This window comes from Desmodus rotundus, chromosome 4, assembly GCF_022682495.2.
Source record: "Desmodus rotundus isolate HL8 chromosome 4, HLdesRot8A.1, whole genome shotgun sequence".
Lineage (NCBI taxonomy): Eukaryota > Metazoa > Chordata > Mammalia > Chiroptera > Phyllostomidae > Desmodus > Desmodus rotundus.
The window spans coordinates 9,626,549-9,696,886 of record NC_071390.1 but is presented as its reverse complement, the minus strand read 5'-3'; the positions used below and the strand labels follow the sequence as shown (position 1 = coordinate 9,696,886).

General features: G+C 51.7%; 1 protein-coding gene and 1 long non-coding RNA gene across 3 annotated transcripts; one reads left to right on the top strand and one right to left on the bottom strand.

Moving 5' to 3' along the window:
* Window positions 1-20,170: 20,170 nt before the first annotated feature.
* LOC123479274 (uncharacterized) lies at window positions 20,171-41,234 on the bottom strand. The gene is made up of 2 exons (XR_006654844.3): window positions 40,467-41,234; window positions 20,171-20,424 (listed from the first exon to the last, which is right to left on the bottom strand). It is a non-coding gene; the product is annotated as an uncharacterized lncRNA (long non-coding RNA).
* A 63-nt stretch (window positions 41,235-41,297) lies between these two features.
* On the top strand, window positions 41,298-47,776 carry EMX2 (empty spiracles homeobox 2). 2 transcript variants are annotated; one of them, XM_024555823.3, is made up of 3 exons: window positions 41,298-42,051; window positions 43,909-44,093; window positions 46,301-47,776. In XM_024555823.3, exons 1-3 carry the CDS (start codon window positions 41,643-41,645, stop codon window positions 46,466-46,468), a joined length of 762 nt encoding a protein of 253 aa, XP_024411591.1. In that variant the 5' UTR covers window positions 41,298-41,642; the 3' UTR covers window positions 46,469-47,776. The 2 variants fall into 2 exon arrangements, with proteins under 2 accessions (XP_024411591.1, XP_053779073.1); XM_053923098.2 differs by lacking the exon at window positions 43,909-44,093 and having other exon boundaries at window positions 46,301-46,762.
* The last annotated feature ends 22,562 nt before the right edge of the window (window positions 47,777-70,338 follow it).

Sequence of the window (70,338 nt, the reverse complement as noted above, 5' to 3'; positions counted from 1 at the left end):
ATGTCTGTTGTGTAAGCCACCCCGTCTACGGTATTCTGTTCTGACAGCCCGAGCCAGTTGCGACAGCCAAGATCCTTAAACGATAGCTCACAGGACCCTGTACCTCTCCCTCTCTCTGGTCACCGCTCCGGCTTCTCTTCCCTAGCTCACTGTCTCCAGCCACCCTGGGCTCCTTGGTCTCTCCTGAGAGCACAGAGCACTTCTATCCATTCTGCCAGGTAGATATGCTCTTCCTCCATGGTAAAGGTGTTCATTTCCTTCAAGCCTTTATTCAAAAGTCACCTTCTCAGTGAGGTTGACCCTGAAAACTATTTAAAATTTAAACTCACTTCCCCCCATGCAGAGCTCTCCATTCCCCTTGCGTGGTCTACTTGTAAATTCTTGCCCATGCACTTATCACTCTAACACATGGTATTCTTTATTTATTAGGGTTATTGTTGACCGCCTGTTACCCTGCAAGAATGTAAGCTCCAGAAGAACAGAGGTATTTGCCTGTTTTGTTTGCTGGTGAATCCCAAGTGCCCAGAACTATGCCTGGCAGACAGTTCCTGCTCAGTAAATATTTTTTGATTGAGGAATGACCCTCTTCACCCCTGGTGAAATAGCCTGCCTGCCAAGGAGACCATGCCATACCAGGATTACCCAGCAGATGGCAGCCAATGAACGCCAAGAGACAGTTGGGAGCCTATCCTTTGAACTCAAGGTTCCTCCCAATTAAGTCTAAGATAACCCAGGAGAAAAAAATCAAGTTCATCTTCACTCTTACTGCAGACAGACTTGTATTCCTGAGAAGAGCTTGCATGTAGGAGGTGAGCTGCTGAGCTGATAAAGCCTTTATCTAGTACAGTAGGCTGTTTACCCACAATTCAGGGGTGAGAAAATGAAAACAGCTGTTAGGAAGAACGGAGGTCAGAGTCTTCCCACGGTGGGAAAACGGGGTGAAGCAGGCCCGTGGTGGTGGATCTGCCTCACTTCTGCAAATGATGAAGTGATATCTGACCACTATCCCTGCCGGAAAGAAGGAACACTAAGAACTAACATATCACCTGGGGGGTGGAAGTTTCCCATCTTCCTCTGAACTCGCCAGAAGATGCTCTGTTACAAGAACCTTGAGTCTCCTGCTGCAACACCGTTCTCTGGGCACCTGCCAAACCACCCTCTGCCCGGGTGCTTCTGTTACCCATGCAATCAGGATATTGAGTTGCAGCTGTAACAAACCCTTCAAAGCCAAGTCCAGGGGAACCTGCGTTAGATCAAATTTGGCATCTGAGTGTGTCAGGTTAGGGGGAGGCTCCTAGGCAGATACTGCGTGAGAATCTGAGTCTACTGACCCAGAACTATCCAAGCCAGCTGGTCAACCTGGGTACTGCTCCAGTGACAACAGGAGCTAGCCTTTATTAGGTGCTTCCTGTGTGCCAGGCATGTGCTGAGTGCATCACCTGCATTATCTCATTAATCCCCAGAGCAACTACCTGAAGTCCACGCTGTTCTTGTCCCCATCTCACAGATGACACAGGGAGGTGTCAATTGCCTAAGGAAGGACTCTGGAAGTTGCTCTCAAGCCACCTCTAACCACTGGGAGGGAGAAAATTGCTGAGTGCACCATGGATCCTGCCGAACCTCAGAGAACACTTAATCTAGTGCCTTCTGTTCGCAGATGGAGAAGCTGAGACCCGGAGATGGGAAGAGACTGGCCCTGGTTCACACAGAGAGCAAGAAAACCCACCCAAGCACTACGCATGAAGAATCATCCTGCACCTTAACGTTCCCTGTGAGTGCTGGGAAGTCATCCTACTCCTGAGTCACACAGAGGCTTTTATTTTGCTTTCCCAGATTCCAAACTGGCTTCAGTCCTTGCTGGCCCTAACTGCTTCTGCATAAGATCTTGTCAAAAACAATACATCTCTTGTTTTTGGAGTTTCATCAAATAGGAGACCCTCCAGCTGGGATCTCTTGTGATGTGCATTTGGGCTTCTGCGGCGCATTAGCTGGTGTCCTTGGTCAAGCCACTCAACCTCTGAGCTGGTTTGTTCCTTGGTAAAATGGGGATAACAGTATCTGTGGAATATTCCAGGTCTGTGCTGTCCAACACAAATATAATGGGAGCCACAAATGCAAGCCACATGGGTAATTTTAAATTTTCTAGTTGTCACATTAAAACAAGGTGAAGGAAACAGGCGAGCCAAAGCACTGACATGCACACACCATTATCAGGGCTCATAGTTTGTTTCACTTAACCAGCATATTCAAAATGTTATCATTTAAATATCGAATTAATATGCGATTACTCATGAGCTACTTCACGTTTGGTTTTCATACAAGTCTTCAAACTCTGGTGTGTGTTTTGTGCTTATAGCACATCTCAGGTTGGAGTAGCCGCATTTCAAAGGCTCAACAACCACGTGCGGTGAGTGGCTACCATCCTGGGCAGCGTGTTAAGGGCCTGTGCATTGACACCTTGTCTGGGGCACGCCATCTTCACTGTAGCCTGCAGACAATCTGTTGGGACCTGACAGGTCTGGAGGGTTTGAGTCTGGACTTGGCATCAGGAGCTGATCAATCCTGGGCCCTCCCTGCTCTGAGCCGGTCCCCGGCGCCTTTGAAAACCTTCCCTTCCCACAACCATTTTCTCCAGCATCACAAATTAGATGTTTGCGTGCTAAGCAAATATACGTGTCCATTTGTCTTTGGTGCAGCAGGAGTGTTGGTAACAACCACACAACACACTGAGATCCAGTTAGGGTGAAGACTGAGACCAGGGGGAGGCAGCAAGAGAGCTGGAGGCACTGTGTCCTCCCTGCCCTGTGGGGTCCTGGGGCCTGGGGGTCTGGTTACCATGGCACAGGGATGCTGTCCCAGCTTTCCAGTTAACTAATTTTGTGAATTAATGTAACTCTATGCTGCTAGAGAACAAACTCTGAGATACTTCGTTAAGTGAAAGAAGCAAAGAGCAGAATACTAGGAGCCAATGCGGACCATGAATGCGTGGCTTATGTTTGGAAGGGTACAAAAATGGCTGGTACGGGCTGATTCGGGAGGGGAACTGGAGACAGGTGTGCAAGAGAGGTTGAATGTTCACGATCGAGCCCCTTATAATAGTCACATGGTACCAGGAGTACCAGGAGTGTGTATTACTGCTTTCTTCTGCTTTGAGGATGAAGTACTTTTTCAATTAAAAATAAACTACTTAAAATACCCCCCATTAATTATAAAGGAATACATGGTCATTGAAGATCATTTCCAAACCCTGAAGGAAGAGCATGAAAATGCTGTCATTTCATTGCTGGATGTTGGGGACCCGAGGTCCATACCTGGGGAGATGGTTTGCTCTGAAATTAATTTTCCATGGATCACCACTTAAGCATCTGTTGGGATTTAATTGGGTGAGAGGAAAAGACCAAAGGCGTTACTAATCCACGTGAACACACATGCACGCAATAAACAAAGCACCACACACATGCACACGCACACACACGCACCCTCAGCAACCAAACCACTTCACTTTCACATACCAGCCACTGGAGGGTTTTCACCCAACACTTTGCAACCATATCTCAATGCCCCAAGTGTTTCACACCCACAAACACACGCACCCAAGAACCAAAGCTCTTTGCACACACGTGCCCAACACCAGTGTCCTTCACACACACGTGCACATACCACGAGTTTTCATTCCCTTATCAACCAAAGAGCTTTACATGCACACACACCACCCACACTGTGACCAAAGCACTCACACCTCCTTCACAAGTTTTACTCCCTCACCGAAAGTGCTTCCTATACTCTCCCACAGACCCCACCAAGCAAAGCTCCCCGCCGCCCCACAAAAGAAACCCCCAAAGCACTTGGGGTGGTTTGCCTCAGCAGCAGATACTTGAACATCAAGACATCGGACTGCGACTTTCTTTCCAGATTAATGAGCAGAGAAAGATTGGAGGGGGCGAGAATGGCGGGAGAGAGCAATTACACCCAAATCTTTTCTCTGTTGATTAGGGATTCCTTCTCCAGCCTGCTTTGGCTCCAGCTAAATCTTTTTCTAATGAGATGTGGCTTATCCAGATCAGAGCGCTGAGAAAAAAGTTGCAATTAACTTTAAGAAGAAAAGGAGTGAGAAAGAGAAGAAGGGGGTGGGGCAGGGAGACTGGGAGTGGGGGCAGGGAAAGGGGCTGGGGATGGCAGTCGGGACGGGAGGGCAAAGGGGCGTCTGACCCTCTGGACGCTGTGGTCACTACTCCTGGGGTTCCAGAGTGTAGGGAGAGTCCCTGGCAATGCCGGGGTCAGGCCTCCAGCAGCCGGGCTCGCGGGAAAAGTTGGAAGTGGTGGGTCTCCGGGGCTCTGGGGCCTTCCCCACTCTGCACACCTGACGCCTGGCAGGGGTGGGGGGGAGCAGTTCCCTCCCAGCTGTGTCTTTTATACCTGAGCTGTTCCTTCTGTTGCCTTACTCCTTCTAAGACTTGGAGCCCTTGGGCACCTGCCAGGGACTTCCCTGACCTCCAGGTGTCGAGTCAGCACTCAGTGTTTTCTCAAGACTGCGGGGCTCAGCTCTCCTCGGGCGGCCGAAGAGATGGGCCTGGAGAAGGCCTGGTAGCTGCAGCTGGGGTCTCCCTACCTCGCCTCATGGTTCCCATGTGCACGTGGGGTCCTGAGTTATTTTCACGTGAGCCACTTAGAAGGGTGAAGAGGGTCTGCGATTGAAAGAAACGTTTGATATTGAAATGGTCAAAATGCCTCAAGTTTCTAGAAGCAACCTAGGAGTACCTTCATTTGCTTCTCTGTCAATGTCCTCAGGCTTGAATGAGTGTGAGAAATGTAAGAAAAAGAAGGTGGGGGCATTGGATCTCCAGGGTCTCTGCCAACCCTGAGGCTCTGAGATCCGGCAAAAGGCACAGTCTCCGGACATCCCGATTGGAGGAATGACACCTGTCTCCTGGCTCCCACGCTCTGCTTTGTGCCCCCACAGGACACTTATACATCCCTGCCAGTTCTTACCCATGTGGAGACCAGTTTTACCCTGGATGGCAATAACTACCCGGCAATGCCTGAGGGCAGCCTTCACACGTCTCGAGGCTTCTAACCCAGCGCTTGTGGTGGGGTCTCAGATAATAACTTGACATCTGCCTGCCAGCCGAGCTGGGGAGCCCGGACTTGGGTCAGATGGAACTGGGGGAGAGGTGGGGTGGGTGGAAGGGTATGGGCAGGGAACAGATTCCCTGTGGTCACACGCAGCTGTGCATGCTCAGGGGGTCCAGGCAGACCCTCCAACAAGTTCTTCCTCTTTTTCTCTTATCCACAGCACTTCCCTTTCCCCTGCTGTGGACCTCCCTGTGCAAATTGGGAAGGATTTTGATTGCACTGCTGGAGACTCAGTGGGGAAAAGTGAGGCTGGGGCCTCTGGATCTTGCCCCACCTGACGAGCCTGTTTGGTTCCCAAAGAAGGGCCCCTGTGTGTTGGTGGCCACCCAGGAACACGGTCCCTGCAGTGGGATGTTTGGGGACCCCTTTCCACATAAGCCCTAGAGATGACACCAGGCAGGGGACAGATGAGCTAAGCCCATTTTTTTTCTGTGTCTAAATTTCAGGGAGGTCAGCCTAGTCCCCAACCTCAAGGCCCAGGAATTTCCTTAGCACCTGGTTCCCCGGTCCCCGGTCAGCCCTCCTCCCTGCCTCTGCCCTGCACCGTGTTAGCTGCCACGGCAGCCCTGGCTTTCTCTCTCTCTCTCTCTCTCCCCCTCTGGCTGTCACCAATCTAGCAAGCATATGTGCTACAAATACTAGCTGGGGTGCTAAGTTAGAAATTCTTCTTAAATGTATAGTAAGGTCAGATAAAGGGGGAAAAAACCAGAAAGCAAAACACCAAACCCCCGAAACAGCAATTGGACGCAGGAGGGCAGATGTAGACTGAACAGGAAGTGCTGGCCTCAGGCTAAATGAAACAGCTGTCACCATTGTTCTGCACTGAAAACTGCCTTTGCAAACTCCACGCGGTCCGGGCTCAGAAAGCAGATGTTAATAATTACAGCACATGAAACGAAGGGCACAGGATTAGGCAAGTGACGAAAAAGAAATGGTACCAGTAGATTTATAACTCGCTCAGGCAAATCTGTTTGGGCTGGAGGGGGTGGGCAGGGCGGCCTCACTGCAGACGATCCCCCCTTCCCCAAATGCCCTTCCTAGTTTGGCATTTTGGCTTCCAGGGTTGTCTCAGAATTGGGGGATTGTGTAGATTGCTTTAGGGTGGCGGACTGGCGGACGGTGGAGGCCTTTCCTCGCAGCATTTCTGGGGACCCCGGGCCTACAGAGCCACAGCCCATTGCTGTTGACCTAAAGCAAAAAGATAAATCCTCAGTCCCAGCACATGCACTAAAAGGGGATCTCTGGACAGACAAATCCTGGGGTTGGATGACTTGCTGGTAAACAGAGGCTCATAGACGCCAGGCTGGGTGGCCTTCTCTCTAAGAGCTCTGGCTTGACCAAAGGGCTCACATTTAAAATCCAGGAACTCAATTCTTGGCGGCTGAAATTGATTCACACTTTAAGGTCTGCCAGCCCCCAGCACCTTGGAGGAGGCAAGGGAGAGCTAGGGAAGTGTTGGGGCAGTCGAAGAGAGTAAGCAAAGCCAAGTTCCTTGGGCTAAGAACAGACGTGGAAGAGGCAGAGAGTCTTCACAGGTTTTCTGGACTTTCCTTGGTGCTATTCCATGGGAGCCAGAGTTGTGAAAAGCAAAAGCAAACAACACATACTTACTCGCATCCAGGCCAAATGCTCCCATCCCACCGCCCCCTAGAAAGGACGTCTCCAGGAAAGGTTAGAAAGAAGGTAAGCCATGTGTTTGCCATCTTTACGCCTGATATGGAAACCATATGCTTAAATACACTCGCAAACATACTTAATATAACACTCTTTTATTAAATGTGGTTTTATAAACGCTCTCCCCAGCCGGGGCACCTTTGCTGTGCTGGAGGCTGGAACTTGGCAAAATAATCTTCCCGCTGTTACATCTATTGATACACATTTTTTGAAAATGAGTCTCGGACCCTTGGAAAATAGACTGGTTCTGATTATTATTGCAAGCAGGAAGGGGCACACGAGGGCATCTTTTTTCCTCTGATAAATTAAAAGAACTGTAACGGGTGCTTTCTGCAACCTGTAAAAGGGCAGAGACATCTGTGATTCATTTAGCAGCTCCTTCCAGAAGATTTATTTGATTAATTCGGTCAGAAGAGAGAGAATATGGATTTTCCCCTGCTCTGAAAGGCACATACACCCTCACACATGCACACACGCACCCACCCATGGGCAGACATCTCAGGAATGAAAAATGACTAATCATGTCATTGGAACTGGCCAACTCGGGGCCTGGCGGTGAGAGAGCTGGCCCCTGCCCTGCTGATGGGAGGGCTGGTTCCAGGAGGGATCTCATCTCCATGGGCCTGATGTCACCCAGGAGTGATCCCGGAGAGTAAGACGATGGACACAGGATCGCTTTTATTACACATGGAGCTCTGGGGCCAGGCCCTGTGCCAAGCACTCTGCCTACATCATCCCACGGCACGGGCACGGTGACCCCTCTTGGAGGGGACACAATTGTCGTCGCTGCTCTACAGATGGGGAGACCTCCCCATTCCCAGCAGAACTCTGCTCAAAACTCTTTTCACCTTTTTCAGATGGTGTTTGGCTTTCTCCGTCCTCCACGCCTAAACCGAGCGGACAGAGGCCACATCTTGCGTTTGTCTCATCGTGGGTGACCTTGGAAGGGGGTCCTCCGTGTTGGCCGTGCTCCATGCCCTGAGGGTTTCGGTGCAGTGTTGACAGCAGGAGACTCTCTTTGGGGCTTATTTCTACTCTCAAGGAGAGCTGCCTCCCCTGGCCTTGGCCATCTCTGATTCAAATGGCTTAATGCTACAAGCAGTTGTTTGTAGGCCGGTGTCTGTTCCTGGTGGGTGGGGAAGAGCCCTAGAAATAGGTCCTTGGACAAGGCAAAGAAAACAGTGGTCAAAAAGAATTATAAAATCATACAAGATCTGGACCAAAATCATACAAGATCTGAACCATGTGGATATCCATGTCAAGAGTGGCAAATATATGTCAAGGACATGAGCCACCGCTGTCTTGCTCATAGCAGACATTGCTGATGGGTCCTGGCTTGCCCTCTCCCACTAACCCTCCAAATATGTCTCAACTCAGCTCCCCAGGCAGCCTCTATCAACAGATGAGAATTAGGGCAGGAGTTGAAAGCTATCTGCAGTCCCCTCCAGCTGAATGACCCAGTTCGTGGCAGGAGAAACAGGCCGAGAGAGAAGTCAGCTGCAAAGCCAGGAGGAAGCCAGTTTGGAGCAGCCATTCCGTCTCCCTCCCTGGTACCTTCGCATCCACACAAGGTGGACTGGTGGAAGCCAAGGTTCAGCGGGTCATAAACCTCTGCATTGTGCTGAGTCTCTGCTGTCATCCCCGCCCTCCATCGCCCTGGAATGTCACTGAATCTGCTCTGTGGACAAGATAAAAGGCGTCCCCTGGAAAGCTGCAGAAGATTGCAATCTCTTTGTCACTTTAAAATAATTCACCCCTAAACTGGGACAGAATGGGGCAGCCTGAACGCACAACATTTGACAATCTGAGCCTTTTCCGCCGCTGGAAAAGACATTTCCTCTGGTCTCCCTTGCTGGACCAGAGGAAATGTCTAGAACCAGGACTCGATAGTCTAGAGATACTGAGTGCTCGTCTGGGTGGCTGTGGGCTGTCCCCCTGTCCCCAGGCATTTCCGCTAGGTGATTTCTCTGTGGGACAAATAATAGGGTTTTATGGAAGGAAGGAGGGGTCTCCAAGCTCAGAAGCCCCTCCAGGGCCTCTTTCCTGGTGGTCCTTCCTAGGACCTGACCTTTAATGTTTCTCAGCCTGGTGTGGCCCAAGGGGGATTTGGGGGCTCACTACCTAGTTCTGCTGAATGTCTGATTGGCAGCAACAAGCTTTGCTGTAGAGGAAGCTAAATGGATGACCAGGGCTGGTTCCGAGAACCAGAGAGTGAGTCTGAGGCACCACATGTTTGCAGGAAGGCAGTCACAGCACGCTGAGTCCTGAGTCTTGTCATTACGCCATTTAGCAAGGCTGCCTGTTGGCCTTAAAGGGACCTGCTTGAGGAATCGATAAGGTCTGGGTATAACTTGCATCTCAGCTATTGGGTTGCTCCTGGGTGTTTTGGTGATTTTTGAGGTGGCTTGAAAATACTTTGTTTGAACATGCCTTCTAAAATCTTGTTTACACCATGAATTACAAATTCATAGTGAAGAAAAGTTTGCTAACCGAATCATACTCTAGCTCAGCACAGCCTCTTGAAAAAATCGCAAATATTGAATTAGTGAGGTCCCAAATGATGAGGATTTTACAGACCCAAATGACACCTTTTGAAGGGGTCTGTTGACCAAACATCATTTGTGGAACAAGGTGTTTGTATTGTGGAAGCGGTTTTCCGGAATGGAAGGGGTCAGTCCTTCAGGACTGAGAGGATGGTTGAAGGGTCTGGAGAAGGAGCCCAGTTTGGGTGGGGGTGGGGTGGGTCGTGAAGATGGGGGGCTCTCGTGCACCATCTTGGATTCCACTGAGGGATAAATGAGCGGGCTGAGGTATGCTTGACTTGCCCCTCTTCAGGACCTTATAAAAGGAGGAATCCTGAGCCCCTGGGAATTACGGGCGAACTCAGCGGCCACGCAGGTGTTTGCTAGCTGAGTGACCTTGGGCAAGCTTCCTTCGCTGTTACGAAATAGAGGTCACACTAACACGTACCTCACAAGGTTGGTGTGAGGATTCAATGAGATAAGGCCTTTCAGGAAAACGTTATCTCCCAAACTGATGAATGGATACATGAAAGGGAGTAGGTCCCTGCAAGGGAATAATGAATCACTCCTTCCAAGATATGCAGTACTGGGGGGAGGTGGGTAGAGGGAGGTGGAGGATGGGGGGATGAATGGTGATGGAGGGGGATGTGACTTGGGGTGGGGAACACACAGTACCATGTACAGGTGATGTGTTGTAGAATTGTGCACCTGAAACCTGTACAATTTTATTAACCAGCATCACCCCAATTAATTCAATAAAAAGAAAAGAAATGCAACTACCAGGGGGGTGGACCGGGAACGCTGTGCTAAGTGCAAGAAGCCAGACACAGCAGGCCACGAATTGTCTTGTTCCATTTATACGAAAAGTCTAGCAGAAGCATATTCTATAGAGATAGAAAGTGGATTAATAATTGCTTGGGGCTGGAGGGGGGCCAGCGGGGTAAGGAGGTGCGAGTTAAAAGGGTACAGGCTTTCTTTATGAGGTGAGGACAACACTCTAAAATTGATGTGGCAAAGACTCTGAACGTATAGGAAGCCATCGAATTGTATGATGAATTGTATGGAATGTGAATTATATCTCAGTAAAACTGCTAAAAAAAAAAGACAATGTCTTATGTTTTCAAGTGAGCGTGGTTGTAACAGAGGGTGATGGAATCTGTGACAACTGGACAGTCCTTGTCCCACCTGGAAAAATTCAAATTGAAAAACAAACCATGCCAGGGGGCCAGACTCACCTGTTTCCCCACCTGCGAGAAGAGCTAGGAGGAGCTGCTGCCTCCAAGAGCAATAGAAACAATGGGCCTTCACACGCAGCACTGAGCCCAGAACCTGGCACATCCCAGGTGAGCGCTCAGGAGGCAGCAATGGGCATTGGGATGCTCTGCAGGCCAGACAGCAACAAATGTCCACACCCAACCCGCACACATGCCCGCCTTTTCTTCTTCCATGACAATAGATCACTCCCTTTGCCCATTTTCCCCATAGGCCGTCTTTTGTCTCATTGCTTTGTAGGCACCTTTACCCTGCAAGCTCCCTTTCCCAGCTCCTTCTGCCATCAGGACAGCTGGCTTTGCGGGGATCCAACAGACCTTCTTCCTTCCCATTTCTGACCAGAAAAGTGCAGGCCTGCCCAGGATGAGTGGCTTCTGTCAGGGTTGCTGCCAGCCACGCAGTACCTCTGTGCAGAACAAAATGAGGAGCCTCTTTGCCAAGACACGTGAGCCCTGACTGTTGGAAAAGTGTTTTAATGTACTGATTTTATTAGAATAGACACTTTATTGCAATCCAGAGAAATGAAATAAATATACAAATCTATGATGTCCAGGATGTGATTGGCACTCCTTTGGTGGGGGTGCCAAGTGTATGGGAGAGCCGGTGGGAGGAACTGGGCTCCTGGCCTCTCTGCCCCCATCTTGCTGGTTGACCTCAGACTTATCATCATATCTTTCTTGGCCTTCATACTATCTGCTCTGTCTTCCTCCTGATTTGGGCTTGAAGGAGATACTGCTCACGGGAAACCACTGAAGAGTGAAAAGGTCTCTCCAGAGGTGTGATTCCTGCCATGGAAGCACTCACTCAGGGTGCTTTGCAGGCCAGTGGTCCTGCGCTCCAGCAGCCAGCTGTCAGGAGTGCCCTGTGCCCAGGATGTGGCTGTCCGTGGAGGCGGAACCCCAAGGGGCACATCCAGTGTTTCATAGGCGATACTGCACCTCATGCCACCTGAACCTGCTTTCACAGTCACCGGGAGGCTTCTGTGCCCAACCACATCTCTGCATCACAGACACCCAGTGGCCACCCTGGAAGTTGTCCTGTTCCGGCCCCTACATGGCCTCCGTGTCGATCCTGACCTGTGGGAGTCTGCTGTGGCCAGCAGTGGTGAGAGCGGCCTGGCACCAGCACCCCTGGCAACAGTGAGGAGGCCCAGTCCAGGGACCCCAGGGCTCCAGGCTTGGCCGAGATCGCTCTGTGGATTCCTGAGCATGGTTGTAATTTCTAAAGGTCTGATGCAACAGTGCAGTGACTCCCAGCCAGGCCACATGGGCTGACGGACACCTCGCATTCCTTTGCTGCAATCTGGAATGACATCAGCTAGACATGGTGACATCAGTTCTCTGGATTCCATGGTGGTCAGAAGCTGCCTGAATGGTGGGACTCCATCTAGAACTGACTTTTTAAAATAGGAGAGCAAATTTGTACGTAATAAGTGCCCTTGCTTGGGAGACAAACAACTTTCCAAGTGTCGAACCACAGGGAGGGGCAAAATAATGCAAGTGTTCCTGGAGGGAGGAAAGCCCTTGCTTCATTTGATAAATACCTTCGTGTAGCACCTGTGCACCGGACCATGTGCTTGGGGTGGGGACAGTGACACACAAGAAGAGAAGGTCCCTCTTCCCAAGGAGCTGATGTGCTGCTTACTGTGATGGTAAATAGGGAAACAAAAGTGAATTTCTTTAGGTGCTTAATAAGTGGTGGTTATTAACTTAAATGTCAATAATAGGGTGTTGGTTTAATGTATTTTAATACACCCACACCTTGGACTATTTTGTAGCCAATATATCCATGGTTTTGGGGGAATATCTGATGGCATGGGGAAGTGCTCATGGTTCATTCATTCACGCAGCAAATAATAGTTGAGCACCTACTGTGTGCCAGGCTCTATCCTGGGCTCTGGAAACAGAGCAGGGAGCTGCAGAGGCAAGCTCAGGCCAGCTCCCTGATCTTTCGGAACTTCTATCCTATTCAGGGAGACAGTTAATAAGGAAGTGGAAAAATACCCGAACAGGACAAGGTCAGATGGAGACAACAAACAGGGGACATGTTAGAGATGTCTGGGAGAGGGGAGGGGGCTACATTAGCCTGAGCGGTCAGGGAGGGCCTCTTGGAGGAGGTGACCCAGAACTAAGAACTAACCAAGAGGGGACCAGTAGGTGAACATAAAGAAACTTTGTAGAAATGTTAGGACTAAGTAACCTTTCCTTAGTGCCCCAAGTGGGGACACTGGGGTGATATGGCTTGGTTTGGAAGTCGGTGGCAAAGCTAGGATAGAACCCCGGAACCTGGGTTCCCTGGACAGTGCTTCACTGTGCAGGTACCACTCTGGCTCTCAGTAAGTATCCCTGATGAGTGCTTTCGTTTCATATGGACCTAGGGCCACACGAAAGACGTGTCTCTCCATCAGGCAGATCTTAAGGATTTCTGGAAGCCCCACAAGGTGCATGGCGCTAAGTCCAGAGCCACGAAGAACATAATAGACCAAGCCATGAGTTATCCACACCCACGCAGGAAAAGGGACGCAGCAACACCAGAGAGCCCGGATGTGGCCACAGTGTCCCGAGACACTGCGTGTAGGAACTGGAGGGACCCCCGGGGGAGAGGTCACTGCGGAGGGGCTGGGAGCCTGAATCTCTTTTATTGACAGATGACTTCTCAGCGCCCAGCTCCTGGCAAGGGAACCCAGGAAGAGGAGGCAATCTTCTCTCTCACACCCCAGCCCAGGGGGTGGCCCAGACCTTCAAAGAAGCCCTGGTTGCCCATGGATGCAGCCACAGGAATGATACGAGAGCAGCCTCACCCCTGCTCAGTTCTGTTCCTTGTTGCTCCCCGCCTCCCCTACCCCCCCCCCCCCCCCCCCCCCGCCTTTGATCTCAGTCCCACTGAGCTTGGCCTGGTTTGAGGTCTCCTGCTGAGATGCCCCAGGCTGGGCCTCTCTCTCTTTCTCTCTCTCTCTCTGTCTCTCTCTCTTTCTTTCTCTATCACAGCCCGGATCTGGCCTCCTGCCTAGTGGGCAGGGGCAGCAGGATCCCTCAGGACCCAGCAGGAGGTAACAAAGGAACAAGGTAACTCTGGGCCAGGCCTGGGAGGGTTTTGCAGGCCTAGGGCAGCGAGGCAGGTGCACTCTGATGGGCGAGGAGAGCCATCTCATCCCTGGCCATCGTAGGGGCAGCTGAGATCTAAGAAGGGCAGTCATAGGTAGTGATCAGGTGTGCAGGCTCTGGGCAGGACCTGTCACATTGCATTCTAAGCCATCTTCTCCCGGGGTAGCCATGGCCACGTTCTGTAACCACTGCGTGCCTCGGTTTGCTCCTCTGTGAAATGGAGTTAAAAGATTAGCCACTTCCTGGGGTTGTTATGAAGATTAAATGCAGAAATATATGTGAAAGTGCCTGGCTCACTGTACTCGCACTGAACGGTCACTGCCATAGATGCGAAAGTCTCAGCTGACTTGGGGAGGGAGAGCAGCCAGCGATTTGGAAGCACAGCCACGGTGGTTCTTGGAGCCTCACTCCTGCCTTCTGCACAGAACATTGTAACTTCCGCTTGCCTGCAGTCTTGTTCTTTCTCCTCTGGCTCCTGGCCCAGGTTGGGCCTAAGGACCCCTGAGGGACTGCCCCAGAGTCTTCCCGCACCCAGCGTCTTCCTGCCCTGACTTCTCCTGCTCAGAGCTGTCCAACGGATCTCCCAGTCCTGCTTGAAGCCCTCAATGGCTCTCCATGACTGCAGAGGAAATAGCAACCTCCTCAGCTTTTCGCTTAAGACCCTTGGCAATCTGACCTTTTCTTCACTTTCAGCCTCAGGTGGGTCTGGGGAGTTTAAGCCTGAGTTTCAGTCTGAGCTCCACAGCCTCTGAGCTATGAAACCTTGGGAAATGCATATAACCTCTATGCACCTGAGGTTTCTTATCTATAAAATAGAAATAATTATACCTGCCTTATTGACCTCACAAGGGTGTGTTTGGAGATTGGATGAGCGGAGAGGTGTTTGCTGTTTGTACCTGGTGAGTGACTCACTGTTTTGGGGCCACGCAGTGGTTTCCTTTCTCTGGGCCTTTGTTCTCGTCACTCCCTCTGCCTGGAGTGCCTTGTCACCTTCATTGTTTGAATGGGTGCATCATTCAGAGCCGGGCAAACGCCTTGTCCTCTGGGAAGCTGCTCTCATTACCCCACCCGAAATGGTCTCTTCCTCTCCTGTTTCCTACATCAGGTGCTCACGCCACTCTCAAACACCTGTGATGGCCTCGCTGCTTACTTGGCTTCCTGTTGCTGCCTTATCTCCTTAGGCTGTGAGTCCCCAGCAGGACTATACTCAAATCAGCTCTGGTTTTCCCATAGCACCTCCCCTCCCCCCTCCCCCACATACACACAATAGGTGCTTGATGAGTACTTATTAAAAGGAGAGGTGACTGTCTAGATGAACGAATGAATGTAGGTAGAGTGATGCTTCACTGAAGCCAAAGAGATGGGCCTGATCCCCACCTGGGGCCTGTTACATGGCCCTAGATGACTCTACCATTTCCCACACGTGGCTCACATTTTCACAAATATAATGGACCCAGAGCTGGCCCACAGGAAGGACTTAGGGGCAGAAATCTGACTGGAGGTTGGGGAGGGGCTTGTCTGAAAGCTCTGTTCTGCAAAGCACACAGGAGCATGCGTGCGCTCGTGTGTAGCCCCCTCACTGCAAGTGTGGGTTAGGGGCGGGGCCTGTCTCCCTACTAAGCCAGGGCGTGTGGGTGAGTCAGTGCCCTACCTCGCTCCTGTGGTGGAGCGGGAGGAGGGAGTCTCCAAAGTGCTTTTCTGGGAGGGGGGTGGGAGGAGTGGGGTTGCATGGGACCTGGGGAAGTGACTCCTGGTGACTTGAATTATGTCCTCCATGCAGGAGCACCTGATTTATTATCAAAGACTGAAACACACGGAAGAACAAAAGGCCCTGGGGACATTTGCGACCCAGCTGCTCCCTCTCCGTATTGAGCCAAAGCATTGAGCTCTCCGTTCTCGGCGCCCCTCCTCACAACCCACCCCCCACTGTTATGTTCTGGAGCCACACATTCCTCCAGTACAGCTGAATCCGAAGTGTTTTAATGCCTGATGTCTATCTCCGTATGGATTTTGGTTTTATCATGAGACCCCTGGAAAGTTTTTTGGTATCTCTTTGAAACAGATGTCAGCAAAAGCTTCCAGTACAGATGAAGGGTAGTCAAGGCCTTTGAGATGGGTCTGAATGTCCCTTTAACATCGTTCAGTCTGATACCCAAATATACCTCGAGTCATTACCTTGTTTTTATAAGAAGCTCTGAACCGTGTGTTCGGGAACTAATTAAGCATCCAAACTAAGTCCTGGGATCAGGTGGGGCTCTGTTTCAATATCTTACCCTCTTATGATTATCTTAATTTAGAGAAAATTTAAAACACATTCAGAAGTCCTAGAAAATGAACTAACTAGGAATTTACTGGCCGGTTTCTTTTCTTGATGTTGGGACAAGTTCTTTTTAAGTCTAGCCCGGGTTGCTGGGGAAACCCCTCTGTGCTCACAACTTCCCGGGTAACACAGACATTCGTTGGCCTGGGGAACTCAGAAAGGGCCACACCTGACCTTCCATTCCCCCAGCAGCTTCTCCCAGCCCGAAACCCTACCGTTCCCCGCGGCACAGCCCAGATGTCTCCGGTATGCCAGAAGGAAGGGGGAGAAGAGAGTGGCCTCGGAACCTGGAAGTTTTATCTTCTTTTTTAATAATACAAATGAAGCATGAAATGAATTGGTGTGAAATATTCTTCCAGCAGCCCACGCAGTTTGGGGGGCGTGCCATGGAGGGTCATTCAGCACAAGGGTGGAGGCGTAAAGGGCACAGACCTGGCTCCTTATCGGTGGCCCAGGTGGTCGAGAGAGAAGGTGGGAGCTCGAAGGCTGCCCTCCTCTTCTGTACCAGGTTGATTCTGGCGCTGGAGAGTGGGGAGCGAGGTCAGCGGCTCTGTGTCTTCTCATCTACTTCAGGCAGAAGAGATGCTTGATCTATAAGGCATGTTTAAAGTATGTCTACTTCTCAGATCTGATTGACTCATCATGAGGTCTTGGAGTCTTTCTGCTGTTCATTCAGTCCATCTTTACTGAGCACCTAGATGCCAGGTTCTGTTCTGGGCACTGGGGGTTCAGTGAGCAAGAAAGGCACAGTTTTTACCAGGATGTTAAACCACCTCTAATGCAAGGACCCAGTGAAGGTACCAAGACTCAATGTGTCTTAAAAATGCTTTTCCTTAATGAATGATCATAGAACCATTAAACCTTTAGAATAGGATTTCCAGAAAAAATACAGGATGCCTAGTTCAATTTTAATTTCCGATAAACAACAAATACTTGTTTACCCTAACTATGTCCCAAAGATTGCAAGAAACATGCTTACATTATTTGTTGTCCATCTGAAGTTCAAATGTAACTGGGAATCCTGTATTTTTATTTGAAAAATCTTTCAACCAACCCTACTTTAGCAAAAAGATGTAAATGAATGGAGGTAGTGTCTCATTCTTGGGTGGTAAATACTGATTTTGGAGGAAGGCAACCAGATACAGCCTTGTACCAGGCCTCTTTACTTATGTTATTTTATTTAGACCTCCCCAGAAAACTCCATGAGGTAGGTTCTATTATCATCCCCGCTTTGCTCGTGAGTACGTGGAAACTCAGAGAGGGTAAGTGACTTGCCCGAGGTCGCCCAGCCTGGGCTCTTTTCATGGCACCCCAATGCCAAACTGATGATATTATCTTTGCAGAGTTCTTCTTTCCCTAGCTTGCCCTGGCTTCCCTCAATATCTTCCCCCTTTTTCCACAAATGTACAAGGGGAGATTCCCTCCCGTCAGACTCATGTCCCTGCTATAATGAAAACCACCGCCCAAGCCCATGAAGGACGAGGTCTGTCGAACCCTAATAAGAATGGTTCCGATTATGCAAAGAGCAACCTCGTGGTTATTCTAACGTTACGAGTAAATATAAAACATTTAGAAATACTTGGCTTGGGCTGTTTTTTTCAAGTACAGATGTCTGACTCCCTGCCAGTTTATTATTAAAAATGCTACGGTGGTTTGGGCACAAAGATTGCTATAAAAATAAAAGCTGATGCACCCCGAGCACTCGCTTTGACTTTGCGGAAAAAGTCGGCAACCGGGAGGCCAGAGCAGATGGTGGCTCTCGGCAGCTCTGAAGTGGGTACCCCAATATTCAAAGTTCAGTCACTGCCCTGCTCAAAAACCTGCAGGTGCTTCCCATGGCACCTCAAATCCCAAATCGGCCCCCCGTTCCTTCACTTACTGATGTCTTCAGCTGTCCACACGTCTGCACTTGCATCCTGCCCAGCCAGCCCTTCAGCTGCCTGGCTCCCTCTAGCCTCCATCCTTCAGGCCTTCCCAACCAGCTTGCCTGATGCTCCCCGCTCCCCACTCTCTGTTCCCTTTATCTCCCTTAGAACTCTCTGAAGTTATCTTGTTAACTCTTTCTTTCCCACCAGAAAGTAAACCACATGAAGACAGGAACTCCATGTGTTTCGTTTCCACACTTGGTCCACAGCACTTACAGCAAGGTTAAGCACAAACATAGTAGTTGCTCAATAAATCTTCTGTGAACAGACTAATGAATTTACCAAAGCATCTGAAGTCTTACATTGTGTAGTCCCCTCTGGGTCCATGGGCCAGAAGGAAAGTGGCAGCTTCTACACATTTTATTCAACTCATGGAAAACACCGGAAGGCGGAGGATCATCTGTGAACAATGGTTTTGAGGCTAGCAGGAACTTCCTGGATGGTGTGCCAGCCTTAGCAGCGGAAACCACTTTAATTTGCCATAGCAGTTGCCTGTGTATGAAGGGGAAGTGCAAAGGAGAAAAAAGATTGAGGGGGTTCAGATGCACCCCCATAAATATTGTCACCCTAATAATCTTCCAAATGTGTTAATGTGGCCAGAAACAATCGGGGGGAGGAGGGCAGTTGTGGGAGAGGAAGCAGTCCTCAGAAGCCTGGTCCTTAGCTCAGCCTTCAAGGCTCTTCACACACTTGGTTCAATCTCCTTCGATTTCCTCTCGTGCCTCTCTTTATGCAGCCTGCATTCCTCAGGTCCTGAATCATGCTTGCACTTCCTGCATGACTTCCCACGCCTGCCCCTTTACTCTCTCTGTGCCCTTGACCTAGAATGCCCTTTCCCTCTATGTGCAGAAACAAAGCCTACTCATTACTCAGGGCCTGCTTCAAAGATCATCATCTTCTTAATCTTTGACCACGTCTACCTCCACCTGGCAGGGCCCTCTCCCTCTCTGAACTCCCGGGACATATTTTTTTTTCTCTTCCTTATCATGTTCTGCTTGATACCGAGCCTGACTTAAAGCTCCTTAAGGGCAAGAGCTGTGCCTCATTTTTCTGTGTCCTCCACTGGCCCAGCACAGTTGTTTCTGTGATAAACGAGTTAATGACATTTCTTGGGCACACAGCCTTAAGTTGTTGGCTGGGGGCCATAATGGGACAGTGCCAGGAAGCTATGGCTGATCAGGAACCGTAACTGTACCTTCCCCTTTCCTAAGACATGAGGGAGTAGTGATGTGACTTATGGAGTGTCTACAGGACCCCACCTGTCCAGCAGAAAGGTCCAGAAAATTGACTCAACTTTCCTTTTCCCATTTAAATGTTTTCCTTTTGGGTGGCCAAAAGCCTGAAACAGCTGAATTCTTGGGCGCTCTGCAAACTTCTCCAAATCCCAACTTTCCCAAATGTTTCCTTCCAAAATTTCATCCACATCAAAAAAAAAAAATCCCTGAAGAGACTCAAGTGCCCACACTGAACACATGAGTCAGAGACCCAGAGATTGGAGTGGAAACTGATACTCTGTTTTGGGCGGGTGAATGTTGTCAAACACATGGACACGCAAACAGAGCTATCTCGGGTGGGTTGTAAACAGAGCCTGCATTTCACACAGGGTCCAAATTTACCTTTAAAAGGATGGTAAGTGGTTTTGGAGAATCTCACTCACATGAAGCCAAGGATCCTCCCTTTCTGCATGATCCAGGAGAATTAGAAATGTTCTGGGAGCAATGTGGTTTTAAAATGAAGCCCAGTACAAGCTTTTGATCTATATAGGGTAGTGTGTATGCGTGTCCAACCCTATTGAATCGACAGGCTAAGTTTAAACACTCCCCTCACGGCCTGAATCTGGATTTACGATCTTGCTTTGGGACACACACATCTTTTGTGTTTCCTACACACACAACACATGGAGAGGTGAAGGGGGAGCCCTGTGATCTTTCGAGGGCTAACACCCAAGTGTGGCCTTGGCAGCTTTGGGGCCATTGTCATATTTTCAACAACTGATCGCTGTTAGAGAGTGAACTAGTAAAAATGTTTCCCTGGACTCACTGTGAATTGCAACAGGAGGAAACACTCCATCACTGAAAAGTGACACTAATGTATTCTATTAGATTTTCTTATCATGTTAAAGAGCATATTAAAAGGAAATGTTTGGAAAAGGGATGCCATAACGTGGTATGATGGATTGAGAATTCCTAATTTGGAAAAAATGTGCTAAGACAACCATGATTGATGCGAGTGACCTACTTTATTTTATAAGAAAGTATGAGTTGCCTCAGGCTCATTGGTACACATATTTGGAAAAAGTTGTTTTTTTTCCACATTAAGTTTTTATTAACATTTTCAAAAGAGCAGAAACACCATAGAAGGATATAGGCTGCGACTTGTCCGTGCAGATGTGTCTGTAGTCACTTGCTGCTTAGAAAAATGTAACCCCTCGCTGGAAGGGATCCCGAATCAGGAGTTTCTTGCCAACGGAACACCTGATAGGGAGAAATATGACACCCTTTTCACCGATAAAAAAATGACAGGGAAGAGCCTTTTTGAAAAGCACAAATAGACCTTTTGCTACTCGTAGGTAGCAATCTCTCAAGAATGATGAACATTTCGTGGTGTCCCCTGGCCACCTTCTGGTTGCAAAGAGCACAGGATGGAGGCCAAGTTCACCACGTTATTTCTACGTTGGCAGTTGTAGCCCAAAGCTGAGGTTCCCTGTGAAACGAAACTGCTGGGGCTGGAAGTCGGGAACTTATCGTAGGAAGCCAAGCAGAAGACCCAGCGGAGGCGCCAACAGAGGGTGGGTGGCTGGCGCCCTGTTGTGTTACCATTAGAATGATGTTGCCAGTGAGTTTAAGAACTTAAGGAATGCCGATGATCATGCTTAGTGAAGAAAGGAGGATATGAAGCAGAAATATGTATTAAAAGGTGGAGGTGGGAGCCTACATTGGCAGAAGTTTTTTGTAGGGCAGTTTGTCACTTTGTCCCCAAAGACTTAGGTTTCTGCATGTCTTTGGACCCAGAAATTCCACTTGTAGAAATTTCTCCTGAAGAAATAACCACAAATGTTCACAGATTTAGGTACTAAGATGTTTACTATAGATTTATAATATTAAAAAGTGGGCTCAATCTAAATGTCTGAAGTTAGGGAGTACTTAGGCACATTCATACATTTAATACAGTTGTTAGAATGGTAATGCAATATCATAATGTGGAAAAGATTTATAGTTTATTAAGTAAGAAAAGTAGGTGAGAAAACAGCATACATCTGGTGATGCTATTTGAACAGCTATGCGCACATATGGTCTACTTCAGCAGTATTGTTTTATGTATTTCTATATAGATACACTCTTTGTAAGCATTTATAAGTATATATTCTAATATATACTATGTATATATTTTGTCCAAAATGTTAAGAATGACTGCTCCTGAAGCGTACATTTTACAAATGCTGTTTGTTTTCTTTTGTATGTTTTCACTCTCTACAATAGACACACTTTAATTTGGTAATAAGTAAGCAGTTATTAAACGGAAAATCTGAGAGACTCAACTAATTACCTAAGAGAAATAATAAGAGAGTTTATAAAGATTCCCAGATGCAAACTAGTTTTCTCATCTAATAGGAACAAATTGAAAATGCAAAATAGAAAATTATTCCATTGCCTATAGCAAAAACAAAACAAGCATACATCACTCACAAAACTGAAAACACAATGACTAATTCATGCATGAGATATCTAGGACCTACTTAGAAGCGAAGATTGCAGTATATCAAAAAAAATCTCAACAAAGTAAAATCTTTCATTTCTGCTTGGGATGACTAAGTGTGGAGAAGGTTTCAATTCTCGTCTAAATTAGTTTATACGTTCTAGGCAATTCCAAAATAATTTCTGATTAGAAGAACTGGCAAGTTGATTCTAAATATTATCTAAGAAAATAGATACATAAGAATTGGCAATTTTTATAAAAAAGAACAACGAGAGTGCACTTGCCCTACTGGCTTTTAAAAGAGTAATTAATCATTATGATAATGTTGTAATATTATCGAATAATTAATGAATAAAATGTAATGTAAAACAGAACAAAATGGCTTAACGGGGAATAAGATGTATGTATGGGGAGCTAGTATGTGATAAAGATTATACTTCTCATTAGTGGAGAAAAGCTAGATTGTTCCATAAACAGTGTTGGAATAATTAATTATCCATTTGGAGGAGGGGAGTAGATTTCCAGCTCAGGCCATATTCACAGAGAAAAAAATTCAAATGTATTAAAGATGCACACATTTTAAGAATTATAAAAGTTGCAAAAGAACCTAAAGAATAATAATTCCATAGTCTTGTGAACGAGAAGGACCTTTCTTAAAAAGTGCGAAACCTCAGAATCCATAAAGGAAAAAACCAATCGATTCTACCTGCGTAAGTATCTAAATCATTGGTATGGGAAACACACACACTAAACAGATGACAAACTAGGGAAAAAAATGTAACTTGTATGACGAGCAATTCATCGAGGGCTTTACTATATAAAGTGCTAGTTTAAGATAAGAAAAAGGCCATCATTCCAATAGAAAAATTGGTAAGCTACAAGCAGGTTTTACACTGAAGAAATACAAATAGCCACTAAACATGCAAAAAAGAAACACGCTCCATCTCACTAATAATCAGTTAAAATGAGAAAACAGACTCTTTTCATTCATAGCTATCAACATTTTTAAGAGGAATAAAAATAGTCAATGTATTGAGGATGTGAAGAAACATTTTTGATTCAGTTATTTCCTTTCAAGGAATGTACCCTGTGGAAATAGTCGCAACACGTCCCAGGGGACGTGGGGACACCAGGCAGCAGGTTGAAGGAGGCGGCAGACCTACACACAGATGGAGTGGGCGTCCAGGAGACAATGTAGCTTCCCAACTGCAATGTCTAAGAAGCGCGTGTAGCTGTTGTAATTGAGGAGAATTTTTACAGTGGACTATCCATTGTGGTCGAATAGGGGAGGTGCCTTCTCTGACTGTTTCCTCTCCTGTCACATTTACATCTTTTATGATCACGGGCGACTTTCATAACGAAAGACGATGGATGTCTGACCCATGTGCCTGGAGACGTGGGGTGACTTGCCCGAGGTTGACAGCACATGAGGACTCAAGGCTCTGGGTAGGTCTCCTGATGCCAAGGCTCCTGCTGCCCCCAAGCCCATAAGTGCCTTGAAAATGCCACTTGCTGCCACCTGCCAGGCTGTGACCACCCCATCCCCAGGCACTCTTGGTTGGGAGGGGCCCACATAGGAGGCATTGCTTTAATGGGTTTCGGGGTGGGGCCCGAACCCGCAGTAGTGAAGGGGCCTCCCCAGCCCCATCTCCAGGGGTTGCTAGCCAGTACCTGCACCAGCTTGCCCCCTTGCCTCCTGAGGGAAATCTTGGGAGGGAATCCACCCACCCACCTTCAGTCCATGGAAACAAGTTTCCTTGGCTGGAGACTGACCTTGACCAAGGGCAGTGTGGAGCTTTCTGCATCGTCAGGATAACTTTGACCCCTGGCTTCTGACTCAGTGTCCAGCATGCCTGGGCCTCCTCTAGCAGCTTTTGCTAAGACTGGTTGGGCCGATGCGCTGAGGTGGGGGGGAGACCTGGGAAGGGTATAGATGGGAGCATTCTCAGTGGGTCAAGTCCTGCCCATGAAAGGCTTCTAACCCCTAAAGCCTTGGTCTGTAAGGCCTACATGTGACTGGTTCTCACTGGGCTCCCACAGTCTTGCTAAGCACCTGGCATATAGCAGGTGCACCATAAAACTTGCCTAATCAGTGGATTGGCTATGAGGACCCAGATGCCATCTCCAGTCCTTCAAGAGATCTCCTGACCCGGAGCTATCCCTGTCCCCACCCCTGAGACTCTTTTCCCTACCTTAACATGATGATGTGGGTTGGTCTCTAGGACCTGAAGCCACCCAGCCTGGCGAGGGGCTCTACCAGCCTCATTTTCATAACAAAGGGGCTGGAGGAACAGAGGCCAGCTTTATCTAAGAGACTTAGAGCAAGAGGTTGCAGTGAAGTGGAGGGGGACTCCTTACTTCTGTTCTCAGGCTACTTTTCCAGCAGTTTCACCAGCTTCCACAACCCCAAGAATCTGACTCTGCTCGTTAGGCCAGGGATCTTGCTTTTCTGCATCCCTGTCCCAGCATATAACAAGTGCACGTGAGTGAATGTGGTCTCCTCTTGTAACAACTTGTTACAATAAAACTCAGAAGTTTAGGATTGGTAATGATATTGTAGGTCACAGAGTCCCTCCATTGGAGACCCAGAAGCAGCAAAGACTTGTCTGAGGTCACAGAGAGAGATGATGGAAGAGATTCAGTTTGGACGCATGAGCTGGTTTTCAGGGGTCAGCCAAAGCTAAGGCCATCTCACTTGGCTTGGCTTAGGAACCAGAGGGACCCTGTTGGGAACCACCCATCACATACCAGAACCCCACACTGGCTCCAGCCAGAGCTCAATTAACTGCTGGGAGAGGCATGATGCTCTCATAATGAAGTCATATCTATCACAGAGATCCTGAGGCTACTTAACTGTGAAATAATTACATGTGCCTCAGAACTGGGAGATCAAGGATTTCTGTCCGACATCCCATGAGATGCTCTTTAAAAATAAAGGTTTCACTATAAACTGCAGGTGGAGTGGGGAGAGGCAAGATTTCTGAGCCAGGACACCATGTTTTAATTCCGCCTTTTATGTCTTGGCTTCATCTCATCTATGTGTCTATATCTCTCTATAGACATTAAAGAAGATTAAAAGAGTAACAATTGTCATCCATACTCATATTGCTATAACTCAATTGTACCCACACACATGCGTCTCCTTGTTTAATTACACAAGCAATACATAAACCCGCTCTCCTCCCTGAAGTAGTATATCTTTCCAGAACTTTTCTCTGGTTTAGATCTAAGTATTCATATGTAACTACGTATTAGTGCGTGAATAAAGCACACAAACCAGTAATGTGTTAACCATTACTGGGATTGTATTATGTATTGTCCTAGAACTTGCTTTGTTCTCCTTTTAACAGGTTTTAAAGATCTTCCCATGGTCCTACATGCAGATAGTCCCTTCCATTTGTTTAGTAACCCTACAGTTTTCTGTAGTATGGAAGCATCATCATTTTTTTGTATCATCAGTCTTCCACTAAGGCACACTTAGATCACTTCCAATTTTTCAATATTACAAACAGCGGAGATTATATATACAAGCTGAAGCTTGCTGCCTCTCTCAAGTGGATGACGGGTCTTTTTATTTATGACAGCAGACATCCTACTGGGGAATGTCAGCTCCACGCAGGCAGAAGTTTTGTCTGCCTTCTTCACTGCTATGTGCCAGAACAGTGCCTGCTCAGCCTAAGTGCACAGTACGTATTTGTTGAATGACTACTTGACCAGCAAATAGAGAACATGGCTGAAAGTTATTTTAACAATCACCCGCATTTCATTGTGTATAATGCGCACCCACTTTTTTTTGCGTGCATTACCCATGGTATGTAATCATTATACCCATGTATAATGCGCATCCTTATTTTTCCCTCAGAAATTTGGGCAAAAAAGTGCACATCATGCATGGCAATATACAGTAATGTTTGTCTAATGCCTGCACCTTACAAAGGAGTTTTTATACCCTGATTGCATTCCATCCTCAGAATGATTGTGTGAGGTTACTAGATCCTGCACTGTTATCACCCCTGACTTACTGATGAGAACTGCATCAGGAGGAAAAAACAGGAGATTTTATGTCTGGGCACATGAAATAATAGTTATCTAGTTTCCCAGTAGTTTTTGAAGGCAAGGACGATAATTCACTAAATTCCTTAACCCTGTTGATTGCAGGTCAATTGCAAATTTCCTTACAAATGGTAAATGCACAATACTGTTTGAATGAATAAATGATCCCTAAATACTGTCAATATGTGACTTTAAATGGTCCTGTACTTCTGGGGGCGCAGGGCCTCCTAACCCACTCCGCTTTGAAGACAGCAACCCAGCTGTCCTGAGCCAACTGCGCCATCTGGTGCCTGGGGTGGGGGCAGCCTTTTCTTTCTTCCCCCCGAGCTGGGGTTTCGATTTTTCCTCTCTCACTACTGGGCAAAGTCACCTGTGACAGTCCTTCTCCTAGGTTTCTCTACCTTCAAAATCTTCTGTCTTTTTCTCTTTGGAATTGCAACTGTTGCCCACCTCTACGCCTTTCAAATAATGTGAAAGTCAAAACCAAACAGCCCAAGTCCTGGCTGAGAAGTCCCACTGCAATGCTCTGATAGCAGTGAAAAGGGAAGGAACGCATTCTGAAGTGGAATCAGATCCTGGGCCATTGACCTTCAACATGCTCCACAACCCCTCTACAGGTCTTAATCTAATTCCTTATCCTATCAACTCTGCTTGCTTCAAAATGTATTTTCCTTTGCCAACAAACTCCATCATAACACTTATGAGGAGGGACACAAAACCCCCCAGAATTTTTTATAAAAAAGTGTGTATTTATTTGTACATGCTTAAACTTCAACCACCTTTAAAGTACTCTCCATTTGATGCAATACACCTATCAAGATGTTTTTTTCCACTGCTCAAAACAGTTTTTGAACTTGTCAAGTTTGATGCCTTTTAGTGTTCCTGCTATTTTTTGTATCACCTCTTCCACATCAGCAAAACATGTTCCTCTGAGGACTTTTTTCATCCGGAGAAACACAAAAAATTGCTCAGGTGAGATTGGGTGAGTAAGGAAGGAGTCATGCCATTTTTGGTCAAAAACTGCTGACCATTCAGTGTGTTTTGGCCAGGTGCTCTCGTAAATCACCCATCATGAAATGGGCAAACACATTAAAAGTTTTCAAAAAAAAAAAAATTCACTGAGGCCGAACACAGCCTCTCACAACAATGCCAGCTGGTACACTGATCCAGATGGGTTCCTAGAACACTCATCTTTTGAGGAAAACCTGTACCTGAAGGGGCCCACCCTCCAGAAGATAATTCCATTTTGGGGGTCCCAATTATATAAGATTTTATTGCAGTTATTTATTTAAAAGGTAGTTTTCTAAATGGCAAGCTGCTTGAAGGAAAATACCATGTGATTTTTTCATTTTTAAATCCCAAATGCCAACATAGTGCCTGACAGAAAGCTGGTACTTCCGGGGGGGGGGTGTAGATATAGCTTTTCTCCCATTTTTTTCCATGGTATACAACCACTATAATTCAATACACTTATGTTCCTACCAAGCTTAAAATTGTGTATCTTGTGAGCAGGCATTTAATAGACTTCTGGGAGGAGAAATCTGGAACCTTGATCACTATTTAGAGTATTGTTTCTATGAGGTGCAGCATTCTGAGTCTTAGATGGTGACTAAAAAAGAAACTTTCGGCCCTGGCTGGTGTAGCTCAGTGGATTGAGTGTGGGCTGCGGACCAAAGGGTCACCGGTTCAGCTCCTAGTCAGGGCACATGCCTGGGTTGCTGGCCAAGTCCCCAGTGGGGCCCATGTGAGAGGCAACCACACATTGATGTTTCTCTCTCTCTTTCTCCCTCCTTTCCCCTCTCTCTAAACATAAATAAATAAAACTTTTTTTAAAAAAGAAACTTTGGAATATCATCCATTTGAAAATTAAGACCTTTGATCTTCCTTCCTGACTTAAGTTAAGATCCTTGTTTGGCTCCAACGGACTTCCACCCCTATCATTCAGAAAATGCAGTCCATCAAATAACAGAGTTTGGTAGATGGGGGCCCTCAGCAGGGTCTTAGGATTGCATTGCCCGTTTAAGGCCCCACCCACCCTTGAATTTAACTGCAGGACTGAAAAAGGTATATGGGGACAGGGAAGCCTGAGATCCCTCTCTATAAAGTTCTAGGTATTGTTTGTGGCTTGTCTATTTTTCCTTCTTCTCCATCTCTCCAGCTAGGTCTTTTGCTATAATATATTTTTAAAAGATTTTATTTATTTATTTTTATAGAAGGGAAGGGAGGGAGAAAGAGAGGGAGAAAAACATCAATGTGTGGTTGCCTCTCGAGCACCTGCTACTGGGGACCTGGCCTGCAACCCAGGCATGTGCCCTGACTGGGAATCGAACTGGCAAACCCTTGGTTCTCAGTCTGGTGCTCAGTCCACTGAGCCACACCAGCCAGGGCCTTTTGCTACAATATTTATCCAAGATTCTTTCTCTTTATTGAGATATAAAATTTTATAGTAAAATACATAGGTAGGTCTTAAGTTTGATGAGTTTTGGCAATTGTATACATCTGTGTTACTGGCACCCAAATCGGGAAATAGAGCATTTTTAGCTCCCCACAAAGTTCCCTGGTCCTCTTTCCAGTCAACCCTCTCCCAGAGGCGACCATTGTTCTGAATTCTACATCCAGTTCCAAACTTCATAGAAACAGAATCACCCATAGCATGCTTCTTCCCTTCATTGACTAGAGCAACAATAACAAAAATGTGTAGATATAATGTATTTTCTAAGGTGTCCAAAGTTACCATCCCCCAGTGTTTGACCATGATGGCCCCGGGCTAGTGGGGATTTAAAAGATTGTTACCTTGTTCTTTACAATCTGGTCTAATATAAAACCACATACACATAATTTCATAACCATAAGAAAAATAAGCTTTTTCATGGAATGAGCTGGCATGGCTCTTGTGGAGAGTGAACAAGTGAGGTTCAGAGGGGTGTGGGATGGAACCCTGCCAAGGCGCTTGCTACTGGCAAGGTCCTTGGCCCATCATCTCAAGGTCAAAAACTCCTCGAGGCAACTTCTGTCTGGGTTCTTGGTATCCTTTTGAATATGTAACCATTTGACCAAGGGATTCCCTCCAACCTCCAGCTCTTCCCCTTGGATCTTAGCAAAGAAGAAACAGTGTCTAAAGCCAGGGTTAAAATTCTATTAAAACCATGAAAAAATACACACACATATAATTGTAAACTCTTAAAACTCACACATTTGAGTTTTCATGAGGTGCATTAGGCAAATGGTTTTAGAGCGAACTATACAACTGCAGATGAAATATGTATGTACTGCAGGATCTCTGAACATCATTTGAACACTGATGAGGGACAACTCCGTGTATGCACCCTGCAACCCAGATGGGTGCTTACATGGAGAAAGAATGAGTATAAGCGAGGCATAAATAAAGAGAAAGTTTTGACTCATGTAATAATATTTGCAGAAACACTTAAAACAAAGAGAAAACAACCTAGCAATTTCACAACAGAAGGCAAGGCCTAACTTAGTTGGTTAAATGGTCCCATATGTGGTGTCTGCAGAGCCTGGAGGCTTAGAATGGGCCAGCCTGGGGCTGGTGCCAGGGCTCTGGGTGAGCTGGCTGGGCAGGGAGCAAGTTGTTTAACCTCACCGAGCCCGTTCTGCCTCTCTAAACTAGGGTAGTAATGGCAATACTCACTGCACTGAGTTGGTGGGAGAGGTGACTGAAGTGAGGTGTGAGCTAGGCCTTTGCGAACCACATACACTACCTGTATGCCAGCTGTTTATTGTCACTTCTGGACCTGGAATGGATGTTCCGAAAGAATGTGGGATCCAGGCTCTATATCCTATGATTGCTGACTTCTGGGGACTGCTGTTATATTCTCCGCTGTTGACTATTAACAGCAAAGTATTGCCTCTTTCTTTACCCTATGGGCCTCAACTTCTTCACTGGGGAAAGGGGAGTGTTTTGATAGGAAATAAGAGATGGGGTACGGCTGGGGTGTTAGTGTCAGAGAGACCTGGGTTGGAATCCAGATTCCCACATTTACTAGCTGTGTGTGTATGACCTTGGGTGAACCCCTTAACTTTGCAGAGCCTCAGTTTTCTCATCTGGAAAATGGACATAGATGTACTTCAGTGGATTGATTGCTGGGAGGACGAAATGGGACAGATCCTGAAATGGGTACTTAGCACAGTCCCTGGGACAGGTGCCATCAGTGATAGAAATGGACTGCTTTTCATGCCAGATCGGGGGCACATGAACATCTTGTTCCCAAGACACCCAAGCAGTTGCTCCTTAAAACCAGGATCATGGGGGCTCGGAGCAGGGGCAGGAATATGGAACTCTGATGCTAGCTCCGTCAGAACAAAGTTTCCCACCACACTGGGCCTAGGCAAGATGAATCCCCTGGATGGAGAGAATATTGCAGACAGGCCAGATGTGCCAAAGCCGATCTGGGGGAGATGCACATCCACGTGGTTGGCTCTGCGATCCACTCTTCATCTGAGGGAGGGCTCAGCATCCTGGGTGTTCAGTTGCCTCCCGGAGCAGCCAGGACAGGAGACTGCAGCCACTGGGGAGGGAGAGGGGCCGGTTGTTAGCCTGGGAGCCCCATCAGTGGGCAGAGCAGGGAGGGCACGGCCTGCTTTCTTCTTCTAAGTCCACAAAAACCTTTCCCCACGGCTGAGGATTGGACTAGATCAGAGGTGGCCTTGGGGTCTCACTGAACCTGGGATTTTGCTGGAAGTGGGGAGCCCCAGTCTCTTCATGAGGTTTTAGCCAAGTTTCACTGTTTTGTTTCACCCACGTTCCCCAGGTAGCCACCGGCTGGGAGAGGGGAGCGCCTTAAAGAGATAAACAGCCCGGGAGGGCTCTGCACCCTGGAGGTCTCTGTGCGCTCCTTGTCCTTGCAAGTTGCTTCTGGGCTCCCCACCCCAATTTCCCTTCCTGACTCCCCTGCCTCAGAGGGGGCCACCTTCTGTTTATCTGGTTGTAAAGTCGGGTTATTTCTCATTTCTGATCCTTTATGGGCCATACCTGACTTTTGATGGGGGGTTTTTTCCCTCCCTTTTTTTCTCCATGAGCTAGATGGATGTCTGGTGCGGGCTCTTGCCTTTTAAAGCAGCGTTAACGTGCGGACATCTGAAATCCCGACTTTATTTTCCTTGGCCCACCTGGCCTCCGCTCTTAATGGCTATTAGAAGCGGGCTGTGGCTGGGACCACCTGATCTGCAAACTCTCCGAGCCTCGCACAGCTTTCCCCTGCGCGGGGGTCGGGAGGGCGGCGGCCAGCTGGAGCTGGAAGCCGCGAGAGCCCGGAGCGCTGCTCCGCGCCGGTGCAGAGCGGAGGCCAGAGCCGGTCGGGGCGGCGTCTGGAGCTCAGAACCCGGGGTGAAAGGCCTCCGCTGCTTTCCCAGACGCCTCAGCGGAGCATATGCCGCACTCCTCAAATTCATTTTTAATTCATGACATCAGTTTAGGGACCGTTGGAGGCTCTAAACAGGCTCTCCCCAAAACCAAAACAACCAGCACAACGCCAGAGAGGAGAGGAGGAGACACCCGGTCCAGAACGTTGCCTCCTCTGTCCTCAGGGAATCGGCATTTGGAAAACCACTTTTCAGAGGGGACCCGATGTCCCTTACGACCGAGTTACATCGCCCCACCTTTCTCTGGTGCCGAAATTGGACTCCGGAGTGTTTGTTATAAAGACGACGCCGGATGTCAAAGTGGTTTCGATTAGGGCTTTATAACGTTGCGTTAAAACGATCAAGTGTGTACTTGCAGGGAGATTAAAGGCGACCCAAATATTTTTACATACACACATATAAAAGAAATACATGAACATATATACATATAACCAGAACTACACACGACATACACTACATTAAATAAGTAATATAATAACAATGTCCTATAGGAATTAGATGTTAAATACATGTTAAATAGTATGTAACATGACGAAACCATATAATACATATTGTGTGCTAACTAATATACAATACAAACGGAGACTGGAATGAAAGCTCTCTATATAATGTATTAATAGGTCGCGAGTGCTGTGGGTCAGTACGGCTGAGCCTCAGCTCAGCACGGGGCGCCTGGGAGGAAGCCGGGAGACACACAACGGTTCCCCCCACCCCGCTGTTGCGGCGGCCCAGCCCTTGCCCCTTCGTAGGTCCCCACAGGCCCACGTGTCTTTGGGTGGCTGTAAAGATTCCAGAAGACCAGCTCTGTATCGGCGTTAACAGAGTTAACAGATGATCTATTACAGAGGTCACACTCCATTGGGGAGAGGGCACAACTTTCGTATATGAGACCAGAGAGCATCCTTCCCCTCTCTCATTACAAACCCCAAGCATTTGGCGTTTGGTCCCGGGAGCTTAAATCAAGCGCTCTGTCTCAGACCCGTCAGACAACTAACTTAAAGTGCCATTTTCCAACCTAGGCATTTAGAGGCAATTTGGAAATTGAAATGAATCTCTATATGCAAGACTGGAACGTTGCAGGGGCCCTTTAAAGCTGCGGTTAGAAAGGCAATTACGGAACCCGCGGATGGGCTGCAAGGCGGCGATTCAAAGCAAAGCAAAACGCACGGTTAGAAATTTTTTATTAACCGCGCACACGCAAGTGAGGCAGCCTAATGATAACTACCGCGTGCGTTTACGCTTCTCTTGCTGGGGAAACAGGAAAAAGACTTTGACAGAGGAGTTACCCTAACAAATTACATCGTTTCAAGGTGGGGGGGCGGGATATCTCAGTGGCCAACGTTGGCTTAACTGGCCAACTAAACCAGTGTGTATGGGAATTCGTTTTTCTCCAGAGTTACCCAGAAGCAGAGCTTCAAACCAACTGTTTGGAAGACGGGGGTGCGTGTTAGCGGGCTCTTTCCGACGTGAACGCGCGGTGCTCCTCCGCAGAGCGGCTTCCGGACCCCAGACCTTCCCCCGACCCCTAGTTCTGCGGCGGGAGGCAGCGCGCCCGCGGCGGGGAGCGCCCGGCTGCCCGGGCCCTCAGTCCGCGGCCGAGGCGCGCCGCCGCGCGAGCAGCTTTTATTTGCAGTCTCTTTAACGCTCCATTTCTGCTTCTCTTCCCTTCGAGCGTCCTGCGGCGGAGTGTTAGACCAGCCCTATCGTCTGTGCGCTCTCACCTCAGAGTCAATATTATCTCAGATGGGCACAATAGACTGGAATGAAAAGCTAATATTGAACCAATGAGGTCCCTGCCCGTGCTGCCGCGTTGCCACCCCTTGTGGCGCAGCCCCGGCGAGCCGCTGGCGGCCGGCTACGCGGGGGGAGGCTGAGGTCGGGCCTCTACGGGCCCCGCCAGGGGTGGGGGAGACACGCCGGACCCAGCGCGAAGCCTCGGAGGCCCAACCTAGCTTCGATCGCCTACAAGCTCCTGGAGGTCCCTTCGGGCCCCAATCTCTGTCTCTCCTCCAGCCGCCAGAGGCTGGCCGCGAAGTCCACGGCTCCGCGGGGCCGTAGGGGCAGCAGAGAGCACGGCGTGTCCCCGAGACCAGACGCAGATAAGGGAGCGGGGCCTGGCGCGTCCAAACCTCCGGGCTAGGGGCCGGGAATGTGAGTGTGGGAGGGGAGGGAGGGCAGCTGTGGGCCCAGAACTGGAGGACTTTTTGCTGCTCGACCTGGGGGGCAGACTGGTCACCTTGGGATCCCCGGTAATTAAAGGCCTCCCGGGCCGCCGTCGGCTTGCGGCTGCCCCATGAGGGTGTCTTCACGGGAGGGGCGGTCTGTGGACCCCTTCGAAAGCTCCCGGCACCTGTCCATTCTTCTGTCTCCCTAGCTCGGGGAAAGCTGGACAGAGCTAGGGACGCAGACGTCGCCAGACGAAGGGCTTTGGGGCTGCGGTGGGGAGCTCAGGCCACACTCCTTTTCGTCCGCTGATGCAGGCACCCTTTGTGGGCACCCCGGGAGGTTTCGGGGACGCTTTGGGTCACCCACAAGAGCGACGCAAGGGTGCGGAGCGCACGGAGTCTGGGTCGCGGCCTTCCAGCGCGGGGTCACCCAGCGCTGCCCTGTCTGTTCTTCAGCTCGCTGGCCGCTGACGGCCCTCTAGTCCTCTAACCGGGGCCCGTGTACGAAAAAGGCGACTGGAAAAGGAGAAAGGGGGCGCGGGTCGAGGCCTGAGCCCGAAAAATTTGCTTGTAGGACAATGGTGGGCATGTGGGCTCGAAGCAAGCTGTAGTTACGCTGTAGGGACTCCTGCCTGTGCCTCACCACGTGAGGCGGTTTGGGCGCCTCCCTCCACCCGCCAGGGCTCTTCGCCCTGTTTTCTCATTGGCTTGAAAGCAGGAATCTGGCAACCAAGGTGGGAGGTGGGCAGAGGGGAGGCAGGGCTGTCCCAGGGTTCCTCTGGGAGTGACCACTGCATGCACCGCCAGGAAGTGAGAGTATTCGTGTAACCCGAGTCTCAGTTTTCACATCTGGAGAATGGGTATCATCATAACCCTTTCCATACCAAATTATGAGGTTCCCTGCGACCATGGGTGTGAGCAAACATGCTTTTAAACGCTGAAACTTCATGCAGGTGAGTGGAATTGTTCTTTTAAGTCTTCCCCACACCCTCCCCAGGTTTCATGGAGAGCTTCTCATGTAAGATAAAAAGCTTCTAGTTTCTTTTTTTTTCTCACAAGGCCACAATCCCCCTTCTAAGCCTTGGCCCAGGCCCCCAGAATCCAGAAAATGGGGAGGTACTAAAAGAAGTGACAATTTCCTGAAAGAGGGGCTGTTGGAACGCCAGCATTTCAGAAGCCACTCCTAGCTTCCGAGGCAGGTTGCTGCTTATATCCCCAAGAAGCTCCTTAAGGGACTGGATCCCAAGTTACAAAACCTGAGACTGGTAGTGAGAGCAGTTTGAAACAAACAGATGCCGGAGAAGGCTGCGGAGGAGTCAGGAGGTGCCTCCCCTGCCTCCCAGGCTGGTCCTGCAGCCTGCTGGAGGCCAGCCACCCTGTCTGCCTCTGGGAGCACCCAGCAACAGTCTACGCCTGTGTGGCCCAAGGGAACTGCAGCTTCTGGGGCTTTGCGGGGAAATGGGACAACCCACAGCCAGGTGGAGGAGAGTGCAGGGGACACACGAGTCTCCACCCTCGCCTGGGCAGCTGCCAGAGCAAAAGCACCCATGTTTCCTAATTCCTGTGCCCCTGTCTGTGTCCAGTCAGTCTGCCCATCGTCCACCCTTGCTTGGCCTTAGACTTTGACTCGAAATCAGGTGAGGGAGAAAGAGACGGAAACCTCCTTTGATTCTGGTTCCTTGCTTTCAACAGTGAATGAGGACATGCATTAAGGCAGCGGTCCCCAACCTTTCTGGCACCAGGAACCGGTTTTGGTTCTGAAAGGCAATTTTTCCATGGACCGGGGTGGGAGGGATGGTTTCAGGATGATTCAAGTGCATTACATCCAAGCTCACCTCCTGCTGTGCAGCCCAGTTCCTAACTGGCCCCGTGCAGGTACCGGTCAGCGGCCTGGAGGTTGGGGGCCCCTGCATTAAGGGATTGGCGAGTTTCAACGTGATGAAGAAGTTAAAGCTCCGCGGTCATATCCTGAGAGCGGCTCCACGCCTCAGCAAGGAGTTCCTGGCTCTGAAACGTTGGGTTTCAGAGCGGATACACCTCGGGAGATCCAGACATCCGGAGGAGGACAGTGCCTGTTGGGTGCAGCTGGGGCAGCAGAGGCAGGGACCAGGGTCCAGGCTCCCCTGCTAGGGCTCAGCCATCTAGGTGTGCACGGAACAACTATCCAGTTGCTGTCGCACTGGTTTCCCCAGCCGCACCTCACTGGACATGCCAGGATGTCCGGAAACCGACGGCGGTCGCGCGCTACAGGAGAAAGGGGCGGGTCACCTGGGCCCCGTAGCGGCCTCCCAGTCGGGTGATCAAATGCCATATCCGCAATAACCACCGGGACCCCGGTCTCGCGGCCACGAGGGGGCGCGAAGCTGGGAGAGTCGCACTCTGAGACCCTCACTCTTCCGACTCTATCCCAGGTGGGGCTAGGGCAGGCCATTACAGGCCCATTTTCTGAGCCACCGTGGTCAGGCCCTAGGATCTGGGACCTCAGGCATGGAGTTGCGGCCGCATTGCACGGTAGCTTAGCCATCAATCTCCCTGGCACAGACGATCATTAGTGCTTCGTCCTTTTTCGAGCAGAACCTGTCCCCTCTGCTTTGCATCCTTCGGAAAGAAGCCCGACTCCTAGTGGAGCTGGAATTCGAGCGAGGATGGAGAACTCTACAGCGGAGGGCGGGAAGTGCTGGAGGGAGTAGGGATGCATTTGCAAGTCGTCCTCTCTCCTCTGTGACCCGTGAGCCTCCTTAGACTTCCTCTCCAGGCTCGGACTGAGGTCACGCCAAGAGTTTGGCAGTGGGGTGCAGCCCCAGCACTCTCTGGGTGCACTGGACTCAGAGGCTCGGCGGGTATCCCGCTCGCGCCCGGCCCTAGCCACTAGGCGCCGCTGCGCGCACGCGGATCCGGGTCCCTGGCCCCCCGCTCCCGCCTAGCGAGCGGCCTCAAGGGAGGAGGCCAGAGCGGGATTTGATATAATAATTTTGTAAAAATTAAGGTAGTAATTATTCTTTGCGTTTTCTCTTCGCCACCCTACCCGCTCGGAGAGGCTGAGTGACTGTGATTCACAGAGGGATGAAGGAGTTCTTTGCTGGTTCGGAGGCATCCCCATCCAGGGACACCTTTCGCATGCGGAGGGCCAGGGAAGGGCTCACCCTTCACTGATGTCCGCGCCACCACAGCCTGGCGGGCTCACAGTGAGGGCTTGTGGTACTAGCTCGCGGAGAGGGTCTCAGACTCCCTGATCTGGAAGTGGTAGAGCGCTCTGGTTGGACTGCACCTCACCAGGCCATGGCCTACCGATATTATATTCGATGAACAGCGACTATGCCAAGCATTAGCTCACCTGCTCCTCTCAAAAACTGTTAAGCTATTGACATTTCCTTCTCACAGATGAGAGAACGGTGGCTCAAGAAGGTGAAGGTCACAGAGGTAGTGAGTGACCCCAGGCAACACCTGGACACACACACATCCCTGTTTCTGCACAGGCCAAGCAGCGAGAAGCACCACTCTTTGCTCCTCCAAAGACAGGGGCCTGGCGGGGGAAACTCTGAGCCAAAGGTTTGGGGCACACCCCAGAAATCTCTGCCCTTTGATGCCTCCCACTAACCAGCAATCCAGGCCCTTCTCACCCCAGCACCTCCCTAGGGGAGTTCTGGCCTTTTAGGGAGCAGGGAGAAGCTCACAGCAGGAGCCTGAGACCAGCAATGGCATATGTTTGTGCAATTTGATTGCTCGGTACTGAAGCCCAGCAACAAGCCCTGGAGATTTGGGGCGGGGGAGGGGGGGAACAATGATACCAGCAATGTCAAGGACAGGAGCTAACTTTATAGCAGCTTGTTAGGTGCTAGATACACACTGCCTGATCACTTTGCTTGGCTTCTCTCATTAGACAACCCCAAGGGCCAAGATACTATTGTTTGTTCCCATTTCATAGAAGAGATAACAGAGGCACAGAGAGGTTAAGTAACTTGCCCAAGGTTACCCCGGCCTGCCTTTTTCATTTTGGTGGGGGGCAGGATAATAAGGTATAACTTAGAGTGAAATTCACCTTGTGTAGTGTACAGTTCTACGAGCTTGGAAAAACGTGTGCAGACGTGTAATTACCATCAGGAAGCAGAGGGGTGCGATGACTTCCCCAAACAGGTCTGACTCCTGCCCTTCACTGCCTGGCAGACAGCACTGGCTGTATTTTTACAGATGACAAAATGGAGGTTGGGAGAGATTGCCTTGTTCCCCGAGATCACTCAGCCAGTAAGTATCAGATCTGAGATTAGAACCTTCATTTAGTGTCTGCTAGTCCAGCAGCCTGCACAGTGTAGATCCCTGAACCTATATAGCCCAGTCCGTGGCTTGGAGAGAGGGAGCCCCTTGCCCTAAGACGGCGGCTCAGAAACTCCCCACTCCCACGGCAGCTCGCTGCCTCGACAAACACCCACCCTTGTAGAGCGGCTAAGGAACAAAGACGGGCAGGATTCTGTACGGCCAAAGCCACTAGTAAAGTGAATGCAGCCACCCAGTTCAAGGACTGGCGGACAGAGGAGTCCAGACCAGTGTGCCCAGGACCCTGGCTCACTTCCACCCGCCAGTCTGGTTAATGAGTTACTCTCCTAGTTAATTCCTGCACACTTCCTCTATTCCACCCCCCGCCCCCAAGCCTGGCCTGCAAAGAACCTTCCCAAACTCCTCAAGTCTGGGCCCATGAATTAGCATAGAAAACCCAGCTTCTAGGGCTTCCCGGGAGCCCTTGGCTCCCTGGAAACCTGCTTTTCCCTCAAGGGGGGACCGGACAAGGCTTGGGGCCAGTGGTTGGGAGGCAGAGGGAGGCAGAGGGACTGGCAAGTCCTGGTCCTGCTGGGAGGGCAGGCATGGCAGGCCACAGCTTCCATGCCCTTGCCCACCTGCCCCATAACTAGAGTCCCTAGGGGCAAACCTTACCCCCTCAGGTAGGTTTTGTGAGTCAGGCTGTCACCCAGGCCGGTCAGCAGAGGATGTTGAGGGAGGAGACCTGGCTGTGAGCTGTTTGGGTGCTCTGCCCCTGGAGGGGGAAGCTGAGGGGTTTGGGCTCCAAACTGTCACTCCTTTGGGACACTCCAGACACATCCTGGCCAAAGAGCGCGAAGGGTTTAAGGGGGTGCTGACAACACCTTGGAGATCAGCCTGAAAGTTCTGAACGAGGGGAACCCCCTGAGGTGTCACTCACTGCAGAGACACTGACTGGACTCCCTTTGCCCTCAGGCTCATCTGCTCTTACAGCCCAGCAGAAATCACCAACACTGACCATGCAGTAAATGCTCGCTGACAGCCCTGCAGCCAGGGTGTGGCATTCAGTGCCCCGGTTTTCAACGTGGAGTCTGAGGCCCAATTTGGAGGGCCAAGACTTAGGGCGAGCTTGACCCTCCAGCCCTCCTGGAGAGCCTTCCATGGAGAAGGGAGCTCTCTCTTTTTCACTCCAGGATCCTGGATCTACAGCCTGCCTAAGCTGGGTGTTTCCCTCTGGCTCGGAGGGCTGACCCCTAACTCCACCCCAGGCTCGCTGGCTGGCACAACTCAAAGACCTCCACCTTCCCAGGTGGCTTGGGATCCCCACCAGCCTGGGCCTAGTGGGGTTTCAGCCCCTACCACCTAGTGGAAGGAGGGATTTCTGAACTAAAGACAATATTTTTGGAGGTTAGTGGTGCAGGCCCCAGGGAGGTGCGTCTTAGAATGCACCCCACCCCAAGAAGCTGGATAGAGCATGGGACTGTGGGAAAAAGGATGAGAGGGGGTTGGAGAGAGCCACAAAGCAAGGCCAGGAGAACCCTGTAAGGATGAAACCCCAGCGGCAGCCCCTGAGCAGAGATGGAGTCAGGTCCACAGCCTGAGGCAGGGGCAGGTTTTTCTGTGTGAGGGCAAAGTTGAGGCCCACACCTGTCTGGTGTGTGGGGGTGTGTGTGTGTGTGTGCATGCACACACACACATGCCCTAGGAGGAGTGGGGGGGTGGGCAGCACCCATGACCTCTGTTGGCCCCTCACTACCACCTGGTGCCTAGACAACCCCAGAAAGTGCACTGCTAACTCTTCCCTTGGCTGAAGAGTTTTCTGAAAGGGTGTTTTGGATCCCCCACCCTAACACAAACCATGTCTGGAATAAAGAAGTGGAAAAATTGACATGAACAAAAGCACACAGCAGGTAAAACTAGAGAGGGTCAAGGGAGACCCCAGGGCAGGGAGGGAGGTAGCTGGGGACGCAGGGAACAAACAGGTCCTAAGAGCCGGGACCCTCCACTGATACAGCTAGTGGCGGCTCAGCCTGGATCGCAGGAGTTCGCTCTTCTCCGCCCCCTCTCAAATCCACATTTTCCGGGTCTCACAGCAACCTAGCCACCAAACAGGCATTTCTTCATCCTTAAGAGAAATGACATGGGCTTCCAAGTAAAGATTTAAAAGACGCCAGATTTCTTTTTATCATTAATTGTAAACGTGCAAAATACCTGCTGGTACTTCACTTTAGAAGAATGTAATTGGCAAAAAGAAGGGAAAAAGAGGAAAAAAGAGACGGCTGATGAATAGATAATAGATCTTTAACCACCAATAAACAGAGAGCAGCGCCAGCAGCCTGGGGGATGTGATCATAATTATGCCGCTGCGGGAGCCAATGGGGACGAGGGAACTCGGCCCTAAAATCATCCCAAAACCGAAGGCGAGCTCGAAAATGCGGACACGGCCTGGAACCGGAGACGCGATCTGCAATCCCTAGATGTGAGCCCTAGGTTTGCACAGCAACCCGCCCCTGGGACGACAGATGGCAAAATTATAATAGAAATAATAACAGCAATAATAATAGCAATGATAACAACACTAACCAAACAATAACGACAACAGAACGATAATAGTAGCACCACACGACCTCTCCCCTGACCTTGGAACCGCGGTCCCAGATATTACAGAAGGAACTGTTTTCGGAAGGAGGGGAGCACTCTCCCACTGATAGCCTGTGCGGAGAGTCGGAAGCCCACTGGCCCCCGCAGAGTCGGGGGCTCCCGGCTTAACCTGCAAACGAAAAAGCCGGGTCAAGGATCACGAAAGCCATGACCCCGGGACCTCGAGGCTACGCGAGGTTGGAGGACCACCCATCCCAGGTTCCCTCCTCACCTGGGAAGACGCCCGAAATTTTGCCAGGGGTGCGGACTGAAATGACCAAACGGTTTCGTTAGCCCTCGCCCCAAACCAGCCCTTGCTCGCTTACCCTCGCGGTGTTCCCGGGGTGATCCCAACTTCCCCGACGCGGGGCCGCGGGGCGCAACTGCAGCATCGGGAGCGCTGGGAGCGAGCAATCTGCGTGCTTGTCTGTCTGTCCATCCGTCCGTCCTACCAGTTCGGGCTCAGCAGGCTCGGGATCCGGGGGGACGCAGCGGAGGCTGAGCCGGCCGGGGACTCTGCAGGGACCAGGGTGCCCCGGAGGGAGTGTTGGTGGTGGAGGAGGAGGCGGTGGCTGACGGAGAGGAGGTGGGGAAAGAGGAGGAGGAAGAAGAGGAGGAGGAGGAGGAGGAGGAGAAGAAGGAAGAGGAGAAGGAGGAGGAGGAGGAAGAGAAGAAGCCGAAGGAAGAGGAGGAGGCGAAAGAGGAGGAGGAGAAGCCGCAGAGGGCGCCGCGGGAGCGAGTGAGCTGGGAGCGCGGGGCGAGGGCGCGGCGAGGCACCGCGGCCGGGCGGGCGCAGGAGGCATGGCTGAGGCTGCGGCGCCGACTCCGTTCCACTCTCGGCCGGGATCCAGGCCTCCGGGTTCCCAGGCGCTCGCCTCCCTCTGACGCACTTTAAAGAGTCTCCCCCCTTCCACCTCAGGGCGAGTAATAGCGACCAATCATCAAGCCATTTACCAGGCTTCGGAGGAAGCTGTTTATGTGATCCCCGCACTAATTAGGCTCATGAACTAACAAATCGTTTGCACAACTTGTGAAGAAGCGAACACTTCCATGGATTGTCCTTGGACTTAGGGCGCCCTGCCCGCCTTCTGCAGAGGAGAGAAAACTTTTTTTTGCCTCCCCCAAGAAACTCCCCCCTCCTCCCTGTCTCTAACTCCGATCCCCCCCCCCCACGCCATCTCGCCAAAAAAAAAAAAAAAAAAAAAATTACCCCAATCCACGCCTGCAAATTCTTCTGGAAGGATTTTTCCCCCTCTCTCCAGGTTGGGCGCGTTTGGTGCAAGATTCTCGGGATCCTCGGCTTTGCCTCTCCCTCCCCCACCCCCCTCCTTTCCTTTTTCCTTTCCTTTCTTTCTTCCTTTCCTCCCCCCACCCCCACCCCAAACAAACAAGTCCCCAATTCTAGTCCGTCCTCGCCGCGGGCAGCGAGCGGCGGAGGCAGCGCGCCGCGGTCGCCGGGAGCCGGGAGCCGGGAGCCCCGGGCGCCAGCTCCTCGGCGCAGCATGTTCCAGCCGGCGCCCAAGCGCTGTTTCACCATCGAGTCGCTGGTGGCCAAGGACAGTCCCCTGCCCGCCTCGCGCTCTGAGGACCCCATTCGTCCCGCGGCGCTCAGCTACGCTAACTCCAGCCCCATAAACCCGTTCCTCAACGGCTTCCACTCGGCGGCTGCCGCCGCTGCGGCCGGCAGGGGCGTCTACTCCAACCCGGACTTGGTGTTCGCCGAGGCGGTCTCACACCCGCCCAACCCCGCGGTGCCAGTGCACCCGGTGCCGCCGCCGCACGCCCTGGCCGCCCACCCCCTGCCCTCCTCGCACTCGCCACACCCCCTCTTCGCCTCGCAGCAGCGGGACCCGTCTACCTTCTACCCCTGGCTCATCCATCGTTACCGATATCTGGGCCATCGCTTCCAAGGTACGTGCCACGTCGCGCGGCTGGCAGCACGCCGCATCCCGCATGCCCTGGGCCTGCTCGGGGTGGGCGCTTGGCAAGCTCGGCCGGAGGTTCCTCCCGCTGGCAGGCCGCGCACTCTATTCGTAAATCGGGCGGCAAGGGGCCGGGCGTGCTGTTGGTTCCCAGCTTCCAAAGCTGCGGCCGGTCCGGGGGCTGGCCTGCGGCCGAAAGTTGTCCCCGAGTGGTCTCGGGTTGCCGACGAGGCAGCGTAGAAGTCCCGGAGCCCGCGGGGTCCCCAGTCTCTAGCGCTTCTCCGCGATGCCCTCGGCGCCTGGGCTCCGAGGGTCGAGGACCCGGCCCAGCCGCCAAGTTTACCTTCAACTGCGTTCGACACTGTTCGCCGCTCACTCTGCGCCCCTTTAGCCGAGACCCGTGACTGCTCTGGCTACGGCATTCTTCCCGCGGCGAGAGTCTCGCGCGCCCGGGGCAAAATCGGGGTGTTGCTTTTTTCCTGATGTTTGGAGGCTCGGGAGAGGCGGGAACCCGCGCGGGCTGAAACCTCCGAGGCTCCGCACACTCGATTTGGGGCGCGGAGCCGCAGCGTCGGGAAGACAGGTTCAGTCTGGTTTGTTTTTTTTGTTTATTTTTCTTTTGAGAGAAATGAACCGAGTCGGGAGAAAGGCCGGAGAAGATTCTGTTTGGATATTCTCCTTTCTTGCTATTTTTTGGTTTGTTTGTTTTTTCTCCGTGTGGGGGTGGGAGGAAAGTTAAAACTCCAGAAAAAGAAGCGAGTAATTAGTTGAGCGATCGGAGCCGGGAAAAGACTTACCTCCCGCGGCAGCCGATCGATACTCGGCGGCTCGTCCATTCATTAACCCTTTGCGTTCCTGCTAGAGCCTAGAATCGGGTAGATGCCAACCCGCCTCTAATTTAAAAAACGAACACAAAACAAACCAGAAACAACCGTGCGTGTCTTCCCTGACCAGATTTGCCTCCATTGCTGCCTGAACTGTAGGTTAGTTTTTCTTTGTTTGAGCTTTTAGTGAATCTGTTTCCACCCTGATGAGTGTATCCGAAACTCTCTGGCTTTGCTCGCAAAGTTTAGGGCTCCCTTTCCTTAGTGTCTGCTAGCCACGCTCTCGGTCCCCGCACCAGGCCCGGAACAGCCCGGGTCTTCCCAGGCCGCGGGCAGCCCGATCAGGCGCCCGCAGCTCGCTAACCGACGGGTTTCGATCCCTTCGCTCGCGGCTCCCAGTTCTCTGGAACCGGACAGCGGGGGAGCCGGGTCCTCGCGAGACAGAGGCAGCAGAAGAGAGGCACACCCGCCCTCGAGGTTTAGGTCCCAGACAGGCTGCGAAGACACTCCCGTCCTCTGCAGTTTCCAGGGGGGAAAATCTTAAATACATAATTTAAAAATAAGTCTTCGAGAAAACCCTGGATATCGGTCCGCCGCCTTTCCACCCCGATCAAAGTGCCCGGAAAGGTTAGAAAGAGAAAGCCATTTCTTTGGGTCGTGGGCTCCGATTCCCGGGCCTGTCCCTGCCTCGCCCTTCTCTGCCCAGGGCGCCCAGCACGGAGGTGGGGAGGCCTGCGCACTAGGGCGGCTGAGAAGTCCGCGGAGGTCAGGAGCCTGGGGACCGGCCCCGCAGAGACAGCTTCGGGTTCGGGGCCGCACAGCTAGAGCCCGGTGGTCCGGGCTGGGCAGCTGGCCCGGTATCCTCTTCGTGCGACTCCAGAGGGTCCCCAGCCCCACAGGCCGAGGCGCAGAAGCTAAGCAAAGGCCCTGAGCGCGATGTCCCGCCAGCCCGGCTCCTAAGAAGCGCGCGGCCCCAGCCAGGGCTGTCCCCTCTAACGGGACTTCTGCTGTGTCCCCCGCAGGGAATGACACAAGCCCCGAGAGCTTCCTTTTGCACAACGCGCTGGCCCGAAAGCCGAAGCGGATCCGAACCGCCTTTTCCCCGTCCCAGCTTCTGAGGCTGGAACACGCCTTCGAGAAAAACCACTACGTGGTGGGCGCCGAGAGAAAGCAGCTGGCGCACAGCCTCAGCCTCACGGAAACTCAGGTGAGCCGGGCCCAGGCGCAGCGACCCCATCCCCAAGCTTTGGACCCTAGCAGCTGGTCCGCAAGTGCGGAGCTCAGAGAAGGCCCTCGGCTGCAAAGAGCCCGGGAGCTGGTTCCACGCCCCCTCGCTCAGGATGTGTGTTTCGAGGTGCCAGGCTTCCTTGGTCTCCAGAAGGAACTGCAGGAGGCTATCCGCCCCAGGCTTTGGGTGGGGGGCGAGGGGACAGGCTGGGTCGCACCTTCTGTCGGCTGGACATGCCTTGCAGCTCCTGGCTAAGTCACCTTCGCACTTCTGATGAAACTTTTGGTGAGAGTGTAGGGACCCGGCTGGAGCCCAGGAAGAGGGAGAGAGCAATGGGGTGTTGGCATATCAGGTGTCTAAGCTGGAGAAGTCTGGGAATGAGTTAAAGGCAAGTTCTGTGCGACCACAGGCCCATTCTCCCACCGCTTACTCCTTTGGAAGGGATCTGAGAGTCAGAAGGCGGAAGCCATGAATCCTGGGTGCGTCCCTAAATCAGAGAAAGAGAGTTGGAAGGCTACGAAGAGAAGGGCTGCTTCCGGGGACAGACCCTTCCGTCGCCTTGGGTTCCTGAGGCGGGCCTGGCTCCCGCCTGCCCCAGGGCCGGGAGGGGGCTCAGGGCTACAGTAGGTGCTACTGTATGCGGAGCCCCAGGGCGGGGTCAGAGTTCTCAGCAAACAGTAACGTTTTCGTGAAGATTAAGTTGTAACACTTTTTCTGGGAGGCTCAAAGAGGTCGAAGCTTTGTTTTAAAACGTCCCCCCCGACAAAACCGGGGAGGGCCCCGCGGGCTGGTGCGCGGCCGGCACAAGGCGCAGCCCCGGCTGATTTCTCCTGGAGAGTCGAGGTGGTGGTGGTCTTTGTCCGCCTCGCTGCCCACGCTGCCTGCAGTCTTTGTGTGCGTGTCAAGCCCCGAGCGCAGGGACGCGCGCCTTGGGCGAGCGCCGGGGAGAAATGAACCGTCCTCCCCTTCAATTAGCAAACTCAAAGCAAATTAAACTCAGCCTTGTTCCAGCTCTGCTTTTTCATGGGGCACTTGGGGGGATTGGGCATGCGGGGAAAGCAAGCTGGGACCTGGGCTGGACTCTCGAAGGAGGGAGTGGAGGGGACCTCAGCGGCCTGTGGCGGTGCTGTTAGGATAGGACAGGTCTGCGGGCCTGAGAGGTGCGACCACCACCATTTACTTCCCTTACCTGCACCTCACAGGTGGAAAAGCTTGGACAGTGTCACTGTCTGGTCTTTTCAGTGATTGGGGACCCTCCACCCAGCTTCCCCAGAGGGCCTTGGAGATTGTAGCTGAGTGAATCCCTTGCCTCATTGATGCCCAGACCTCTAGCAGCTGCTCTGCAAGGACCAGGCTGTCAGAGGAGCCCTGCTAGGAAGCAACGTGGCCAGGGTAGGAGCTTGGCCCTGTCCTGCCCTGCAACTGGTTAGGAGGGAGCAAGAGGAGTCTCGTCCTCTCTTCTCTCCTTTTTCTCAGTTTCTTTCTTTCCCTTTTTTTTCTGGAGGTATTTCAGAAGCTTTCACTTTTGAGCCTCGTTTCCTAACTGCAGTGGAATAGCTGGGTTGGTCCCTAGGCTTCTGCACCCCATGTCCCTCCTGGCTTCCTCCGGCACCCCCTACCACCCACTCTTGCTCACCTGCAAGAATCCTGAGCAAGGAGAAGGAAGCTCAGGCAAATCCGGACTGCCTACCCAGGGCCCAGGCCTCACAGAGGAGGCGCTATATTTAGGCAGTGCTGCGGAAACCGACAGAAAATAGAAAGCATATTGGGCCCTGCAGGAAGCTGCAGCAGCTGGAGCGAGGTCTTTACTGCACTGGCTAAGTCGAGGAGTTAGGGACATGTCTCTTTTTATTTTTCTTTACTTATTATTTTTATAGGGGTTTCTCATGCTTTGCAAGGCTTTTGTTCTCAGCGGAGTGTGGGTGTCCCGTGCAGGGCCAGGTGAGAAGGGCAGTCTGTGCACTCTGGGCCCTTGCCGGGGAAAGTGACTCGGGAGGGCCAGGGCAGGGAGCCAGGCTTCCCACCCGCCCTGCTCCCTGAAGGGAGGCCATGCAGAGGCTGGCCTGCGGACACGCGCTGGGGGACTGGACCTTCTGTTTCAGACGGAGTCTGAGCCGGGCAAAGGCAGAAGAGATAGGAGGGCGCTGTGGAGGAACTAACGCGCCCCTTCTGCCTTTGGCCCGCAGGTAAAAGTATGGTTTCAGAACCGAAGGACCAAGTTCAAAAGACAGAAGCTGGAGGAAGAAGGTTCAGATTCCCAACAAAAGAAAAAAGGGACGCATCATATTAACCGGTGGAGAATCGCCACCAAGCAGGCGAGTCCCGAGGAAATAGATGTAACCTCAGACGATTAAAAACACAAACCGAACCCCACAGAAACGGACTACACGGAGCAAAACAGACAGGGAGAGGAGGGGAAGAAGGGAAAAAAAACCCCTGCAAAACAAAAACAAACCGCACACACACATTCACCGAAAATGGGAGAGGGAATCAGAGAGACATCAGCGGAGCGACGCAGACTTTGGGCAGCGAGTGCGCAGGGTCCGGATGGATCGGAGGGCGCACCTAGAAGGCAGAGGACAGAGGCTCCTTGATCGACACGCAACCCTTGTCCAAAGAGGCAGTTGAGTGAGACAGAGAGACAGATAGAGACAGAGCGAGAAAGAGAGCAGAGAGAGAGAGATCCAAACGTGGCAAAGCGGAAGGCACTCTGACAAGGGGAGCTGTCAGTCAAATGCCAAGCCAGCCAGATGAGATGATTGGCAGGTATTCCGTTTATCACAGTCCGATTTATTTTTTAAAAAAATGGTGATAATAATGATGATAAAAGTAAAAACCCAACCAGACACAGGACTTTATATTTTGCACTTCGCAGTGTTGTTCCCAAATCTTTAAAAAATAATTAGTATAATAACGATCGAAATTTCATATCCAGCCCCATCCCACACCTGTTCAAAAACTTGAATTGCATGTAGCAGTTGTTGGGTGAATGATGTCTAAAGACAGAAAATGAATTGTAATTCTCTTTTCCTTTTAAAGACAGGTTCTGTGTGCTTTTCATTTGGATTTTTTTCGAGAAATGTGCAGTCTGTAAACACTTTTTGATACCTTCTGACGTCAAAGTGATCGTGAAAGGGAAATGAAGTAGGCTCAGCGATAGTGGTCCTCTTACAGAGAAATGGGGAGCCGGATGGGGGGCTGGGGGGGCTGGGGAGGGGGCCCGCCAGAGTCAGTAATTGTGTTGGAAAAAAAACCACCTAAATTAATTGTATTTCTTGGACATTCCCTTTCCTGACATCCCAAGGCTTAAAACCATGAAGCAAACTCCTTTTAGTGGTTGGAGATATTGGCCGAGTTCAACCATTTACTGTGAAGGCCATTCCAAACTTTAAATGTGTCTATTGCGAAAATCGAAGGACTGTAGTAAGCGGGGATGATGTTAAGTGTGGCCAAAGACACGGCGGCAAGTTTTCAAGCACTGAGTTTCTATTCCAAGATCATAGACTTACTAAAGAGAGTGACAAATGCTTCCTTAATGTCTTCTATACCAGAATGTAAATATTTTTGTGTTTTGTGTTAATTTGTTAGAATTCTAACACACTATATACTTCCAAGAAGTATGTCAATGTCAATATTTTGTCAATAAAGATTTATCAATATGCCCTCAGAGTAGTCGTCTTGGGAAATTGAAGGAAACTTTTTTCCTTAAAAAAAGTATGTCCAATAATTTGAGTGTGGTCCTTCCCCAACTAGGCTCAAGAAACCCAGCCTCCCCACCCACAAAAGGGCCAGACTGATGGATTCTTGGGCATTTTAAAGAGAGATGAGGGTGGAAAGGGGAGAGGATTAAGAAAACCTAAGTCCTTCAGAAAAGGGATGGGAGAAAAGTTTTTCCAACCAGATCTTTGCCCATTGCAAGGCTGACTGAGGGAGTTTAGTTTCAATTGCAGGTTAAAAATGCCTGCTTCTTTTAACCTCTAGTTACCTTTTAAAAATCTAGATATATAGTTATGTATTGAAGACAATTCTTCCAGGATTGGGGGTAACACCTGGCAGAATCCAAATCCGGGGATTTTTAAACTGTTTCTGACTTTAAACCCCAAAGTGCAAGCCTCTCTCTCTCTCTCTCTCTCTCTCTCTCTCTCTCTCGCTCGCTCTCGCTCTCGCTCTCGCTCTCTCCCTTCTTTCTTTCTTTCCACTCTCTGTTCCCAGTCTGCCCAAGGTGATGAGGCAGGCCCAAGGGCCTCAGCAGCCTTATAAGGCAAGCTTTTTGAGAAACCTCCAACTCTTGATTTTAACATTAAAGAAAAAGTTGTAACCAGTCTTGAAGGAAACTTAGCTCCCCCCTCCTTCCCCCTTCTAGGGGTACGAGGTTGTTTTTGCATGCTTCATTTGCTTCTTATCCTGATAGGCTGCATTAATCAGTTTTATTTCCATTGATAGAGAAACCTCGTCTGTTCTGTTCGAGCTACAAAGCGTCCTGCGAGCTTTTGTGAAAGTGCAAATCAGTTTAAGCAATTATCATACCAGGAATATGAAGGGGAAAGAGGAGGCCTTGCCCAGTGGTCTCCTTTAATCTCTTAATCCATGGATCCAGGGGGGCTGCCTGGACATAATTTAGGACAATCTCCCCACCCTTTACACTGTGATAAGGCCGAGTTACAATGCAGGGCAAAAATACAAGCTTTGTTAACACCCTGCCTTGAAAAGTTAAGATTAGACATTCTGTGCACGCGTGGGGACTACAGGGCACTATGGAAATTTCCCTTTCTTTCCCCCTTCCCTCCCCTCTTCTAAAGTGGAATTCATTCTTGGTCTTTCTCCCTCTTTCCTTTTGTGAATATATCTCTGCCTCTCTCTCCTCTCTTTCTGTCTGTGTCTGCTCCTCTCGAGAACCCTGGCTGTTCAAGGTGCATTTTCACGCAGACTCCTCTGGGAAGGTATGTGTGTGTTGTGGGGGGACTTGAATGCAGGAGGTCGCTGGGGTGAACGGGGACCTGTCTCAGGAGACCCTGCTTGTCTCTGGGAGGAACTGGTGCTGCCCCGACTGTCCTGGAAACTCAGGTGGGGTTTCCACACACATTAACAGCAAGACCTCGGTGACCGATGGCTGTCCCAAGGGCTCTGCAGTCAACGCCACAGTACCGCACCCCTTACTCTAAATGAGTTACCTTTTCCTTCTACTCACTCTCCCAAGCCCAGACAGAGTACCTCAAACATGGAACACAGATCGGCTAAAATTCAGACGGACTTTTCACAAGAAAATTTCCCAGTTGGATAACAGGTTTATTTCTGCAGAACCATATACTTCTTTTTAAGTACAAGAAAAGGGGGAGAGTGACAAAGATTTTTTTTTTTTTTTTTGGTAAACGTCCTATGTAGTGTAACAGCAATAAAATCATCAGAGAATACCATTAGCTTTGAAAAAAACCCTAAAAGCTTTATTACAAACCAAGCTTTGAAAATAGGGGGGATTAGGCGGCTGAAAGGGTCCCACAATGGTAAGAAGAAAAGGTTTCATGCTAATGAGGTTAATGCCCTTTGTATCTCGGGCCTCCACATCTTCATTACGCGCTATCTCCGGCTGCACCGAGCGGCTCAGAGGGCCGCAATCCACTCCAACGCCCCCCTTCCCGGCCCAAAGAAGGATTTGATAGCAGCTCTGTTCAAACTAGATAATTATATCTTTTCAAGTCGGAATTAAGATAAAGAAAGTGAAGCAGAGGCGGCTCGCCTTGATCCACTGCAAACAAATTTGGCGCACTTTCGAGTCCTTCCCCCACCTCAAAAAGGCAGGACAGTCAGCTTATTAGCCGCTCGTTTGCTTTATTAATTCATCTATTTAAAGTGGCAGGATTAGAGCGTCTAATGTGGACGCGGGCTGCAGTGGCGCTGAGGAATATAAATATTTGCGAGATGCCATCCCACGATGAGTATCTGGGCACTGGGCGCAGGGCAGGGTGCGGGGCGCTCGCGTGCCTCATGACTGCGTCCCCCTGGCAGTGCCTCAAACACGGGCTGGGCTGCGGCCTTTGGGACAAGGGGTGCGTGAGACCTATGCGCCCCAGGTCTGGTGTCTCAGGAGTGCCAGGCCTGGACGCCCCTGGCAGGGCTCCGTGGGCATCGACGGCCAGGTTCTGTGTTCCTCCCTTAACATGTCGAACCGCATGCATGTTGCCTCGTGTCCTGCCTGTTACCCTGAACTGGGATGTGTTTTACACGTTTGATCCACATCCCGCTCCCCTGTCGATTGCTTGTGGGCCTTCCCTGTGCGTTCCCCCAGTGCCTGTTGGATTTGGGGAAAGGAGAGGCGTGGGCTCTCGGTTTGCATTTCCCCGCGAGAGTCAGACCGAGTGTCTATGGCCTGTGTGCCCGGCTACATTATCCTTCCGGTGAGGTACACGTGAGTTCAGCCAGCGTTTGGAGTTTGGGATCCTGTTCCTCCGCGCGGCCCGGAACCTGGGAGTCGGGGGCGGGGGTTCAAGGCAACAGAGGCTCCCGGGGTGGGAGAAACCTTGGACCCCCATCTCCGGGCAGCTACCCTTTTCTGCTTCTCTTCTGGATGTCCGGTGCCCTCAGCTCCCTCCGACTCTGTTCCTGGCAGACAAGCCGAGCCGTAGCGGGAGCGTTGGCGACGGCCGGGAACCTGCCGGGCCACTTTTGTGCTAGGGGCGGATTGTGGTAGGCAGAGAGTCGGGCCAAGCGGGCCAGGGAGAAAGGGGGCTCCGGCCTGCGCGCGGCCTTGGGAACCTCGGCTCCTCCCCTCCCCGCCTCGAGTAGCAGGAAAACAAAGTCTCGGACTCTCAGGCCGCTTGGGGAGGGAGTCTGGCGGCTGTGAGGCCTGGCCCGGGGCCCCGCTCCGCGGTGGGGGCGTCTGGGCTGGGCTGCCGGCGTGTGTGAGTTGCAAGTCGAATTCAGGGTGTGGACGTGAGTGAGGGTGAAAGGCTGTGCTTGTGTGTTCGCACAGGTCGAGTGCCGAGTGAGGTCTGTGGAACAGTTGTTTGTGCCGAGATGCAACGGTGTGTCTGAGCCAGGACTTAGTCAGGATGTGTAGGTGCTGACTGTGCGCGCCACCTGCGTGAGTTGGAGGATGGAGAGACCAGCGCTACGGGTGTAGATTGTGAGTGCCGGGCTGTCCAGCCGTCCTTGGGCATCTAGATTGCTTTGAGCTAGGACCAGCACGTGCAGTTAGTTGTGCTGTTGTAACCAGAGTGCCCAGAAAGGGGTAGAAATGCGCTTGTGTAAAGAATTGGTGTGCCACTGTCTGGCCGCGCAGTGCACCCTGTTGAGTCTGGCTGTAGTCGTAGGTCTCAGACGATGGGAATGGCCTCAGCGTGTGTGTCACTTGTGATAACATTTCTCTGTGTTTGGTGGGGGCTCCCGCGTGATGGCGCCCATGCCAGCGCCCGGGCAGCATTTGCGCGCTGCACGATGTGTGTGTGTGTCTAGGGAGGAGGCCTGCGCTCTGGTATTGTTCCCACAGCGCACCGCACTCGCTCTGAAGTTTGGCAAACAAAGGTCGTTTTTCGCGACTGCATTTTTCTAGGCCAGCATTTATTATTCCAGCAATCAGCGTTTGATTTACTTGTTGCCTCTTCAGAGCAGCCGCGGGCCCGGCGGAGGGAGAAACGGGCCTAAAGAGCTGGGCCGCGGACCCGGGAGGCTGAGCTGCGGGCCACAGGCGCGTCCCGTCCGCGGCTCCGCTCCCGCGCCGTCCAATTTACTTCCCCAAACCAGCACCATAGCTTGGGGGAAGTGGGAGTTTTGAGAACTCGCTGACCCCAGCCGTGACCCCGCTCGGGGAGGCTGCTTCTCCCGGCGAGACCCTGTACACCAGGAAACCCGAAGCGAAGTGATGCCACACTTGAAAGCGAAAGGTCCATTCATCAGCCGCGCCCCAGCGTCTAATTGGCCTTTTGTTCATTAGTGCCTGTTGCCCGAGGTGGAGCGGGGACTTGGCGGGGGCCCTGGGGCTGCAAGTAGGAATGCCAGGCGCCCTGGGCTGGGGTCGGGGTAGGGCAAAGGCGCGTCGCACTCTTCTGAGGGGGCGCCAGAGCGCGCCAAAGATCGCGCCCACGTGCAAGGATGCTGGGCAGGAGCCTGTCTCCGAGTGCTCAGGCGGGATCCGTGTAACTGCGGAGGCTCACGGCCCGCCTGCTGTTTGCCCCCATCCCGCCTATAGACTGAGCCCACCTTTCCTCCACACCCTGGGGATTTCATATCTGCCTTCTGGTCTCTCCCAAGTTCCCAGCTCAGGCACTTGCCTTGGGGCTGGGTTGGGCTCACGTCTGGCTTTTTTCCTGCTTGGAATTCAGGCGTCCTTGTCTCTCCATCAACCCCGGAGACATTCCGACCTCCTCCTCCCTAGGCATTAACCAGGCACTGCCGTCAGGCCAGCACCCCGCTTTGTTGGGTGGGGCAACTGGGAGAATTTTGTTGGGAGTTGGGAGTTGGGAGTTGCCCGACTCTTCAGGGATCAGATGGGGGAGCGAGCCCAGGTCTCCACCACTGTAATTTCCATCCTTCCGTCCAAGCCAAATCTTACCTTCCTGCTCCCGTTCTCCCTCCCTACCCCACAGCTATTGCTTCTCCACACAGGGCTGGAGAAGCTGGAGAGAAAGCACAGGGTTTTCTCCTGAAGAAGCCCAGAGGCCAAGATGCACCTGAAGGGCCTGGGAGGTGCCTGGGATGAGGATAGGGTCCTTTTAAAAATGGCCCGGGGTCCCCAGCACCCCACCTGTCCTCTCTCTTTCTGGGAGGACCAGCTTTGCCTAGCTGTCCAGTATCTCCAGACTCTGGGCTCAGTCCAGCCCCAAGCTGCCCCTGTCCGCTGCCCCTGTCCGCAGCCCGCTCCAGGCCCTATATATATTGCAGGTCTCCCTAGCCCTCAGCTGGACCCTGACGTCAGGAAGAACTTGATCTTGCCTGCTTTGCTCCTGCTTCTGAAATTGATCCTTGAAATGAGAGAACAGACTCTACACAATTCCCATGGCCTTGACATAAGGTACAGCGATAAATATACACCACTAATGAGCAATTACCATATAATCACCTTCCAATTAGCTCGCATAATGATGAATTAAACATTCTAGCAGGCGGGATTAGGTTTCTTACTTTGTATTTTATTTACGAAGGCTATAGCTTCTGCAAAGAACTGAACATCAAATGAGATGGGGAATTTTCACTTGGGGGCAATTATGCACTCAGGCCAGCGGCTGTGCGCTGGTCACTGGTCAAAAGAGGCCTCCAGCAAGGTGCTGACCAGTTCACTGGGGCATTTGTTTCCCCTGTCCCTTCTCTCTCTCTACGTTGCAATTGCCCTTCCTTATCCCTTTTACCACCCTGGCCCGCCGGGTGAGAGCCTGGTAAGGCCGGGGCGGTGAACGGAAATACTGGTGTTTGGGGAGGAACCTCGGTCTTGCCGGCAGGGCGTGGTGCAGGCATCCAGGCCCTTGTAGTGCCTGTCCCTGGGGTCCTGCCCGCTCTATCCAAGAGCTTCTTTCCTCTCAAAGCCGAGAAGGATGCCTGGGGCACACCCTGGGGCCTGGGAGCCCTCAGAGCATCCAGGTAACGACCTCGCCCTGCGCCTGCCCTTGCGTGCTGCCGGACCTCCCCTAGGCCTCCCCCTGGCCTCGGTGCCCTCTATTCCGATTTTAACGCCCACTCCCACTCCAGTCACAGGGAAAAAGTGTGTGGGGGGGCTAATACTGAAACAAGCAATAAACCTCCACCCCACCCACACCCACCCCTTTTGTTCCGAAATGAATTTTGGCAAGAGATTAGTTCCTAATCTGATCTACTGCGGCTGACATTTGGGAAGAAGATGAAAATGGCAGCTCAATTTCATTCAGAAACGGGGTCACTTTCTCGGGCTTCGCTCTGCTCCCTGGAGTACGGGTATGCCCCTCCCCTTCTCCCCTAAGCCAGAGGAGCTGGTCTGGAGCTGGAGTGGGGAGGGCAGGGAGGCACCAAAGACTGCTCATCCCAAACCCAGGTCAGCGGGTGCCCGAGGGGCTAGACCTTGCCTGTGTGTGTGTGTGTGTGAGGGGTGGGCATGACTAGAAGGAAGGTGTGGGCTGGCGCTTCCTCGTCCATCCTCTCCTGGCCCTTCCAGGGCACTGTGCTGGGACACAGGTGGGTGCTCGTGGGCCCCCATCCAGGACTCTTTAGGCTGGAGAGCCTTTCTTGTCGAGAGGCCCATAGAAGATAAGAAAGTTTCAAGAGTCGTCATTAAAGCTACGTATCCCACAGCCTGCCTTGTGGCCTTTCCCCTGTGTTCCCCGGACAGGTAAAATTTCACCTGGGGGTTGGGTTATTGGATCCCGCAGCTTTATTTAGAGGGTCTAGCCTACTTAGAAATCATGCATGTGAACGTGGCCTCTCCCCTATTTGCCTCCCAGGGGCTGCGGTGTCCTGACAGGTGGGAGCCAGGACTTCCTGGGGACAGAGCTTCACTTCCCCCCCAGACACCCAGACACCCACTGCAGACACAAGAGGTGGGTAGGCCATGTTTTGACTACTTATGGGCCGCACAGTGCCTGGCCTCTCACCTCAGCTGGGACTGTTTGGGCAGTAGCCTCATTCTGGTGCCAGGTGAGAGGGAGCAGGTGGAGTCATTTGGAGGAGACCTGCGGGGTCAGTGGATCCTGTTCTTATGGCAGGATTCCTTCAGGTCCAAGAAAATCTGTGCCTGGGTTCTTGAGAGTGAGTGTGATAAGGATGAGAGTTTTGTGCCTGATTTTTGCCATGTCCGTGCATGCTGGTGACCACAGAGGCGTGAGTGGTGGCACCCGAATGTGCTGGCATAGAATGTAACTTCAGGCATGTGGATCACATACGTGGCAGTGTAGGAGTGCATGCTGGCCGTAGGGGAATGGGGCTGCTGTAGCCCATACTCTCTGCAAAGCTTAGGAAAAGGCATCTTTTCTTCCTGGTGGACGGTCGCCCTGTGACTTAGGGAGTGAAATGTGAGCTGGATTTGAGTGAACCCCACGCCCTACACCCCTTAGGCAGTGCACAATCTGTATTCCGCCCACCAGAGCTCTGACCGGGATTCTGTATGTTAGGTGTGATATTATTGAAGGCGCCTTTATTATTAAGAATCGGTTTTGTTCTGAGCAGCCCCTACTTGCCTGGTGGGCACCTAGCTGGGGACTGCCTGTGCACCTTTCCCAGCATGGGGGCTCTGGGTGTGACAGCCACCACTGTCTGCTACCACGGAGCACCTGAACGTCATGCAGAAGGCTGGTAACCACGGGTGAGCAAGGCTGAGTAGCCGAGACTGCACGTGTGTGTACCAATGCTTGAGAGTGACTGTGAACATTTGTTTGTGTTTGTGGGTGAGAGCCTGCAAGTACATGTGTGAGTGTGTGTGGGTAGCACAGGTGTGATCATGGCGAGAGGGCATGGCTGAGTGTGTTGGTGGGGGCCGTGAAAGGGGCGTGGGGCACAGTTGGCTTCTCTGTCCTGGCTCCCCCAGCCTCACCGCACCCCCGTTGCCCAAGCAGTCTGCCTCCTGAAAGGCTTGCACTGCCTTCTCCCTCCCTGCTGTCCTTGTCCCTCACTCTAAATGACGGCAATTATGTCGTCCATGAAAAACAGAAGTGGTGTCTAATACTGTAGATCACTTCAAGTGGAAGGCCGCCGCTTCATTAAGTAAATGATGCCATATTGATTCAGATGTCACTTTCCCTACTTGTTGTCTAGGGGCAGCACAGAGGGGACTTATTCAGCTCCAGAGGCCCTGGTGTGCGTGCAGTCACTGCTAAAGCTTATGGAACGCCCGAGCACTTTAAAGGCTCCTCTTCTTTGCCCACATGCCCTGCCTCCCACACAGCTGACTGCCCCATAAAGCTTGAGTTTTCCCAGCTGGAAAGGAGGTTGGACTTAGCAGATACTGCCGTCCTCAGGAGGGTAGAGAAAGACAAGTGGTTAGATCACGCGTGTACTGTGCGTGGACCGATGACATAGGTCCTCAGCTACCCACCGCCCGTCAGCTCTCTGGACGGGTTTTGTATGGGCAAGTGCAGACTTGGAAGAAGAGCCCAGAGGGTCACTTGAGTCATGGCCCTGGGGAAGGGCACTGGTAGGGCCAGGAGCCTCTGGGAATCTGCATCTCACCTGATGCTCATCTCTGAAGCTCCCTCTTCTCCCCTGTGCCTGTGCTAGATTGTGGGCCAACCTGTGGGCAGGGGGTGAGTAGCTGTTGCTTCTGTTCCAGACACCTACTATGTGTCAGCACTTTACAAGCACTATATCAGTTTGGGCTCCCCCCGCCTTAGGTCAGGTCCACGTTACCGCCCCCGTGCCCACTGCCCTCTCCGGCCTCTCTTTCTAGTGCAGACTCATGGGGCAATTGAGAACACCTGGAGAGGGAGAAGCCTGCCTTCTCTCCTTCCCAGGCAGCTGATGTGCTCTCTGCTACCAGTCACACGGAAGGAGCTGGAGTGGGAGGAGGGTCACAGTAAAGAGATAGGAACCAACATAGCCCCACCCCAACCTGTGCCCTCTCTGCTGCCTGATTGTGGTTTTCACCCAGGTCTCATCTCCATTTTTGTCTCCAGGAAGCCATATCCCTGAGCGACCCCTTCTCTGGGCATCAATTTCCTCCCTCCCTCCCTCTCTCTCTCTCTCCACCCTCCCTTTTCTTCCTTTCCTTTTCCTCCCTCCCTCCCTCCCTTCCTTCCTCTCTTTTACTTGCAGGAATTTGTTGCACAGATATTCTCATTTATGCGAAATGACATATGCACGAAGCTCATAATCACTGTTGTATGCTGTAGGGAAATATTTGAAGCAATCTAAACGTCCATTGGTAAGGGATTAGTAAAATAAATACCCTAGAGTAGGATGTTATGCAGCAGTTAAAAAGAATGAAGCATAATTTACGTTCTAAAATGGGATCTTTAACATATGTAAATGTTCATTGATAAAAGCGAAGAGTGTGTGAACTATCATTCGCATAATATGAGTGCATAAGAGATATGTGTAATTTGTTCAAAGTAGCTCATAACCTTTCTAGGAGGAAGCGAAAGGAACTTTCTTAAATGCTGTGCATGGTTTCCAGCTCCTTCAGCACCTTGCTGATCCCCTCCAGATGTAGCCCTATAGTTCTTAAATGCTTAGTGTCCCCTTTGCAATAAGGCTCCCAGAATGGAGCACCTGGATCCAGGTGGTTCCCTTCAGTTCTAAGTAGAACATCGCATCTGTATTCGGGTCTCTGTACTCCTGGTAATGCAGTCCACGACAGCATTGGCATTTTTGGCAATGCAACCAAGTGTTGGGCAAAGGCATAGAAGTTTGCCTGGCCAGCTTACCCCCCCTGCCCCCCCCCCCCTGCAGAAAGGGTCCTGCAGAAGGCTCCACAGGTGGTCAGGCAGCCTGGGCTTGGATATTTCCTGAGCCGGGAAGCTCACTGCCTCACAAAGTTGCCTTCTGGTTTCTTCTGAAACAGGTCTGAGTTTCAGTTCTTTCTTTCTTCCTTCCTTCCTTCCAATCTCTCCCTCCCTCCCTCCCTCCCTCCCTCTCTCTCTCTCTCTTTCTTCTTTTTCAGTTTCAAGATTTTCTTTGTGCCCTGGAGAACAAGTCTCATCACGGTAACTGAAGCTTTTCCTCCCCTCATTCTCTCCCATTATCGTGAAAAAAAAAATGCAGACTTATACAACCATAGAAATAATAGCGTAATCTGTACGTCACCATCTCCAAGAATTATGGTATAAGTTGCATCATGTGCCCCTATTCATATGTTGAAGCCCTGACCTGGGCCCATTACCTCCAAATGTGACCCTATTTGGAGGTAGGGTTATCGAGTTAAAATGAGATCATTTGCATGAGCCATGATCCATTATGACTGGTGTTGTTATAAAAAGGGGAAATTTGGACCAGACAGACAGAGGGGAGATGGTGTGATGATGGGGAGGGGCAGGGGCCGGCCATCTACAGCCAAGGAGAGAGGCCTGGAACAGATCCTTCCTTCAGGACCCTCAGGAAGAACCATCCCTGTTGACACCTTGGGCTTGGACTTCTAGTCTCCAGAACTGTGAGAAAATAAATTTCTGCTGTTGGAACCACCCAGAGTGTGCTACATTGTTACAGCAGCCATGGCAAACTAATACAAGTCACTGACTAGTTCTTGTCCCATCTGTCTTTTCCAGGCATGCCCCATCCTGTCACTAATTTGAAGCAAATTGCAGACATTGCGTGTTTTCACTAGTGACAGATTTGGGATGTATCTCTAACAAGATTCCTTTAAAAGCTTAACCACAATACCACGATTCCGTGATAATGCTACTTTCCTCGAGGCGATGGTGGGCCCATCTGCAAACACGTGTCCTCCTTCCACCTGTGTGTCTGAGGCTGCTATGGGTCCCTCCCCTTCCTTTGTGTGAACCAGGGATCTTGATACTGACAGACTGGCTATACTGCATGTATTAGCAGGGCTTGAGGGGGCTCAGGAGGGGGTTTGCTCCCTTACCTGGGGCCATGGGGCCCGTAGGGCCCGTGATCATGTGCCTGTCCCCCTTGGATACCAGCACCTCTAGTCACCTCTTCCCAGGCTGTGTCTCAGCATGGAATTCCCATGCGAGCCAGGCCCCAGCAGGGACTACCAGGATAGTTGAGGCAGAGCCTGGGCAGTGTCACTGTCCCACTCCAGAGTCGCCTCCTTGTGGGGGCAGCTGAGGAAGGACCCACGGAGGGGGGTAGGGGAGATCATCCCAGGCGAGTCCACCCAGTTGCTCTCTGTACACCTCCAGATGGACATTTCTGAGCTCCCTGGAACCCGGGTCGCTTCCAGGGAGCAGCTGGGCCAGGGCTACCTTCCTTTATTCTGGTCTGCCAGGGTCCAGGCCTTGGAAACCCCAGCCACGGGGCCACGTCCTCTCTGAGCAGAGCTGAGTGTGGCTCCCAGTTTCCCCAGGTGGTGGCTGCATGGTTAAGTAGCATCCGTGGCAAGTAATTACACCCACAGCAGCTCAGTTGCACCCTAAGCAAATTAGGTGCTGATCCGAAGGTGTAATTAAGCAACACTGAATGCAGTTTAGTAATTGCAAGCGCCTTTCGTCACTGGTGCAGCAACTGCCATCCACAAGACCTGTTGGAGGCCTGTCTTACGCCACGACCCTCCCTGTTCTACGTCTAGGCGAAGAGATCCCTCGCAGCCAACTTCTGTTTGATTTCTAAATATTGGGGAAGAACCTTTGGATGTGTCAGGCTGCTAAACATAATTAGCATTCTTGAGGAACAAAATACGCAACAAGCCTTCTATTGTTTCCTTAATTATATGTCTTCTGATATGAAACAATCCCTTGGTGTTGGTGATGTGTTGATTAATTATCCCAAACTGTTCCTTTTGAAAGTCGGGAAATGTTTCTCTTGACCTCCTTCTTCATTTCAAGGTGCCAGCCTCTCAAGTTTCCTCAAGAGCGTTGCTGTTACCTGTGCTGGAGAGGCGGCAGGGCAACTGGATCGCACTGGCTGTGGAGGGGCCAGGCTGTCCGGGGGGCTTTCAGGGGCCTTAGGCCTCCGATGAGGAGGGCTGGACGGCATCCTAGGCTGACTCCTGGGAGTCTGATCTGCAGCTCCTCCAGGTGCCCCAGGCGGGCCCCATGGGGGAGGGACAACTGTGGGGAGGGACAACTGTGGGGAGGGAGGGAACAGTTGTGGCGTGTGTCTGGAGTTTTCTGGACCCTCCAGTCAGGATGTCCTGGTGACTCACTGAGCAGTCCCTCCCCACGGTTGCCCCCATGGGCCACCCCTTACTTTCTTCCACCCTTGTTTGTGTTCTGAGCTCTCCCAGTGGCCTCTGAGAAATGCTCATGGTCAGGCAGCGGTGGGTGCAAGGCCTGGCCTGAAAGTGTCCCCAGGGGCTTAGCCGGGGAAGGGCCCAGGACTTTGTCAGGTGTGTGTGGGTGACATTGTGGGTGCCCAGAGGAAGGGGAGTTCCCTCAGAGAGCCATAGATGTGTGTGAGTGTGTGCATAGGTGTGCATGGCTGTGTGTATATGGATATGGATATGTGTATGTGTATATGGGTGTGTGTGGGGGTGTGAGTGTATACAGGTATGAGTGTGTATGAATGTGTATGTGTATATGGTTGTGCATATTTGGGTGTGTATGGGTGTGTGAGTGTGTGGGTGAGTGTGTATATGTGTATCCATGGGTGTGTGGATGTGGGTATATGAGTGTGTGTATGTGTGTTGGGAAGATGGAACAAGGCTGGGGAGCTTTTCTGCTGGGGTTTCCTTTTAAGTTCCTGGTCTCAGTCTTTGCTCACATGGTCCTGAAGTGCCTCCCTCTGTCCTCTTCCTGTCCATCACACCTTTCTTGCCCTTTTAGGGCTATCTTCAGGCCCTCCACCTCCAGGAAGCCCGCCCAGATTTCCCAGCCAGCACTCTTTCCATCATTTCCTTATCCTGTTCCCCGAATTGCTGCCTTTCTCTAAGCAGGTAAATCCAATGGACTCGAAGAATGCATGTGGGAGTGACCCATCACGGTCACTCCTTGGTGCCCAGTTCTGCCCAGAGCTGCTTGGTCTTCCCTCCCTTACCTCTCCTGCTCTCACCTCCCCGCTCTGTCTCTCACCCCTGGCCTTTTTGTGTCTCTCCTTTTCCGTCACTTCCACCCATCTTTGCGTGTCTCTGTGGGTCTGCCTTTCCTGCCTCATGACAAAAAATATTTGAGGTGGCCCACAGGGAATATAATTAAACTTAATTAAGGATACATGGGAAGTATAAACAAATTGTAGTGTAAAAATAAAACAGTAAAAAGTCAGTACCAGGGCAGCCATAAACTACAAGAGTCGAGATGGCTGGGAGAGGGCCACTCTAGAATGTGGGTGTTACAAGATCCCGTGAGACCGTCACTGACTCGCTTTGCGCACGGCCCTGAACCTCATGCACATGATTTCATTTCATCCGCCCCACGGTAGTCCCAACGGTGGGGCCTCTCGGACTCCCATTCCATAGATGAAAACACGGGGCTCAGAGAGGCTGAGTTTTGCCCACGGTCACACAGCCAGTGCACGACAAAGCCGGGGTTTGAGCTGAGGTGCTGTCTGGCCTCGGACAAGCCCATCTGCAGCCTGTCCCAAGGAGTGACAGGCTCAGCCTCGGGAGGAGGAGAGCTCACAGGGCGGGGGTGGGAGCAGGGGGCACAGCAGTCAGGGGAGGTTTTGGGGAACAAGATGCGGGGAAGGATGAAAAGGTAAGTAACAGGAGAGTCAGTCACCCTGACTGACCCAGGAATGTCGGGTGGGAGATGGGGAGGGATGGGGAGCCTAATGGAGGGCAGGGGCAAGGCCGGGCCACAGATCTAGGTTCTCAGAGGAGGAAGCGGGGAGAGCAAGCAGACCCAACCAGAGGGTTCCGCAGTGAGATCCCACCTGGCAGAGCAGCCAGGGGAACCTCAGGCTGTAGAAAGCAGAGCCCCTTAGCCACGCCCCCTTCCCTCTGTACAGGGGGTTGGGGGAGGCCTCCTCCGGGAGAGGTAAAGGAGCCTTGTCTGGGGCACACCTGGCTGCCCCACCGGGCCTGGCGTTGGGTTTCAGGAGCACTCGATAACATGCCCGGGGCAGTCCCCTGGGGAGGGGCTGTGTACCCCCCTCTGCTGTATCCAGTCCCCTTTACTGGCTGCCCACCAAAAAACTACTTACTGTCCTGAAAGCAAGTAAGTACACAGTACACCTGTGTGGTGTCGGGGCCGCTGGGACCCAGGGCTGCAGAACTGAGTGACTGCACTGAGCTGAGGGTGGCAGGAGGACAGGGGCGGGCGGTGTATGGGAGGGGCGTGCAACCAGGAAAGAGGAGAGACGGGGTCTTGTCTCAAGGGGCGAGCTGGAAAGCAGGGTTCACAGGGTAGGAACAGGTCACTTCACTCCCTATCTGGGGCGTCAGTCTTGGAAAATCTCTCAGCAAGGCGGGTTTAGAGACCGTAGCTGAAATGAATGGCTTGGGCCAGTGGAGACGTGGCTAGGCGATGGAGGTGCCCTTGGCTTGGAGAGAAAGGGTTATGACCCTGGTGATGAAATTGCAGTCTGTCTTAACAGACCCTCGCTCACGTCAGCCATGCAGACCCCCGAAAGACCCCGTTTATTTAGCGTGAGGAATCCAGTTTCCTACCACGGTCCCAAGAGCATGGCTGCTGGAAGTGGCCGCTCGCTTAGCAGCTGTGGGACTTAGGCAAGTGTCTCAGCCTCTGCTTCTTCACTCTTAAATGAAGGCAATAATCAAACTGAAAACATGGAGTTGCCATGTGTGTTACATGAGCCTAGCATGCAGTAAGAGCTCAGTAAATGCTGGCCAATATGACAATTATGCTGTCAGTTTGGGGAGCAAATGGCTGCCATTGAATTCTCCAGAGTGCAGCTTTCTCTCGACTGCGCCCTGCTGTTAGAAACCGTCCATTTGTGCAGTGGGACAAGAGCCAGGAGACCCTGATTCCAGTTCCAGCTCCTTCTCTGATGACTGTGTTGACCTGGTGAGTCCCTTTCCCTCTCTGGGCTTCAGTTGTCTCATCTGGGCAGTGAAGGAGTTGGACCAAAAAACCTTCTCAGCCTGATAGGTCTGTGATGTCCCTTGAACATCATCTACAGAGTGGCCCCAGCAGGGGCCTCTGTACAGCCCCCAGACGGTGGCCTGGCAGGAGGGATCCTAAGCTACAGGAATGATTTCAGTGGGACAGATGATTGGAAAATCTTTTTTCCTAGCTTTACTCCCCCAGACCTCTGAGGACTCTTCCCCCACCCAGCAGGCTTTGCAGGGAGTCAGGTGAAGGGGACTCATTGCTATGCCCTGGCCAGGCTCGCCGTGTGCATGCACGTACACACAGAGCACACGTCCAGGGAGCGTGGGGACATGCACACGCTCATCCACACACATCACACACAGAGCTGTTCCTGTGGTCCGTGCAGAAACCACACCCCACCCCCACCCAGGTGTGGTGTGGTGGATGGTTTCAGAACACCCGGATGCTGGGGTGTAGCGTTGCCAGGTACAGCAAATTAAATACAGGATGCCCAGGTAAATTAGAAAAAGAGCTCTTGGGGCTGAAATTTTGTAACTTATTGACAAAAGCTGAATATCGGGCATTTAGGACAGCCTGCCAGACCACACAGGATGCCAGACATATTCAGCAAGCATAGGGTAGGTCTTGTGTGTGCAGGGCGCTGGCAACCCTGTGCTCGAGGCCCCCGAGTCTCAGAGGAACCGGGCCGAAAACTGGAAAACTTCCTGGCTTGGAAACAAGCAGTTCATCTGGAATGCTCTCAGGTCCGGGGCTTGGGGGGCAAAGGGAGGAAAAAAAAGGAAGAGGTCCAGGGCTGGGCTTAGGGCTTCGTTGGGGGGCAGGGACCTGGCTGAATGGTCTTCCAGAGAGCTGATCTGCCTTCCTCCCTCACTGACCAATGCCCAGCGCTCTGCTCACCACCACATCGGCCTGTTGTTTCAGGGACGGCTGCCAGGGTGCTGCTGCTATTCCAGGGTAGCACTCACTTAGGAAAATATCACTTTGGGGGAAGAAAGGGGAGTGGGAAGTACCCAGCTCAAACCCCATCCCAACTTCTGCAGGTGCCCAAGCCAAGAGCCCTCTTCTTATTTTTTCGTCCATCAGCCCTCTGCGTGGGCAGGGACCTTCCCCACCCTGCAGATGAGCAAACTGAGGCCAAAGAAGACTCTGCCTGGGCCTCTAGATGTTTTCTGTGGAACTAGAAAGAGGCCACCAGTCCCTTGCTGAGCCCAAGCTGTACTGGGCTCTGCCGGCCTGTGAGGCTTCAGCCTGCCTAGATGGGTGGGAGGTGGAGGTGCAGTTAGTGGGCACCACTGTATGCACGGGACCAACCAAGCTGTGTGGCAAAGCCAAGGGTTGGGGAGAAAGCCTTAGCCAACTTACCTCTCTACTCTCCACTTTCCCCTGCCAGATCAGAACAGACAGGGGAAGTCCTCATCACAGGCACCTCAGAGGTATGACCTGTCTCTAATCTCAACACAGGGAGTGGTGACGGATGTGGCTCTGGGGCCTGCAGGCTTGTGTGAAATTCCGGCTTTGTCCCTTTCCTTGGGCAAGACATGACTCTCTCTGCTCTTCCCCTGGAAAGTGGGAACAACAGCACCCGGTTGCTGTGGGATTGAGTTAACACAGGTAAAATGCTCTTCCCAGAGCATAGTGTATAGTACGGGGCAGGAGGCATTGCTATTGCTTTACTAATGCTTCTCAGAGTGATGCTGGAACTGCATTTCTTTCATGCACATTTATAGGGCATCTTCAATAAACCAGGCACTGTGCTAGGGACTAAGGGGGCATTCAGAGCAAGTGTTGAGTGCTTCTCGTTCCCTAGGAGTTCCTGACAGCCTAGCCAAGGATTTAAACAAACCATATGCAACAAAATTAGTGAGCAAGGCAAGCTGGTGGCACATGGAAGTCATGTGGCTTTGTCTTTAAGTGTGTGATGACATTAAAGGAGAAAGGTGTGGTGGTCAGGGAAGGCTTCCTGGAGGAGGTGAGGTTTAGGCTTTGGTTCTGGCTTGCTCCTGGTCCAGGGTGTCCTGTTCAGCAAGGGTGCTGGAAGGCAGGCCTCACAGGAGTGTGGTCTTGGTGAGTGACCCTGGCCATGAGCTCAGGGGCTGAACAGAGGCTTCCGGTGGAAGAGGGAATGTCCACGCTGGAGTTTGGAAGAGCTGGGAAAATCTCAGCTCTTCACCTGCTCTAGATCTCCTCAGCCCAGCAGAGAGGAGACAGGTAAGATGCTGGGGTTCGCCATCTTGTGGCCCTGGCTGGGAGGCGGCTCCCCTGAGAGGTGGAGAGCCAGCCCCTTCCTGCCCACAGTGATTGTAGGTGCCCCCTGTGGGCTTGGTCTTACTGCACAGGGACAGGGAAGACCCTTGCCTTGTCGCAGGGATTCCATCTGGTCTTTATTCTCATGGGTAGCAGTGACAAACGTTACTGGACAAAAATCAGAAAAAGGCAAGAGAACCATACCTCCTCCTCAAGTACACGTTTCATCGCTTTGGGCCCGGGCTCCCTCATGGGTGGAACTTGACCTTCCAGCGAGCACCTCGCACAGGGAGGTCCCAAAGGGGGCTTTTACCTCAGCATCAGTGAGAAATTTGGTTTCCAGAGAGAAGCTATCTGGCTGGGCTGACCCCCACTCTGGGGCTCCCCCTTCTGCTCAGTGGAGGCCCAGCTGGGCTCTGTGTCTCCTTCTCCAGGGAGGAGGTCCTTCCAGGGTCCTGGAGGCCAGCCATGGGCCACCCACCCCCTTCTGTCTCCCAGGTCAAGACCCTGGATTGTCAGACTTGGAAGAGATCTCAGCCAGTTCTTCTCTGACATGTGGAGAAACAGAGGCCCAGGGGTGGAGGAGTTTGCGCAAAGTCACCCAGCAAGTCGGGAACTGAGTGGTTACAGAAAACCGTGTGGGTTCTGAAGGCAGAAGGACGAGGCTCTGAGCCTTGCGCTGCTCCTCGATGGCTGGGTGACCCTGGACAGCAAATGCCCTTGTCTCGTGAGACCCCCGAGGGAACTGAGAGGAGAGGCCTAAGGCGCCTAGCACTGTGCCTTGCACAGGCTGAGGACCCAACATAGTGATTGCTGTTCTTCTTCTCACCCTGAAGCCCAGGCCTCCTGATTTGCAGCGTGGCTCATTCGTTCGTGGCGGGGCTTCGGTAAGTTGCCCGGCAGCTCTGCTCCGGCTTTGTCCTGTGACCTGGAACTAAATGGCAGAGGCCTCTGGGGACCAGGCCTCAGAGAGGCAGAGCCTCAGCAGAAGGGGACATACTCCCTGTGGGCAGCAGCACGTCAGTGTTGTCATTGCCCGGCAGAGATGCTCTCCAGAACCTCCTACTGAATGAATGACTGATGGAATGCTCGCCCAGACCTCGGCCCCCTCTGAGCTCACCTTGAAGGCAGAAAGAGCATGTGTTTTGGAGCCAGCTGGCCTGTTTTTTCATCTACAAAGTGGGGAAGCTGCTGCTGAGCCTTGTCCCACCTCCACCTGCACAGACACGCAGCCCTTTCCATCAGGTTCCTCACAACCTTTAAACAGGTAGGAGGCATGTTACTATTCCCATTGTGTGAGGAAGCTGAGGCCCTGAGATGGTGACTTGCCCAAGTGGTCATCAGCAAAGCTGGGGCCTCAGGCCAAGCCCCCAGGCTCCTAGGCCAGCCCTCACCCTGCTGAGGGTGCTGCTGAGGGTGCCGCTGTGGTACTTCTGGTTCAGCAGGCTGGCAATAGTGTGGATGAAATTAAACGAGTCAGCAGTTTCTCAGCCCTTCTTTCACCTGCCCTGGGGGATCAGTTGTGCTTTCCTCTTTCCCCTTCAGGTTGAGAGTGCATTGGGTTTCTACCCCATGCATCTGGGTCAGACTTTAAGCCTGGCTCCAGGAGAAAGGGGAGGGTCCCCAGCCATGGGATGCAAGATGTGGGCAGCGGGCTGCAGCTCGAGGGCAGGGGTCCTGTGTAGCCTGGCTTCCAGGTGAGATGTGCATAGTTTTCTCCCCAGCACCTCTCACATAGCTCTGGACAAACAGCCCTCACCACCTGGCCGGGTGTTCTGGTGATCAGGATTTAATGAACTGGCTGCAGAGTGCTCAGTGGTCTGGGGCCATTCTTCCAGGCCTAGGGAATGCATGTCCGCCCTTGTTGGGCTGGGGCGGGGGGGTGGGCGGGGGGGAGTGGTCTGAGTTTTGTGTTTCTGGCCATCCTACTCCATGTATATTTATTTGGAACCGGCAAGCCACCCCTCACCCCCAGAGCATTTTATCAGGTTCTTTTGAATTAGGAGTTTTAACAGCTTGTAGTACAACTAGACAAGCCTTTAAGGAGAGAAAGTAAGCTGGCCAGGAGGCATGCACAGGGGAGAAAGGAGGAAATCCTATGCTGAGTTTGGAAAATGACTGGATTATGTTAGCGACAGCAGGCTGCATCTTCCAGGACAGGACCGGCCTGTGGTTTACGAAACACCTTGCCCACGTAAGTCTACTGCAACCGTCCAACCACACGAAGAGGCGGTGACGGTTTGTTCGCCTTATTATCTGGATTTTATAGATGGTGGAACTGAAGCTCCGAGAGGTGCTGAGACTTGTTCAAGATCACACAGCAAAGAACTGGCAGGGCTGGGATTCCAGCCCAAGCCTGGCGTTCTCTTCCTGACACCAGAGTGTTCCCCCTAACGGCTTGTTTTCCGTTCTCGAGTTAGAGATCGGTGGTGGTGCTGTAGTGAGCGCTCTCACAGCCCCGGCTGGGCCCCCAGGGCCCCCTTTCCTCTCTGTAAGATGGCTCACCAGCTTCCGTGTGCTCCACTCGCAGTGGCTCTTGCCTTCAACCTTCTTTGGGAGGCTACCTTCGGGCTATTGGAGCCCTCTGCCTACGCAGAGGGCTGGAGGTGCCTGAGCATTAGCTGGAGGGTCCGTTGCCAGTGATTGACCGCAGTGGAAGTACGAAAGCCCAGCTCCCTTTCCTGGGGGCGGGACAAACTCTGAGGTATGATTCACAGTCAAGAGCTGGCGCTGGGACTTCACCGGGGATGGCACCCTGTCCTGCTTTAACCACGCCCTCCCTCTAGTCTATCCTGGGAGCACTTCTTTACTAAATCCCTGGTAAGTAAATTCTCACCTTAAGGTCTGCTTCTGAACCTGGCCTGCGACAGGTGCTGAACAAAGGCTTGGGGATCAAGACTGTGAGAAGAGACAGGACCTTCGCACCTTGTTTCTTTTAAGGCTCCTTACTTGTAGTGTGTGTCAGTTTCTATGGTGGAAATGTCTTCAGCATGACCCATTCATGCTACTGACTGATGTCACTGAAGGCGCGGTCCCAAGAGACGCACATTTGGCTGCTGTAGGCCAACGCAAGCTGCAAGTCAAACCACTGCAAGTAAGTCACCTCTTGTGTCGCTGACGTTTCTATTGCCCGGCCTGGATTCTAAGGGTCAAAGTTCGACTTTTATGGCATCCAGGAAGAGAAATGATTCCCTGGGTCCATTTAGCCGCGGTCCGGTGGGTGTCCTGATGGCAAACTGCGGCCATGGATTTCACTGCGAAAGTCAACTGTTCCCCCAGAGTGGCGATCTCGCACCCCCTGCCCCGGGACATCACTCTGCTCACCCACCTTCCTCTGTGCCTGTCTCTCCCCAGTCTGGGATCTGCACAGGCTCTGTTCCTGTTCTGATGCATCAACAACCCCCCCCCCCCTCCCAGCTCACGGAGGGCACTTTACACTTTGTAAAGCCCTTTTCACAGCCGTCTTCTCAAACGCTCCTCCCAACAACCCCAGGAGGCTGGCTGTGGGGGTGTGATTACCACTGCTGAACGATAACAAACCGAGGCTCTGGGTGGTTTGCAGACTCGCTCAAGGCCACACTGACTAATAACGGCTGCAGAGCAGAACCGAAGCCCCATGGGCTCTACCGCCCAGTTGAGTACACTTTTGCCTGTCCCTGGGGGAGTGGGCACCATGAATATTCCAGTGTGCATCCCATAGGAGAGCTGGGCTAGAAGCCACACGCCTGGGTTTATCCTTTTAATTTAAAAATCTTAACCTTAACAGTTTTGCCAACTTATATCCAAAGTTTTAGAAATCATTCCACTTTTGGTTTTTAGTGAAAAGCAAGAGATTTGGGGGGAAGAGGGGAAATAACCCTCTTTATAGGTGATTCAGTCCCTCCTTGGCCTGTTCATTGTCTCCCCAGCCTCGCCCAACCCCAACACCTTCAGAGCCCAGGTGACTACAGAGAGGTAGGCAGAGGTAATATTTCAGTCCAGGGTGTTTCAGGTCAACCGCTTTAGTCAAGATGACAGAGGTATTTATTACAGGAAATCCCTTGCAAGGACCATCTCTGCTTCTCAAAGAGACAGCAATAAAGGCAGATTTGGCCTGGAGCGGGGGACTTCTGAGGCTCATCTGCAAGCATCTGATTGAGGCAGCAGTAACATTCCTGCCCCAGGTGGAATCTGCTCTCCCGATTAGGAGGTTGTGAACGGTACCTACCTGGGGTCGGACCTGAGACAGACCTGTGACTTAGCTTGTGATTGGCTGTCCTATCAGCTCCGGGATGGAACAGCTGTAGTGCTTGTCTAGACTTTCAGGAAAGATAAACCCGCCACCGGCTGGACGCACCCACCCATCTGCACACCCACATCCCCTTTTTGTGGAGTCTCATCTTGGTTCTCTTCCAGGGCAGTGTCAAAGTGTGAGTCACCTGGACGAATGTTTCCAAAGCTTGCCTGCTGGGGGATTTGTTAAAAACACAGATTTCCTACACCAAGGCTGCAGATTGGATCTGCGGTCAGGGCACATGCAAGAAGCAACCAACGGATGCATCCATAAGTGGAAACAAAATATTGTTGTCTTTCTCAAATCAATAAATAAAGACCTTAAAAATACAGATTTCCAGGTCCCCTCCCAGTCTGATTCAGTAGGTTGGGAGGAAGGTGGTGTTAAGAGGCTATAGTTTTAACAAGACCACAGGTAATTCTTATAATTGGATCAACTGGGCAGGTGTGGCTCAGTGTTTCTCTAACCACAGCAGGTACGCGAATCAGCTGAAGGGCTCCTTAAAAACACAGTGCTGACCTTCTTACCCGGGTCTGGGCATTTGTGTTTCCAACACACTGAGGTGATGTGATTGCTGCTGGTGTGGGGACCTCACCCTGAGAGCCACGGGTGCAGACAGACCTTGGAGCCGACTCTCCCCAAGCCTCAGTTCCATCGTCGGTACCATGGGGTTCGTCTGGTCATGATATCTGCCCCTTAGGGGTTGCTAGGAGGATTAACTGAGTTAATGTTTGAAAAGCTTGTATAGCAGTGTCTGGCCAGTGGCTCAGGCAAAAGGATTCCCTGTTCCTCTTAGTTTGGTCAGGCCTCAGGTTGCTTCTTGAGAGCAACGCAAAGTCACATGGCTGAAGCACACGAAGAAGGTGACAGCGGTGTGGGGATCTTGGGGACCCAAATAATGCTGGGGGTGGGTGGGCAAGGTGGGCATGGCATAGTGATGGAGCTCACAGCTGGATCATGTGGTAAAATAGGTCCATTTGCCCTGGCTGAGTTTCAGGGTAAGCAAATCTCCCTCCTTCCTCCCTTCTGGCCCTCCCTGCTTGCTGCCCATGTGTCCAGGAGAAGCCCTTTGTCCCCAAAACAGTCACCTTCTGGGACCATGCACAGCCCACATGTGGCATGTTTGAGGTACCTTAGTGTGGTGCCCCCAAAGCAGGTTGTAATCCCATGGTGCTGTGCCAGAGGCGGG

Bases quoted from the DNA above. Each gene is read 5' to 3' on its own strand.
- EMX2 (XM_024555823.3), top strand. From the start codon at position 41,643: ATGTTCCAGCCGGCGCCCAAGCGCTGTTTCACCATCGAGTCGCTGGTG. The intron at 42,052-43,908 runs GTACGTGCCACG...TGTCCCCCGCAG, and splicing joins TCTGGGCCATCGCTTCCAAG to GGAATGACACAAGCCCCGAG. The intron at 44,094-46,300 runs GTGAGCCGGGCC...TTTGGCCCGCAG, and splicing joins TCAGCCTCACGGAAACTCAG to GTAAAAGTATGGTTTCAGAA.